This window comes from Hevea brasiliensis, chromosome 10 (genome assembly GCF_030052815.1).
Source record: "Hevea brasiliensis isolate MT/VB/25A 57/8 chromosome 10, ASM3005281v1, whole genome shotgun sequence".
NCBI lineage: Eukaryota > Viridiplantae > Streptophyta > Magnoliopsida > Malpighiales > Euphorbiaceae > Hevea > Hevea brasiliensis.
Genome location: NC_079502.1, coordinates 10,469,525 through 10,541,613, shown reverse-complemented (window position 1 = coordinate 10,541,613; position 72,089 = coordinate 10,469,525). Strand labels below are relative to the sequence as shown.

The 72,089-nt window shown below is 35.8% G+C and overlaps 2 protein-coding genes and 1 long non-coding RNA gene across 6 annotated transcripts; 1 reads left to right on the top strand and 2 right to left on the bottom strand.

Annotated features, from left to right (window-relative positions):
- The first annotated feature begins 31,591 nt into the window (after positions 1–31,591).
- Positions 31,592–34,788, top strand: LOC110634534 (uncharacterized). 2 transcript variants are annotated; one of them, XM_021783580.2, is made up of 9 exons: positions 31,592–31,787; positions 31,898–32,334; positions 32,428–32,529; positions 32,686–32,767; positions 32,874–32,893; positions 33,024–33,084; positions 33,842–33,915; positions 34,268–34,375; positions 34,541–34,788. In XM_021783580.2, the coding sequence occupies exons 2-9, from the start codon at positions 31,930–31,932 to the stop codon at positions 34,601–34,603; spliced, it is 915 nt and encodes a 304-aa protein (XP_021639272.2). In that variant the 5' UTR covers positions 31,592–31,787; positions 31,898–31,929; the 3' UTR covers positions 34,604–34,788. The 2 variants fall into 2 exon arrangements, with proteins under 2 accessions (XP_021639272.2, XP_021639271.2); XM_021783579.2 differs by having other exon boundaries at positions 34,259–34,375.
- Positions 34,789–51,536: 16,748 nt separating this feature from the next.
- On the bottom strand, positions 51,537–60,222 carry LOC131169487 (uncharacterized). 2 transcript variants are annotated; one of them, XR_009140427.1, is made up of 4 exons: positions 60,016–60,222; positions 58,499–58,562; positions 57,568–57,636; positions 51,537–51,600 (listed from the first exon to the last, which is right to left on the bottom strand). It is a non-coding gene; the product is annotated as an uncharacterized LOC131169487 (long non-coding RNA). The 2 variants fall into 2 exon arrangements; XR_009140426.1 differs by lacking the exon at positions 51,537–51,600 and having other exon boundaries at positions 57,345–57,636.
- A 4,495-nt stretch (positions 60,223–64,717) lies between these two features.
- LOC110653944 (zinc finger protein CONSTANS-LIKE 9) lies at positions 64,718–71,028 on the bottom strand. Of its 2 annotated transcripts, XM_021809768.2 has the most exons (6): positions 70,803–71,028; positions 69,335–70,028; positions 68,114–68,341; positions 66,379–66,683; positions 65,494–65,625; positions 64,718–65,333 (listed from the first exon to the last, which is right to left on the bottom strand). In XM_021809768.2, the coding sequence occupies exons 2-5, from the start codon at positions 69,914–69,916 to the stop codon at positions 65,496–65,498; spliced, it is 1,245 nt and encodes a 414-aa protein (XP_021665460.2). In that variant the 5' UTR covers positions 69,917–70,028; positions 70,803–71,028; the 3' UTR covers positions 64,718–65,333; positions 65,494–65,495. The 2 variants fall into 2 exon arrangements, with proteins under 2 accessions (XP_021665460.2, XP_021665452.2); XM_021809760.2 differs by having other exon boundaries at positions 64,718–65,625; positions 70,803–71,027.
- Positions 71,029–72,089: the final 1,061 nt, after the last annotated feature.

Sequence of the window (72,089 nt, the reverse complement as noted above, 5' to 3'; positions counted from 1 at the left end):
CTTTTCGGCCATTGCTTCTTCCCTCAGCCTTTTTACCTCTCTTCCAAGGATGTGTTGTTGGTCCTCCAACTGCCTTATTCGTTCCTGTAATTTCTGGTTTTCGGTGACCAATTTTTGTAGAGAGTCGACCAGACGAGTATTAGCTTCTTCTGAGAGGATGTTCTGATGGGAGATCCTATCTTTGGGCCCTGTTGGCTTGGGAGTCGGGTGTCCTTGATCCCTGCTGGCTCTCTATTTAAGATAATCGCCCATGGCACTCGGACCTTTAAGCGACCTTTCCATCATAGTGATGTTTTCCCAGGATTTGCGAGCTATTTTCAATTCTTCTTCATTATCGAGCTCATGATAGAAATGACCTTGGTGTTATTCTTCAATACTGATTGGGGACTGGGTTGAACCGAACTACCTCATTACAAATGCTGGGATGTAACTTGTGTATCCGGTCACTCCGATTAAAGAAACTGAATGATTACCCCCTGTGCTGAACAAAATGGGTTGACCTGATGTTCACAATTTCTTCCAATAGTAGTCATGGCTGTTGAAGCGCAGAATCCGTTCTTGCTACTGCAGCTCGTCCTTTGGGCTGATTACTAATCTGGTCATCTTCTTAATAAGAGGCTGGTCAAGATACCAAGTTAACCCCTTTGTCTCTACAGGACACATGTAACTGATGATCCAGAGGTGCAACAATTGAGAACAGCACTTAATGGATCCTCTGCCTTGTTGTCTACAGTAAGTAAGAGTCAATAAAGTCTCTGCAAGGATTTCCGGTATTAGGTTGATCTTCTATTTCTCCACTGCCCAGAATATCTCCACAACACTGCAGGTTATAATTCCCGAAGGTCCAGGGAATAAGATCAGGCCATAGATCCCTAAGGCTAGTGCTAATGGAGCTCGCTCTCATTGTTTATCTTGGATGTACAGGTCTAACTGCTTTTGGAGATATGTCCAATACCAACCGTGTGTGTTCCCTTTGGTAGTTTCTCTTGCCTTCGCTTCTTCCGGGGGAATTCCCAACATATGTGCGAACTGTTTTTAGGTCTGCCTCTACTCGAGGTGTAGGTAGATCCAATTCTATGCCCCATAGGGAATTTCTAACAACGCTTGATATTCTTCCATAGTAGGGGTAGTATCGATATCGTTGAAGGAGAACACCCTATACTTGGGATTCCAAACTGATAGCATGGCCTTTAATGCCAAAACTTGGACTTTGACTCGTATCAAGGTCGCAATCCTCACATATTTTTCCTCAAATTGTGCCTTGACGTGATCGGGAAGCGACCTCCAACCATTAGATAGACCCTTGAGACTGATCATTCTGACCTCAACTTTGCTTAGGTCCAATAGAGGTAACGGGCTAGTATCTGCCCTGGTGACATCACTTTGCAGGGGCAATGAACTATGAGGCGGTCTGGACCACGGTTTAGCATTTTGTTCTTGTCTAGGAACTTCTTCCGCCGACTGACCCGAGGATGCCATGTTAAAAATGATGCTTATTCTTTTACAGACTCTAACTCAGAGATGCCTGTGGAGGAAACTTGTTAGTAGGATAAATTCAAGTAATTTTGAATTATATTGTTGGCGGGGTGACACCTACACATTTATCAAAGTAGGAAAGTGTGTAGATTCTCCTCGCAGTATAATCCAAAATTACCCTTAAAGGTAAAAACGTAAGAAAATACAAACAAAGTAGGGTGAAAGTAAGTGTGTCCCTTTTGTCCTAAAATATAGAGAGTCCTAGTACCAGGTAGGTGCTACCTAATTGGATAGTTCTATCTTATGAGGTAATTTGCTACGGCTTCCAACTATCGTGATAGTTTAGTTCAAGGTCTAATTTTCTAAAAGCCACAGGTTCCCAAATTGCCCCTACTGTAAACAGTAGAGCCCCATTCCATCACCATGATACTAACGAGAGAGTTCCATGGGTATCACAGTAGATAGAACGAGTTTCAATCTGAGCAGAAGCCTTCACGGATACTAACGGGGTAAAACCCACGGGTACCACTACATGACTCCCTCCTATTTTCCTAAAAGGGTAAGAAAGCCAGGGTATAGGGCTGAAGTGTGTGATGACATTGTGTGAGTGTTCAATGTGTGAAGGGACACCTTTACCTCTTCCCAGTACGGGGGAGTTTTTTTTCTTTCTTTTTTTTAGACGAAGAGTGCTGTAGGGAATAAGACAATCAAGATAAGTAAAACGATTAGCAAGAATAATAATAATTAACATACTGAGATTTTTTTTGAATTTTGTAAATTAAGCCCTCCTAACTACGGTTTTAGTTTATATGAGCATAAAATTAAATCTGCTTTTGGACCTCTAAACCGGGGTTAAGGTGAAATGAACTCCCCAATGGAGACGCCAAGCTATCGCATGGTATTCTGCGATCGCCTGGACGAACACTCACCGAAGTGGGAAAGAGTGAGGAGTCGCCACTTTAATTTTGAGGGAAATTAAAGGAAACCATTTGTACACGAAAAAAAAAGATGAATTAAAAGAAACCACTTCGAAAATAGAGATTCTAAGTTCAGGGTTCATATACGGGCAGGGAAGGTGTTAGGCACCTCGCCTCGTCCCTCTATGAGGGTAAACAGATTTAACATTATGCTCTTTACAAATTAAAATCGGAAGTTGGGGGAGGGGGGTTAGAATGATGGTGTTAATCCCTTTGATAAAAGGGAATATTTGATTTTTCACTGTTTCAGGTTACCCAGATACATAAGTACATGAGATGACCCTTAGTGAGTTGATGTTGCACAGCGATTTTGGTTTAGAGGATTACTTTGCGTATTGTGTTATTTTAGTTTGGATTTGAGAGAATTCGAGTAAAAATCTCTCCCGATCTCTAGGGGTAATCTGTTTAAAGTTTGAGTGAGGAATCTCGGATAAGAACTCTCCTCCGATCTCCACATATTTATTAAAATTTGATTTGAAAATCGAATAAGAACTCTCCTCCGATTTCTTTAAATTTTAATTTAGACTTAAGCATGAAGAATCTCGGATAAGAACTCTCCTCTGATCTCCGCATATTTATTAAAATTTGATTTGAGAATCGGATAAGAACTCTCCTCCGATCTCTTTAAGTATTTATTAAAATTTTGATTGAGAATCGGATAAGAACTCTCCTCCGATTTTATTAAAAATTTTGATTGAGAATCGGATAAGAACTCTCCTCTGATCTCTTTAAATATTTATTAAAATTTTTCATTGAGAATTGGATAAGAACTCTCCTCCGGTCTCTTTAAGTATTTATTAAAATTTTGATTGAGAATCGAATAAGAACTCTCCTCCTATCTCTTTAAATATGCAATTTTAGAGTTTTAATGAAGGATCTCGGATAAGAACTCTCCTCCGATCTCCTGTTTTTTGTTTGAATGAGGATCGGATAAGAATTCTCCCCTGACCTTTTAAAATTTAATTACGATCATATATCGTAAGAACCTTAGACTAAGGATTCTGGCATCTGAAGACGCTGAGAACCCGAACAAGGCTTCTCTTAACCCATTGATACCTTACAATTAAGGAGGGGATACCAGACTGAATTTTTACGGATCTCCTTTGTGATCGCCTTACTAGTGCCTTTTGACAGACAATGTTCGGTCTCTTTCATTTACTAGTCTGGGACCCAATCTTACCTCGATCCCCCACTATACCAGGTTATTTCCTGAGTTTGTTTAGTGGTTAGACTTCATAACTTTTCCTTCGATTTATTATCCAAACTTTTATTATTTTAAAGAAACTCTCGTGTTAAGATACAGCTACCAACATTTTATCAAACTATCTACACATTACCCATAACCAAAACAACTACATTTGAAGGCAACAAAGGCTAAGAACAAATAAATAACATGAACTGATGAACAAAAAGGTAGACTTAAGAGAATAACCACCTTCGTGGGGGTCTTTAACATAACATAAACTTGACGAAAATTACGAGGATGAAAACAAAGAAAATAAAAACGAGCACTTGATAAAGCAATGGTCTAGACGCTCACCTGTAGGGGGTTGAATCTATTGAACTAAATATTGTGGAGCTGTGTGCTAATAGTCTAGGGACTAATGCTTGCCTTGAAATGAAGAATACCAAGTTAGAATGCAGTCGAGCCGAAGTAACAATAACCGGGTTGGAATGAGATTGAGCTTGGAAAATAAAAAGTGGATATAAAGATGATGAAGACAAAACTGAAACTGAGAGATTGTATCGCAAAGTAATGAACAAACTGAAAATGAAGAGTTTCAGTGTCCAACACTCCTTCAATGGAAATACTTTAAAAAACTGGTTTCTGAAGTTTTTCTATTTTGAAAGCTTAAAAATAGTAGAGTAACAAGACTGAATCAAGTTTCAGAGCCTTTCCACTATAATCACCACCCCTTTTTTCGTCCCCCCCCACAGTTTTTTTCATGCAGGTATTTATAGGGAACCGGTGCTCCCAATGAAGGGCCATGATTTCCCCTGAGGGAGATGGAAGGTTTGGATTTTAAAGGACATGATCTGATGCTTGAGAATTAAAGAGAATCAAAACGAACGGCTGAGATCCTATTCAGAATATTTGTCCTTTCTCTTTTCTAATCCAACGGCTCTAAATTTTCTTATCAAGGGAGATTCGAGGGCCGGGAATAAAAGGCGCCGGTCTTGTCGTCTTCTCTTTGATCCAAGGGCTCTGGGCTTGTCCTTACAAGTAAGATCAACGGTGGAGATCGAGATGTACAGAACTATCATGACATGTCCTGGCACCTGTCAGCAATGTGGGTGATTCTGCAAATGAGGCGTGCGGTGGAGATTTGATTTCATCTACAACGCTTTAACTACCTCGGCTCTGATTATGACAACAATTATTGAAAGTTGTCTCATCCTCTCCTTGCTTTCCGATCTCCCATCCCTTCCGATGACCTTTTCCGATTTCTCATACCAGGCCCTTCTCCCGATCTCTCTGATTCCATAATCTTCCCCTCTATCCGAGCTGCTTTAGTCAAAGCATTTAATCCTTCGGTTACCGATGCATCCGCTTCAATTTTCGCTAGTAATAAATGCTCATACCCCCTATATATATGCCTCAGCGGGAATTTCTCCCACATTCCATTTCTCCTCCTTCCATTTCTCTCTTCTTCTGTTCTAATTTCTCCGGTAACAATCTGGCCATGGTGACTGCTTTTGATCTTTTTCCAACTATTCTCCTAGCTCCCTGAATAAAAATTTAGACCCCTGTGATCGGAAAATCATGATAACCACATCTAATGACATTGAGAGAACCGGACTAATTTATCGATCAAGATAAAAAATATCGATCATACCAATCTCGGGTCGATCTACCGATATAATTGATGAGCCGATTTCGGGCGAGAAGACTGCTAATTTTCCTCTTAACACCGTTGACTGCCCTTTGAAGTTCATTTGGCTCCTCACTACATCGGGCGTCCCGACTGCAGCTCGGTTCTGGTCGATGACATTGACGATGACTCCTCATCCTCATGAGAGTCATAGTCACTCCATCTGAGCTGTACATCTATCCGATGCCTATGGCTGGCTTTCTAATCAGACACATCTTTTGATTCAGCCACGAGACTAGGCTTTGACATAGGTCCTTACTAGGTAGAATGTACTGCCGATCTCTTAGAGATCGCCCAAATGATGTAATCTGACCTTTAAAGGTTCATAATGATGTAATCCGATCTCTTGAGATCGCCCAAATGATGTAATCTACTCTTTTGGAAATGAAATTTTATTTTGACAATTATCATTTTACTATTATTGCATTGGTTATTTTCCGATCTCTAATGTGCATATCCGATCTGATTCCTAACTGAATAGCACTAAGCCGATCTATAATTCTGTACATCTTCCTTAATTCGCCGATCTTTAACCAGCCGATCTCCCCTTATTTATTTATGGAGTTTCTGGAATGTTCTTGAGACATGTCAGAAAAGCTGGTGAATTCCGCTAACTGATGCGCCGCTTGGGACACTGTGAGCATTGAATGCTCAGACGAGTATAAATAGGGGAAGGGTCAGTCAGTTGCTCCTTTATGTTATTTTCAGCACTTCGCGAGCAGTTCCAAAATTCTCTCATTTCTTCAAGTTCTTCCGGTACCGATCACACTCCGATAAGGACTTTAATTCTTTTCTTACTTAAACCTTTTTATTTCTTTGAAAATGAGCGGCGCCGAGGGTCAGAGAGTGGCGAGGCCCCCTTCTGTCCATTTCTCATGGTCATCAAATGAAGTTGAAGTGGTCGGACCAGGTGGGTGATCTGAACCTCTTACGACCTCCGTTTCAGCTCGTGGTCAAGTGGCACCCTCAAGATGAACGCATTCCTCAGGGAGAGAAAACCTTCCCGTGGATGAGTTACCGTCAATCCTCCAAGAAACCGATCTGCAGTCGATTAGCCAAGAATACAACCTTCAGATCGACTCATGTGAGCTTATCATATGTCATGGCGATTTTTGAGCCGGTCACTTCTTTGAAGAAAATGATGTGATCATGATATATGAAGAGCAATAAAAAGCCGGGCTGCGGTTTCCCCTTAATAACTTTTTCAAGGACATTCTGAAATTCCACCAAGTATGTATAGCCCAAGTACATCCGAACTCATGGTGAATTCTAGTGGCTTTCAGAGGCTTATGCCGAGCCAAGAAGCTTGAGCCCACAGCAAAGGTTTTTGCCAAGCTGCATAGACTTACTCGTCGAACGGATAACGAGTATTGGTTTTTCCAAGCCAAACCACACTATGGGCTTTTTACCGATCTCCCCTCTTCACTGAAAAATTGGAAGAATCACTTCTTTATTCTGAGGAGCAAGATTCCGAACGGTTTTGAGGGTTTCCCATGTAGCTAGCTGCATCTAGGCCCATCAATTCCGAAGCATGTCGCCCTGAGTAGGGAAGAGGGCACAATGGTAATGGAGCTAAAGGATCAGGCGGCCACTCAGAAGTTCTCTTGTTTAGATGCGGTGATGGCCGAACTGCACCATTGGATGATGCAACTGGTTACCGGCGAAGAACGCAGGCTTCAGCTCTCTGACCTCGGCCCTGGTACTTTCTATATCTCTGATCTCTGGGCCTTAGCGAACTCACTGACTTTTCCTTGTGCAGGTATGGCGGGCAGCGAGGCTTCCAAAGAGAGCCGAAAGCGTAAGAGGGAGGTCTCCAAGAAAGTGCGGGAGATGAAGCCCGCCGAGGCCTCACAGACGCCAAGGCATGATTCAAGAGAGGTGCTGGGAGGCTCATCTCGTCCCTCGGGACCACCGATCCCTGAAATAGAAGTGGTCCAATCTCCTCCTCGACCAGAAGAACCACCGCCTCCACCTGCTCCTTAGAGTGCGAAAGGTGGTCCTTCCCAACCTACTATGAGGACCCTTTCCCGCAGTGCCCAGGTCCTCATTCATTCCTTGGAGAAAAACCGATCTATACGGGAGAATCCAGGTTTGGCAAAGGTTCTGGGAGCTTCCATATGCCTCCAGGAGGATCGACACAGGCTAACCCAGGGCAACATCGATGATCTCCTGGCCCAGATGATGAGCTTGAGTGTGGAGAGCTTGGTGAACCAGCATATCATTAAGGAAAAGGCTCATCATTTGAGGTAGGAGATCCAGAAAGCGGGTCAGGATGTAGCTTCCGCCCGAGCCCAACTTTCATCCGCCCGGGACTATATAGCTGAAATTGAGGGGCGGATGAAATTCTATGAGGATAAATTGGCCGAGCAGTCTCATGATCTTGAAGAAGCTCGGGCGCTCCGAGTTGCTGATGTCGCTCGCCTCACTGAAGAACTTAGAATGAAAGAAGAAGAGGCAGTGACGAGGGAGGCCGGTGCTTACGTGAACGCCCACAGGGACCTTTTGGCCGAGCTCAAGAGGCATTATCCTGAGGAGGACTTTTCTTGGATGGTGGACTTGGCTCCCCAAGACGAAGAGGAGAGTGAGGAGGAGGCTGAGGGAGATAGAGAGGGTGAGCGAAATGTCAAATAGGCTAGGGGTGATCCTCCAGCCGAATGACTTGTATTTTTTTATACTTTGAAATGAAATGAAATTCTCTCTTTTGTTCAATGACTTGATGAGACCGAAAAGTATCTAAGTTGTACAAGCACCTGATTGTTTGAACATATTAGAACACCAAACTTGAAAGCAATTATTAATCTATGTATGAGAGGTCGAAAAAAAAACATTGTAAGCATGAGATCGGCCTAAGCCGAGAACAAATACCGAACGGAACTTAAGATTATTAAAATTGGAAACCTGATTTGAGCACTTAAGATCGGAAGCACCATTAAGTCGGATTGAAACCTGAACTTTATTAAATGATTATCCACAATATTTATAAAAGGGAGATCGAAAATAAGACTGGATGGCATGAAGACCTGACATTAATTTAATTTCCTTTGATGGGAGATCTGAGACGAGACCGAATGGCATGGAGGCCTGATATTGGCTTGAGAGATCGGGAATGAATCGTATGACATGGAGACTTGATATTAATGTGATCTCCTTAGGAGATCGGAAATGTGATTGAACAGCCTGGGAACCCGATATTGGTGTGACCTTCTTTGTTGAGAGATAGGAAAACATTAGACTAGATGCGGGATCGGCTTATTTCCTATTCAGGTTACTTGTAACCGAGAAATGTCAGTTGAGGATCGATTTTTCAAAGTTCATTGATTTCAGTGATCGGCCAAAATATGGTGTTGACATTGGGAAGTGTTGTCTGGGAGAGGTTTATTCCAATCCATAAATTTTTAGCTTCATTTGTTCATTTGTTTTTGTTTTTTCCAAGGTGAACTGTATTATTCATTTGTTGCTGGATGCTTTTAGTTTGTGTATAATTGACTTCAAGTTCTTTTGTATTCTTATATTTTTTTAACTGCAGTATGCTTTTTTGATGGAAGAGCAGAAGATTGTGAATAAGGTTTTGAATCTTTAAAGAGTTGATACAAATCGTTGTTTTTAAACTTTGGCAAGTGAAATTTTGACTTCAAAATATGATTGTTATGGATGGTCCACATTATTGTGAGGTCTATTTTAAACCATTTGTCTTTTTTATTTTCTTCCCCATTGATATAAAAATGGACTTAATGTTGTATGAGGGATTATATGTTTCTTCTATTTGTTTGTTAGGAGCAACGAAAGCCATATTGTGAAAATAAATTTGTAAATGAAGTTTATGCAATATAATTTGCTAGATCAAGAAGATGCTCAAATGAATAAGCTTTTGATCCTCTTGCATGGGTAAGCAATCATAGTATCTTTTTCTGTGATAAAAGAATGAGTAAATTTGGGTGAGTTTTTTAAGCAAATAGTTGTAAGTTAATGCATATTCTAATTGCACAGACAATTATAACACAAAATGCGAAGGGCAAGTACAATTAATGTTTTTTTTTCACACAAAAAATTCAACCAATAGCAGATGCTACCATTCACCTCGCTTATTTTCACACAAGTGATATAGAGGAATATAGTTGCATAGACAAAAGCCGAACACTTCACTAAGTAGAAGATTTAAGAGATGTTTGCCTAACAAAGTGAAGAAGTCCCACAAGCTTGTCATGAGGGGGTAGCAACTCTTTCACTATGGGTAGCTATTTCAAAGTGTTACTCAAATGCTTCACAAGCAGTAGTGAATTGATTGAATTATCATAGCAGCAACCAAAGTTGTCTTCAACCCTAGGTAGCTATAAATCTTCTTTCACTTTCATATGTTTTTCCCTTTATGTTACTAAATCTTGATAGACTTGGTTGCATTGAATTACCTTTATAGTTATGTTGTGTACATTGATAACAGTTTCCTTTGATTTTGAGATAGATTGTCTATTTGTGCCATTTAAAATCTAATATTTTCTTTTAATTCAACACTTGCTTGTAATGATGTTTTTTGGTATTACCCTTTATTTTATTTTAGTTTTGATTTTTTTTATTCATTTAGCTCTAATTATAACTTGAATTCAAAACCTTACATTTTAAAAAAAACTCCAATATAATTGAGATAAAATCTCATTAATTTCTCTTATTTCAACTTCTTAATTTTTTTTTATTAAGAATACCAACCCATCTAATATTCCATTCCTTCATGAGTCCACCACGCCCCACCAAGCATCAAACACCCTTTTTCTTTTAACTTTTCAAATACTTTATAATTTATATAATCATTCAATTTTTTTTAATTTTTTATATATATTTGATTATTTAAGTAAATTATTTAACTAATTAATTATTACATTTATTAATTACTAATATATATATATATATATATATATATATATATATATATATATATATATATATATATATATATATATATATATATATATATATGATCACATGGAATAGACATTTAACAAATTTTTTTGAACATATTGAAATAATTTTATAGAACATGGACACTCCTAAGAGTTGGATGTATGCTAGGAAGCTGGCAGATGGACTACTTAACCCAGAGTTTGTTCATGGGTTGGAAGCATTTATCAAATTTGCTTGTAGTAAGCCGAAATTTATGGATGGAAGTAAAATCAGATGTCCATGTACAAAGTTCATAAATCGAAAGTAGTTATTTGTGGATGATGTCAAATTGCATCTTATGAGGTTTGGGTTTAGACCGAATTATCTAGAATGGACTGCACATGATGAATTCTCAATTTCTTCAACATCTACTATTGAAATTTCAGTTCCAAGTACTAAACATAGACAGGGTGACAACAATCCATATCGTAATATGGTCTTTGATGCTTTCAATCCCTAATTTCAAAATATGGCTTGGGATCTTCCTTATCCAAATATTGAATTTGAGAATATGGAAGAACTGCCTAATCCAGAAGCACAAAAATTTTATGCCATGCTAACTGTAGCTGAAGAGGAATTATGGCGTGATTGTGAAAGGCATTCACAATTGTCAGCCGTAGCTTGGATGTTGAATATTAAGTCAGAGTATCATTAGTCTGAGAAATGCTACGACGCAATTGTGAATTTCATTAGGGAAGTATTACCAAATGATAATAAGTTTGTTGATAGTTTCTACACGATGAAGAAGCTTGTACATGGGTTAGGTTTACCTATTGAGAAAATTGACTGTTGCAAGTTTGGTTGCATGATTTATTGGGGGAAGATAGTAGTTTAATAGAATGCAAATTTTGTGGGCAGTCAAGATACAAGTCTCGGTGAGGGTCAAATAAGGCAAATGTAGCATGTAAGAGGATGTATTACTTTCCTTTGACATCCGTGCTTCAAAGACTTTGTGCTTCTGAGGCAACATCTGCACACATGCGATGGCATGATGAGCATAATGTGGAAGATGATGTTACGTGTCATCCATTTGATTCTGAGGCATGGAAACACTTTAATCATACCCATCCAATATTTGCAGCTGAAAGTTGAAATGTGAGGCTAGGATTATGTACTGATGGATTTTAACCATTTAGACAGTCAGGACAATAATACTCATGTTGGCTGATAATAATTACACCATACAACTTGCCTCCTGGTATATGTACAAAGAAGCCTTATTTATTTTTGTCGGTAATAATGCTTAGACCTCAAAATCCCAAGCAATAAATAGATGTCTATTTGCAACCATTAATTGCTGAACTAACTCAGTTGTGGGAAGTGGGGGTGTTGATATATGATGTATCTAAGAAGCAAAAATTCCAAATGAAAGCTGCCCTGCAATGGACAATTAGTGACTTCCCTACTTATTCAATGTTGTCTGGGTGGAGCACTGCTGGGAGATTAGCTTATCCCTACTATATGGATCATTCAAATGCATTTTCACTGAGACACAGAGGGAAAATTAGTTGGTTTGATAATCACCATAAGTTTCTTCCACAAAACCATCCATTTAGACGGAACAAGGTAAATTTCCTTAAAGGAAAAGTATGCACATCCGAGTCTCCTCCAATGCTAAGCAGTGAAGACACTTTTTTACAGATAGAAGATTTAGGGTTAAGGATAGTAATAGATAGTGATGGTGAAGCGGTTAATGCTGTCACAGCTAGAAACATTGGTTGGCGAAAAAAGAGTATCTTTTGGGATTTACCATATTGGTCTTCCAACCTCATTTGACATAACTTAGATGTTATGCACATTGAGAAAAATGTCTTTGAGAATATATTCAACACAGTGATGAATATAAAAGGTAAGACAAAGGATAATGCAAAATTAGGGAAGATATAACATATTTATGTCATAGAAGGGAATTAGAGAGAGATGTGCAGACAGGTAAATATCCCAAGGCTTGTTATTCTCTTGATAAACAACATAAACATATTTTATGTGAATGGATGAAAAGCCTTAAGTTTCTAGATGGGTATGTGTCCAACATGGGAAGGTGTGTTGACATGCAAAAGTACAAGCTTTTCAGCATGAAGAGCCATGATTTTCATGTATTTATGTAGAGGTTATTACCCATTGCATTTCGTGAGCTTCTTCTAAATAGAGTTTGGCAAGTGTTGACCGAGTTGAGCTTATTTTTCAAATATTTTACTTCTATAAATATTAAGGTTTAAGATATGGAGCGTATGGAACCCGAAATTCCTATTATTATTTACAAGTTATAGCGCATATTTCCTCCTGCCTTCTTTAACTCGATGGAACATCTTTCCATCCATTTGCCATATGAAACAAAAATTGTAGGTCTGGTACAATATCGATGGATGTATCCTTTTGAGAGGTAATAGATACTCATTTTTTCTTTCAATGTTGTGAAATGCATTGTAAACTTTTATAAGCCTAATGAATATTGTGTTTTGAATTACCAATAAAAAGAGTTGTTCTTTTCAAGTGTGAATGGTTTGATCTAACTCCAAATATCAGTAATAAGGTTCACATACACTATAACTTAGTGGACATCAATCACAGAAGAAGAAATAAATATGAACCATTCATACTTACTTCGTAAGGTGAACAAGTGGTGTACTTCCCTTATCCTAGCTTGAGACGAGACAAGGCCGACTGGTATGCAGTGTGTAAAGTGAAGCTTAGATCTATCATCATCATGCCTTAGACAAATGTAAAAAAGCAAATGTCTGACCAAGCATTCCAAGATGAGGCAGTAGAAGTGTTACAAATTGATGCAGAAGTACAAGATGAACAAATTAGTCCCTTAGACGATCTAAGCAGTAAACCACTAGAGCTTGCATCTATTGAAGAAGAGGAACCCCTGGATGAGGAAGTTCTTTGTTCATCAGTAGAAAACGAAGAAGAAGATGAAGATGAATTTCATGTATATGATGATGATAGTGATAGTGACAGTGAATAAATTGTATTGTAATAAATAGTGACATTGTATATTATTTTTGTCATACTATTTGGCAATGCACTTTTATTTACTAATTTTGATATTGTACTATTCTTATTTATATTATTGTTTTCTTATTTATAAATTGTGAGATTATAAAAAGGAGTTGTGTTTGATATGTGTGCAGGCTAGGATGACAATGTTTTATTACAGGTTGTGTTGTTAAAATTTTAGGAATGACCAATTTTCAAAGGGGACTCTACCCTTTTTTTTTTTATACAAATGGGATAGTTTTTACTTACAAATTAACATTTCTTATCATGTTTTTGCATTTTATAGATATGGTTAGGTGCATACGTGTAGGTGGTTCCCATGGCATTAAAATGGGAACACCATCTACACATGAAGGTGTGCCTTCAAGGCCTCAGTCACGGCCATCTCTCCAATCAAACACTCCTATGGTTGTCTAAGTAGGTGCACCTACGGCTGGCCAAGAGCCTGCACCTACGACTGGCCAAGAGCTTACACCTACAGTTGACCAGGAGCCTACAGATGCTGGCTCACAAGGTTCTTGCCCTTCCTCAGTGGAGATTGATTTTGCAGGGTGACAACGCCTTGCACTTCGTGATGGAAAGTGAGTTAAACAGTAAAATTTTAATTAGCTTATAAATGAAATGTAATACATGTATATTGTTAACTAATTATATTTTCATTCATGTATGTAAGTTATCTGCTGGATCCGCAGCCACTCAAGTGATCACTAATTCCTTTAAGCAGCGAATAGACCCTGCAGGTGTTGACTAGAAGAGTGTCCCGCAAGTAACAAAAGATTTTTATTGGGAGGAATTTAAGGTAAAATCTATTTAAGTTTTATTATGTTTTACTACAGTGTTTTGAAATACAGTAATCACTACAAATATGTGTGACTTTAAATGCAGAAAAAGTACCATTGGGAGGATTATGAGGAAGTAGGAATAAAGGTTGTCTGGTAATCAAAGGTTGCAGAACGCTATAAGGACATGCTTGCATATTTCAAGATTAACAGAAAAGGCTCTAATATGTCAGTAAAGAAACTTGGAGTCGATTTGAGCAGCACTGGAATGATTCCAAGGTTATTCGGCGCTCTAAGCAGAATTCACGAAATTGCCGTGGTGCTATAAATGCTCCTAGGCCATCGACCCACATGGGTGGATCCATATCATATTAGGAATGGTCGGATAAATTGGTGAGTTTTTCCATAAATAGTTAAGGTATTTAATTTCATATATGATTGTTGATGGAAATGTGATGGAATTGTCATGGTATAATAATCACACATTAATGTTTATGGAAATGTGATAGAATTGCCATGAAAATTATTGTGGATTGTTGTGTGAATAAATTGTGAGATTTTTATTACTTTCTGATAGTGGGGAAATGTTAAAAATATAAGGGAAACTCTATCCGATTTATTTTTGATTTCGGTATAAATTTCAATAATTTATTATAAATATATAACAAAATGTTTGTGATAACTGTTTATTATTTCTTCAGGGAAAAGAATTGGGTTGAAAGCCAAATCCTTCTGAGTTGTTTCTTTACACTCACACTCGAAAACATGACAAAACCACTTTTGTGGATGAAAAATCTAGGCAAATACATGTATGGTACAATTTTATTAATTTCACAATAAGTTTTTTTTTTTTTGTATTATATCATGAATTAATTATAATTGATTTTCATTTTTCATATTGCATACAAGAAGCAATAATCACTAGGAAGAAGGAGCTCGCACAAACCGCACCCGACAACATCGATGAGTTCCAAATTTATTTGGATGTTGTCGAGGGCGGTGAGAAGAGAAGGAAGGTATGTAACGCCTTCACTTTAGGTAGTTCGTATATTCTACTGTTTCGATGACTAATGTCTGTTCGGACAGCCAGGATGGCTGGAACTACACTTAAACTAGAGTGAGGAGTCATGAGATGGTTAAATAAAGATTAAGGAAAATTAAAGAAAATTAAAAGAAGCGAAGTACAACTCGGTTAAATGAGCCAGAGGTCACGGTGATGGATAACCTTAACGGGAAGATGATTAGATATGAGTTTATATGAATTGTGAAAATATGAGTTAGGATTTTGACCTAACTTTGGGAATTTTGTATATGACTTGAAATTGATGATGTTGAGATCAATAGTTGACTATTAGAAGTACCATGAATGTAAATTAAAGTTTGCGAGTTGGGTGGAATTGATATTGGGAGTGCTGATTTTCTAAGCAAGAATTTAGACCTTGAGTCCAGTGTGGTTTTTAGGCCATAAGTAGAGTTGTGTTGCTCTAATTGGTGTGAGGCCCATTGAAAATGAAAACTAGGACAATTTGCTACATTTTTTATGCAGAGACCCTGCCTAGAAAACTAACACAAAGTGACCCAAAATTTGCTTGAATCCAGATAACTAAAATCTAGACCTGAAAAAAAATGACTACATGAACAGTGATTGTTCAAATGGGCATAACTTTGTGTAAAGAGGTCCAAATGACCTGATTCTTGAACTCATGGAAGGCTTAGACATGGTAGAACAACTTTCATGGTAAACTAAAGCTCAAATTCTGACCATAATCTAATCAAATTACTAACCAAAATTAGCTCATTAAAATTGCCTAGAAAATCCTGGACATTGACCAATCTGACCAGCTTTGGAAAAAATGCCATAACTTGGTCCACAAAGCTGAAAATGCTGTAAAACCAAAGCCAAAATTTTTATAAGACTTAAAACTACACTTTTGGTGTTTTGACCAAAACCCAAAACCTAATAGAACTTGGTCATTTTGCTAGGACAAATCAGCATGCCAAAACTTGAAATTAAACCAAATAACCACTTGACCCCAGAACAGTATTTAAACCATATATTCAACTAGGAAACTCCATTTGAGATGAACCAAGTTGTCCTAGAAACCTAAAAAATAGAACTCCAACTTTAATTTAGGAACCTTCTTCAAATTTTGAATGTAAGAACCCTAAAATGGGAACCAAAGACACTGACCTGAACCTAAAATCCTGAAGGCATAGGCTTCATGAGTCCAGGTTAGTTAATTGACTATAACTCACCCTACATAACTTAAAAAATTATGATTCTTGAACTTGAGTGACTTTAAGACATATGGTAGCAACTTATATGAAGAACATTAGGCCTAAAATTGACTATAGTATACCTAAATGACTAGGCAAATATTGACTCCAAAATTTGCCTGATTCTGGATCCAAAAAGAGCCAATGAACTAGTTATGGTAATTTGACCATAACTTGAGTTCTAAAACTCCAAATGACATGATTCGAAAAGGAAAACAAAGATAAGACATAGAGGAACAACTTCTGTGGAGGAAGTATGGCCAAACAGTAACTACAACTTGACCAATTGGCTAGGTGAAGTTAAGATACTAATTTTATATTCATGAAATTCTTTACAAAATGACCTAAGTTGTAAATGTTATTCACCCTACATGAGTTGATGAACATATATGAGATGTTATTATATACTTGGCACTTATGTTTTCCCATTACAATTGATATGAAAATGCTATGAAATACAACTAGTACACAATATAGAATAATGAAACAATAAGTACTTAATAATACTACCTTGCCCAAATATACCTAGACTTATGTATATAGCATGGATCGATTGGTATACCAATTAGGGACCACAGATTGCAGTACTGCCTATAGGAATGATCATTGATAGAAAATATATGTCTGATATGGTTGTTTTACAAGCTTTATGCTTGCCAGTTGGCCATTGTGCCTATTATGATTTCTGGCTTTATGCTTGCCCACTGGCCTTGTGCCTGACATGACCGATGTATACTTGATAGACATACGGATGTCTAACTAGTATACTTCCGTGTATCTAGTCTCTATAGTCTGTCATAGGTTACTTGAGCACAGATATGAGTAATAAGTTTTAAAATTAAATAATTATATGAATAGATCACTTATATAAAATTAATAGGACCGAACATGAGATAAAAGAGCAGAAAAGATCTCGATAAATTTAATTGCTCCCAAAGTTTGATAAACATGTAAAAGACTCAAAATTTACGAAAGTATACATGAAATAGAAATTTTTATTTATTTAGATTATTTTTTTTACTTTACTTTATACACCACTAAGCAAAATTGCTTAGCGCGTTGATTTTTACCACGCGTAGGTACTGGAGACCAGCAGCAGCAGCAGCAGTAGGGATAGATAAAGATTGCATCAGATCTGCCATTGTGTGGTTGTCACCTCAGCAGAGTAGTTTTGGTAGGACCCATGTATATTTAGTTTTTGTATTTTGATAATTGTATATAAGTAAATGATGTAATTCATTTTGTGACTGTAAATAAATTGTAAATTATTGTATATGAATTTTACATAAATGAAATGATATGTGATTTCTTTTCAATGAATTTATGAGAATTTGATGACATGATATGGTACATGGATAAATGAGATGGTTATGAAACTATTTTTAACAGGCAAATAGTGGAACCCGCCATACGCTAATAAAAATAGAAGAGACTCTGTCCGGGTCTCCATAAAAATGAAATGTGATAAAAAAAAAATTCTACACATGGGATAATATAAATAAATGGACGTTAAATTAATAAGGTACATGACAAGATAAGATAGGGTGTTCAGGCACCGAATGTGATATACCTTTTTCCCCTACACTGTAGACGGGTAAGGGGCGTCACAAGGTATATGGCCTTGGATCTAAATCATCTGCCTATTGCCCTTTAGTCAGACCATGTCACACCCTACCCCTCTGTAAGGCATAACATGATCTCGTAGTATACCTAATGAATTACCAACTCCGTCTACTGATAACCCATTAAATACACTACAAAGGATTTTAAAAACTTTTCTTACTTCTTTTACAGTGGTGAGCACTATTTACAGGTGTTAAAAACCTTTTTTGAACTGAAGTGATAGAACTAACACATTTGAATTATTTGGAATTTCTGTAAAAATTTCGGCAAAGTGCCATCTGTATTTTGGATAAAATAGTTCTTCAGAAAACCTGTAAAAAGCACTTCAATATATTTCCAAATCTCAACTCCAACATTTTTCTCAACACAACATATTTCTCAACTCAAATCCACAGTGATTTTTCAAAGACTGAGATAAAAGAAAGATAATACAATTTTTACAAGTCAAAATAACTCATAATTTACTTTACAACTTCAATGTACAATTTTAATTTACAATTGCTCAAACCAAGAATAAAATATACATACAGTAAATATACATTACAGTACAAAATGCAAAATGTGGTATACTCATTATACCCGATAATCTCTCGCTGGATGTACTAGCAGCCTAGTCTGCTGCCCTGTCTGTCATCTGCTTCACTCACAAGAATGGAAAGCTATCGCTGAGACAATGTCTCAGTGGTGCACAACATTAACAAATACAACTTTAAATCAAATTTCATAAATCATATAAATGATGGATACATAAAACCATAGTTAAATTCAAGACAATGAGTGTCATAAGGAATTTAACACAATATCACATTAAATCTCAGTAATCAAAACATGGTTAAATTCAAAAGACAGTGAATGTCAATAAGAATTTAAACTCCAATTCACAATATCACAATAAATCTCAATAGTCAAAACATGGTTAAATTCAAAAGACAGTGAATGTCAATAAGAATTTAAACTCCAATTCACAATATCACAATAAATCTCAATAGTCAAAACATGGTTAAATTCAAAAGACAGTGAATGTCAATAAGAATTTAAACTCCATTTCACAAATTATCAAATCGCATAATAACATAATTTAATCGAATAATTTAAGAATACAGTGTTGCCAATTCATTCACAACTTAAGCCATGACACAAAATTTTCTATCAATGCCGCATTGTACACCACGACAAAGCAATCACAACCCCACTAATCGAAATCAATGAGGAAGGGAGCTAGCTATATAATGAGTACTCATCTGATCACCTCAACTGGTAAATCAGAGAGGGAGAAAAATAAACGATCACGACTCCATAAATGGAGAAGGAAAATAAATGATCACAACCCTATAAATAGAGAAGGAATGATATGATACTGTCATGCTAAGTGTGAACACAAAATCAATTCCAAAAATTTTATTCAAATGATTCGTGAGAATCCAATAAATTTCCAAAGTCATAATTTCATTCACAAAATGGCAACACAATTCATAATTAACTTCAATTTTCACAAATCACACTAAATCAGTTTTTCCACAGTTTCAAACCATTTACAATGCTTTTCAAGCAATAAGTATCCATCAATATCATTCAAATAATTTTTCAAAATTTCAAACTATTTACAATGCTTTTCAAGAAATAAGTATTCATTCAAACACATTTCCATAATTGAAAACAATAATATTCAAATAGTCATAATTTATTTCAATTGAAAAATTCAAAAGAAATAACTGTTGTGCACAAACCTCTGATATCTGTCTCCTGGCCTTGACTCAGTGTTTCCTTCCCTTTCCCTGAGTCTTTGCTAACTGAGAAACACAATTTGAAGTGTTTCAGTACTTAATTAAACTATCTCTAACGATAATGCTTGATAATTAATTCACTGAATTTTAATATTTGCTTAGTCAACCTAATATGTCGACCCTCGATGCATTCTAGGTGAATTAGGTTTTAAGGTTACCAATATATCACATTCGATAGTCTTTTAGGGTTGGTACATACTACCAAGTTCATTTCCATGTATCTTGCATTTTCTTTCAATTTGTTGGATTCCGGGATACTAGTTTGACCTAGCCGGACGACCTAGTTCCCTCGGTTTTCAAGTTTTGGTCAAAACTACAAACTTGTAGATCTATGTCTTATGGAACGCGGGGCAAAATCTCAGGTCATTCTGAGTTATGTAGACCAAGTTATGGTCATTTTACTATTGCTGGTCAAATTGCATCAAAATTGGTCACTTTAGGTCACTTTAGGTCATTTTAGTTTCGGCCAGTTTTTGGACCCGAATTTGTGAAAGCTGTTTGACTTGCTTGTGGTCATTTTTGGGCTTTGGTGTCTTCATAAGACTTGTAGATATAGGTCTTAACTATTCATGGTCAAAATTTCAGGTCAATTGGACCTGTTTTGAGTGAGTTATGGCCAAAACACTAACTGCTGCCCAAATGGTCAATTTTCAGGCCTTATTTGCACTTAATCCGGATTTGGTCATTTTTCAAGTTACCTTACAAGCAGAATTTTGGCAAGCTTCCTTCATGAAAGTTGGCACATTTTGTGCCTAGTTTCACCTCCAATTGGTCTTATACCAATTGGAGCCACACACTTAAAGTTATAGGCCTAAAACACAAACTGCCTTATTGCATTTCTTTCATATACATCAAGCATCACTTTTAACACTTACCAAACTTAATATTCAAGCCAATTCTGGTTGTACCATGACATAAACATAATTCACAACACATTATAGGTCATTTTGGTAGCTTACAATTACATTCAACATACACCATAAAGTGCAGAATTTTTTCAACTCAATTACAACAATTCAAGCACCTAATCAATATATTTTTTTCATGTCCAACTTCACACCATCATATATACACTCAAACTGCCATAACATCTAACACAAGTCAACATTAATATACTATAAACCAAGCATGAATTCCAGCATTCCTCAAGAGTTAACAAACTGCCGCAATGGTACCTTTACATTCCATTAATTTCCAAGCTTCAAATTTCAATTCACATTTACATATACTAAGTATACATCACTCAAACAATTTCCTATACAATATACATTTAATCAATCATTTAATTCACCATTTACAAGCAAAAATAAACTACCTTCAAAGTGTTTCCATGGCTGCCAAAAGTACACATCCCCCTTTAAACATCAAACCTCAAAAATCTCTCCATAATTCAAATACCCATAACATTCTTACTAACTTTAATGAAGCACTAACCAAAAACACAAACTTACCACTTTGAAAACTCTTCAAAATCTCTCCAAAACTTGGTCTTCTTGCTGCCTATCTACTGCCCAAGTGGTGTGGAACAGTTTTTGTGAAGGAAGCTAGTGAAAAATGTGGCTAAATCATGGTTGCATGGCTTGGTTAAGCTTTGGCCATGGAGTATCTTCAATGGAGGTTCACGGCTGAAATTTTGAGAAGTGAGGAAGATGACAATCTGCTGGTCCAAATTGATGAATAAGTGATCCACTTTGGTGGGTGAGTGGAGCACTAAGGGCCTTTAATATTAGTTTATTCATAAATTTCATTTTTCCACATTTAACCCCCCATTTTTGCTATTTATATTAGGTACCACTAATTTAATTTTTCATTATATTTTCCAAGTGTAATATTATTTATTTTTAATGGACATTTAGGTCAAGAGACAACTCGGGATGTCAAATGACCATAATGCCCCTGTTCGGGTTGCATTCCCGATTTTTCGGTAACACCGGGTTTTGTCCGTTTTTCGATTTCCCACTTTTCTTTGTACTAATTAATTAATTTTTCTTTGATATTTATAATGGTATTTATACTTCAATAGAGGTCTATTTAAGTCCTAAAAATATTTTTCAGGGTTTCTCGCGGTCCAGGGCTAGTCAACGGTTCACGCCGTGACTTCCCAGTGCGGTCACCCATCGCTAGGGTTCTCGGCTCTTTTAACTTGGTTACATTTCTTTGCTATTATTTTTCCTTTGTTTTTCTTGTATTTCATTATTTTATGTCTCCTCACTCATATTGAAGTGTAGTTCTAGGCATCCTAGCTGTCCGGACAACACTGGTCACCGGAACAGTAGAACGCACTACCGAACTTTGGGGTGTTACAAACCATCCTCTAGTTGGACATCTTCATTGTGTGATCCTCAGAATGCTACTTTACAATATCAAGTACAAGAAATGCAGAAGCAGCTTGAGGATGAGAGGGATTCGAGACAAGTCATAACAAATCGTATGCAACAATTGGAGTTGGAAATGGAACGCATGAGAAACTCTATGATGGAGGAGGTGATGAGATTAGTCCAAGGCCTGAACGCCAACGCCTCCACCTTCACCTTCCCAGATTGATGGTTTTGTATTATATCTTTGACTTATTTGAGTACTTTAGTATATTTTATTTTACTGATATGGATTTTATATTTAATTTGTAATATATAATAAAAAAATTTAATATTATTGGATTATTATTATTGATTAATGATGATTAATTTTTAATTTTAAAATCAAATATCAATTATTTCAAATTAAAAAAAAAATACCGACCAAATTTTCTGGTTGGTATTATCTTGTCATATAATTATATAAAAAATAATTCTACAAAAATGAATGCTACCACTTAAGTAGTTGCTAATTTTTTTTAAATTATAAAATAATACTGACCAACAAATTTCATCGTTACTATTTTTACGCCATATATTTATATAAAAAAAATTATTCTACAAAAATTTTAGCTACCAATTTTGTGGTAGGTAATATTTTCTTTAAATTATAAAAAAAAATACCAACCAAAGTCTTTGGTCGGTATTATTTTATGCCGTATAATTATAGAAACAAAATTATTCTACAAAATTTTACCTGCCATTCACATGGTCGGTATTATTTCTTAAAATTATATAAAAAAAATACCAACTAAAGTGTTTGGTCTGTATTTTTTTTTTCCGTTATACAATTATTAAAAAAATAATTCCACAAAACTTTTACCTATCATTAATGTGGTTAGTACGATTTTTTAAAATTATATACAAAATACCAACCAAAGTTTTTTTCTGGTAATTTTTTTTAATCTTATACAATTATTAAAAAATAATTTTATAAAAAGTTTTAGCTACCATCTATGTGGTCCGTAATTTTTTTAAATTATATAAAAACAATACCGACTAACTATTTTTGTCTATAAGTTTTTCCTAAATTAAAAAATGCACCAAATGTTACCGACTGACTACTGTGGGTCGGTAATTACCAACAAAAGTTTCATCGGTAATTGAAAGCTAATCCATTCGTTCTTACCACCTGAACTATAAAAATACCCAACAAAAGGTCCACTAATTATCTACCAATAATGTGGTCGGTAAATTTACCAACCAAAATAATTTGGTCGGTAATTTTTACTTACAGGTCAAACTCTAGACAACCTAAATGGGGTCAGTATTTCATTGGTTGGGCCCATGGAAGGGATGATAAAGAGAATTTGGTGCCCTAACTGGACAGGATATCCTTTTCAGTTTAAGTGGTATTAGAGCCTCGTAAAGTCCGTGCGGTCCCGAGTTCAATTCCGCCTTTTGCACAAAATGCAAACTCTGCGCTAAGAGCTGGGCCTGACACGTCCCGCACAAGTGGAGCGTGGTGGGTTGGGCCAGTGGATGGGATGATAAAGAGAATTTGGTGCCCTGACTAGACAGGATATCTTTTTTAGTTCAAGACTTTAATTTTTATCATGGCGTTGTTGACAGATTAAATGTGTCATAATCAGAATCATCTGAGTCATCAACTCTAAAAAAGTCCTTTGGCCACTGTCGATGCACAGGTGATGGTGGGTCAGCACTCTCAATGGCTTCTCATGCCTCGATGTCCATTGGATCCTAAGAATCTTGCCAGATTGGATGAGACCAATCTATAGGTTCATTAGTGAGAGACCGGATGGAACCGAGAGACGTACAGTTCATGTGAGGGAGGGTCAAAGATTGGTAGCCATTGATTTCCTAGAGATGTTTTGCTAGTTGTCTCCTTAGTGGTCCCATAGTGTTCTTTTCAGTAACAGACCCTTCATAGGTCCTCCATTCATACTCAGCGTTTTGGGTCCAGAGAAGTCCATCAGGCCTTCTGGAAAAAGGCCTATGCTTGATAAACATGGTTCTGATGTTAGGCTGAGTCCTGATGGGCCCCTTCCCTCTCCATAGGTACTCTCTAGCTATGCCCTTTTGTACATTATACATATGATAACGGGACCATCGCACCTAATATCATAACAAAGATATTTCTGATACAGAGGATCCTCCATTGAGGCAAGTGTAAAGCATACGTATCTCTGATCATAAAAATATAATACACGTTCTAAGGTTTTCAGGAGAAAGAGAGAGAGTTTTGAAAGCTATAGAAGAAAACTCATATTATTTCAGAGAAAACTTAAGTTTTATTACAACTGAATAGAGCAACTCCTTATATAGACTTGGAGGCTCTGGGATTACAGGCAACTGGTTAGTTACTGGTTACCGACACTCTAAAGCAAACAAAGAATAAAGCAAAATAAAGCACACTTATTACATAATTGACCGATAGACTTTAACTTTTATCATGGCATTGTTGACAGATTAAATGTGTCATAATCAGAATCATCTGAGTCATCAACTCCCAAAAACTCCTTTGGGCATTGTCAGTGCACAGGTGATGGTGGGTTAGCACTCTCAATGGCTTCTCGTGCCTCGATGTCCATTGGATCCTGAGAATCTTACCAGATTGGATGAGACCAATCTATAGGTTTATCAGTGAGAGACCGAATGGAACCGAGAGACGTACAGTTCATGTGAGGGAGGGTCAAAGATTGGTAGCCATTGATTTCGCATAGATGTTTTGCCAGTTGTCTCCTTAGTGGTCCCATAGTGTTCTTTTTAGTAACAGACCCTTCATAGGTCCTCTATTCATACTCAGCGTTTTGGGTCCAGAAAAGTCCATCAGGCCTTCTAAAAAAAGGCATGTGCATGATAAACATGGTTCTCAAGTTGGGCTGAGTCCTAATGGGCCTGTCCTCAATCCCATGGGTGTCTATGAGACGTTTGAGGCTGTATTGCCATGTTGAGATGGGCTTGAACCATTCCAGAAATCTGAACAGGAGGGTTCTGTTTGTCCTGTCTAGAGTGTGCTGATATAAACTTGTGAGCAGGAACCCTATTCCTATAGAATAGAGAGTAACCATGCACCATAGGAGCCACAATTCCTCAAGGATGAGGTCTCTGTCAGGATGAATACTAAAACATGTGAGGAAGGGGTTGTCAGAAATAAAGATAGATGAGGAGGGAAGCAGTCCCCTTAGAGTATTCCTGGCACTCAGATAATGGAATAGCTGGTCCTTTGTGATTTGAGCTATTTTTGGAATGGGTTGATTGGGAGAACAACCAGGTGGAAAACTGTCCAGAGTGGGAACAAGGAAACTAAGAGTATGTGGAGAAGATGAGGATGCCATGAAGATCAGGGGGAAAGTAAAATGAGATTTTATGAGGTGAAGTTTCTTGGGTTTGGACAGTAGGTTTGGAACTAAGTTATGCTTCCCTTTAATGTGGTGGACTGTGAATTTATACTTAGCAAACCAGTCCTTTAACCTCAGAAGCTGAGGTTAAGGGAAAGACTTATTCTTGAAGTCTAAGATCTTCGGGAAGGATGAGCTGTCCATAACCACAGTAAAGTGGTGGCCAATGAGGTGGAATTCGAATCTTTTTATCCCGTTTTTAACAGCCAATATCTCTTTATACACTGAATGGTAGTGCTTCTATGGCTCTGGGAATTCTCCACTAGCATGTCCGCAGATATGCTTTTCTCCTTGAATTTCTTCAATAAGGACAGCATCCCAGTGGGTGTCACTAGCATCAGTCTGAAGGGTTCGATGTCCCATGCTAGGAATCTTCAGAGGTGGAGGATTTAAAGCCACTTCCTTTAGTGCTTTGACTGCTTCTGTTTGTTCCTTCTTCCAAGGTGGTGCAGTCTTCCTAAGCATCTTTGACAGTTGGCTGGTGTGAGTGGCAACATATGGAATAAATTTCCTGATGTAGTTGATAATACCAAGGAACTGTTGTATCTGTTTTACTGATAAGTCCCTGTTAGGGAACTTTAACAGTTCTTCTGTAATGTGAGGTCCTGGTTGATATTTCCCATCTTTGAACTTCATTCCAAGGAAGTCAATATCAGTCTGGGCCAAAGAACTTTTCTTTTCGGACAGCATAATTCCATGGGAATCCACTAAGGTTTGGAAAGTGGATAAAAGCTCTTTATGGGCTGTGACATCTTTTGAGAACAAGAGGATGTCATCTATATAGATGAGGGCAGTGTGGAGTATGGGCTCGAAGATATTTGTCATGGCCTTTTGGAAAACAGATGGGGATGTCTTGAGGCCAAATGGGAGAATAGTCCACTGGTATTGGGCTGTAGGGATACAAAAGGCTATTTTGGGCCTATCTGAGGGGTTGATGCCCAATTGCCAAAATCCAGCTTTGAGATCAAATTTTGAGAAGATATGGGCCTCATGGAGTTGGGTGAACAAGGTTTCAGGTTTTAGTAAAGGGAACTTGTCATCCTGAAGGAAATGGTTGAGGGGTTTATAGTCAATAATAAGTCTCTTTTTTCCCCTTAGCCTTTTAGATCTCTTTTCCACATAAAAAGCCTGGCAAGCCCACTGAGAGGATATGGGTTCTATGAGACCCTGTTAGAGTAGCTGTCTACACTCTTCTTGAGCCAAGGCTAGGTCTGTTGGGTTCATCCCTAGATGTGATGCTCTGATCGGATTTATATCCTCATTAAGGTTGACAAAGAACTCTGGATTTTTTCAAAAAGGGTGGTAATGATGGAACTACGCATGAGAGTCAGCATAGCATTTCAGGAGAAGTTCTTTGTGTTCTTGGAATTCAGCTGAGGCATCAGTCAAAGAGTATAGTCTTGGAACAGAGGTGAATGGCTGAAAATTCCTTTTTGTATTTCAATCCTGTTGGAAGGATCTTCAGATGTTTTGCTTGCTGGTATAAGTCAAAACCAATTAGCAAGTCTTCATCAGGAAGGTCTGACCCAATAACTTTGGTCCAAAGAATACAGGTGGGAAAGAACTGAATCCCAATGGGCTGTTTTGTAATGAGTCTAGTTTTGAAAATATTTTCATCTGCTGCCTTAAAATATTTTGTATGAGAGACCCAGTATTCTGGAGGTAAAATGGCTGGGTTCATCATGCTTTTATGGGCTCCAATATCAAGAAAGCCAATTACGCTGATGGGCCGATCATACTTACTAGGAAGGATGTGAAGTGGTACTAGTGGGATTGGAATAGTGTCTGAGTTGTGAGCTGGATGAGAGGATTGGATATGTTGGGCTAGGTAAGAAGGGTAATGGGCCTCAGTATCGGACTCTGATTCTTCTGAAGATAGAGAATCAAAGTCAGTATCTGTTCTAAGGGCAAAAACAGTTTCTTCATCTGGTTGATCTTGTTCAGAGAACAAAGATTCAATATCATCATTTTCTAAGGAAATGTGAGAAGCCTGCTGGATGTGCTGTGAGAGTTTAACAGCCTTGTTAGGATTTTTGGGGAAGTTCTTTGTATAGTAACCCTGATTGCCACAAATGTAGCGTCGATCAGATTTCTTTGTGCCCGTTCTCCTTTTTTGAAAATATCTGACTGGCTTCTTTCCTTTTCGCTGTTTGAAAGGGGGTTTTGATCCTGAAGAACCAGAATACTTCTTGTAGTGTCCCTTCTTCTTAGGTCTGCACTCACAATTCTTTTCCTTACATTTGATAGCAAGGTGGGACTTCTGGTAAACATTTTTCAAGGCCTAACTGTTATCAATAATATCCTTGAACAACTTCTGCTGCTCACACATCTTGTCCAGGCAGGCCAAAGTCATCTGATGGATTTCTCTGATGGTGATATCATTCATTGCTCTTCGGGTAGCAGCAATGCTTCTGTGGGTTGGAGAGCCTCTGGGAGAGAGGCAATGTATATATGCCTGAGATTGACATCATTATACCCATTCAACAGGTAGTAACGCTGAGCCATGCGCTGATAATGTCTCTCGATATCTGTCCTTTTCAAAGAACAACATCGCATGTCAAAATACTCCTAGCGTAACTGTTTGCTGTATAATGAAGCTTCTCCAAGGAATTCAGCAAAAATAGCATTAATAGCTTGCAAAGTATTTAGATGACAAAACTGGGCTTTATGACATTCTCCAATGGAGGCAAACCAGTCTTGTAATGTACCAACAGTTCGAGATATGAATTCTCTAAGAACAGCATGAGAATCAGCACCATCTCAAAGCATTTGGACATCGAGCCAAGCTTTGAACTCCGCAAGGCGATCTCTCCACTTTGATGGGGGAACATCATATAATGTGAAACATGGGCCTGGATTGTTGTTGGGCTCCGTGGAAATTAAAATCCAAGATTGGATCATCCTCAAGAATTTCTACATGCGGATCTTGAGCTTGAGGAGGTCCAATAGTGGGACCCGTAGTGCCACTAGTAGAACCTGTGGCTGGCGAAGGACCTGTTTGGGATGAGGCTAGCGGTGGATCAGCCATGAGCAATGTCATAACGTCCATTTGTCCATCCTCACTATCATCACTGGATAACTCTTCTGAATAGTCATCTTCTGGCTTAGAATGTATTGATATCATGTGCTGAGGAGGAGGATCAGGATACATTTTATCCTTGCCTTTATCAATTATTCTTTTTGGAGGATGAGATTATTCCGAAGAAGATGGGCTCTTAAGTTCATACCGGATAGGTGTAGGAGTTGGTCTAAATAAAGGAGATGGCTTGTATGTGGTCGGAGTTGGTTCATATGAATAGTTGAAAGGGCCGAAAGGGGAGTAAGCAGGTTCAGGAGTGAGGAGGAAAGGATTATGAGACATTTGTGTGGAGAATGGGCTGTAAGAAACAGGGGCTTTTGTAGGTTTGTGCAGGTCTGCTTCAACCTGGGCTAACTGTTTCTTTAGCCTTCTGATTTCAGCTTCCTTCTGGTTGAACTCCATGCCAAATCTCTGTTGTTGGATCAAGGATTTTAAATCCTTGTCAAGCTGTGTAATCTTCCCTTGTAAATCTCTTTACATGTTTTGAGCGAATGCAGTGAAAGAATCGACCTTTTGATCAATATGCTGAGTCCTCATAAGGACTTGATCAATCTTGGAGTTAATCCATTGTAATGTCTTGTTCTGGACAACTGCATTCTTTGTTTGCCAATTCAGAACTTCTTCAGCTTAAGTGATCAGGGTTATCTGACCTTCAGTGTCAACCTTAGTTGAATGAATGAAAGGTCTGGTAGAGATTTTGGTTTGTTGGTCTGTCTGTTGAGCTAGTGGAGGAAAATCTGCTTCATAAGAGGCAGGAGAGAACATCATACAAATTTGCACCAAGGGTAGTGCAGGGGGAGGAGAAGATGTTGATTTAAGAGGAGGAGGAGGCTGTCTCCGAGGTTGCCTCCAATCTTCTTCTCTGATGATCTCTAGAGCAAGTTCATAAATGGGAAGAGGTTTCTTCTGCTTGGTTTCTTCATGGATGCCAAGCTATGGACTGTTATCTGGATAGTCTCTTCTGAAAACTTGTTGTGGTCTGCAAGAGGCCTTCTTAGTTTTCTTGGTAAACTTCTTCCAGTTCTTATCAGACAAAGGATGATCGTATTCATTTCCCAGTAATTGTCGCAACAATCACAATCTTCATCACACATTCCAGATCCTGAGAGATCCCAGGGACAATGACCATCTATCCTCTGGGGATAGATATAATGGTTGTCTAGAGTCACTACTCCGATGAGATAATCTTCCTGCTCCTTTTCTAATGGCTGGAACATCATGGTCTGAAACACAGGTAAGGATCCTATGGAGTGTCAAGGTGGCTGGAAGGTAGTCTGTACAGTCCCATCAACATTTCTTTTGAAAGAAGATTCTGTAATCTGGATCGGTTGAGAAGTTGAATGAAGCCTTTCATAATTTGTTAACCAATCCTTTGGAATAAACTGTTCAAGTTCACTTCTAGGCAGTTGCCTAGGTATTTGGACTATCGTTGGAGTAGTCTCAGTATCAGCCAAGACGAGCAAAGCATCATTGGAGACGGATGGCTGTGATAGATCTATTGCATGGTCTTGCAGCCTGTAGATGATCTAGTGATGCAGAGTAGCCATCATGGATGATGTTACTTGTGCTGCGCCTGTAAGTTGAACTTGGACTTTGAGGGCAGTTCTAAGATGTGGATCTCTTAGTGAGAGATTATAATTTGGAAAAAAATGTTAATACCACGCTCCCAGCATGTAAAGTGGTAAGACACGTTCCAATTACTGCATACTTATATTGTAAGAATCTAGCGTCAAGAAGTGACACCCTAGCCGTGATTGGAAGCCTACGCCTTCCATGTAGACTGAGGATAAGCCTAACGGCTCCAAAGTGAAGATGAGAAAAATCCCTCCTGTCTCCATCTTGGAATTAGTTGAGGTGGGATTTCTAAAGTCATGTACTGTTCAGCTGATGAGCTATGAAGAGAGCACTGATCCATTCGAGAAGCTTGAACATACTCCTTAGATAAGGATCTTCTAGAAGAGATGAGAGATTTGATAAATCTAGTTAAAGATCCAGATCGTCTATAAATGTTGTAGGGGCTGAGAAGGGGGAGGAGTGATTCTCCAACCTGTGCATCTTCTGATAGAGGGTTTGGGCCCGTGGACTGGAATAAAGAGAATTTGGTGCCTTGTCTGGACAGGATATCATATTCGGTTCAACTGGTATTAGAGCCTCGTAACGTTTCGTGCTGTCCCGAGTTTTAAAACTCATTTATTTAGTTATTTACATATTAATAAACTTATTAATTAGTCTCTCCATCCAATTTTTCTTTTAAATTACCATTATTTAAAAAAATATCAAAATACTCTTTATTTATAAATTTCAATATTAAATAAAATAGTTGTTGATTTATTAACAAAATAGTTCCTAATGTAGAAAAATTAAAATTTTTTCATTGTTTTAAATTTTAATTTTACAAATTAAATAAATTACAAGTTAAGATTTTTAACATAATTGATAGTTAATTTTACAAAAGATTTATTAATTATAAAATTAAATATTAATAAATAATAATTTTAATTGTTTTAAATTGTGTATAATTTTATAAAATAATTATTAAATTGTATTTATGTTTTTTTATTGTTAAAATATGAAGATGAATTTGTAATTAATGAAAATATAAGGATCTTATAGTAATTAATTTGTACTTCAATAATTATAATTATTTATAAATTAATCCTTATATGTTTATAAATTTAAAAAATATAATAAGGACTATTTATAAATAGTTATACTACTTAGGGATCATTTTGTAAAATATGTGGATCATTTTTGTAATTAATTAAAATTTTTGAGGGATTTTTCACATTTTTAATAATTATAATTTATAGAGACAAGTTTTAATAAATTTAAAAATTAAATTATTATAGATAAAAAAATATAGTAAATAATATTTTAATTATTTTTATTAAAATTAATAACCACTTAAATATGATTTGTAAAATTAATTTATGAGTTTATTAAAATATTAAGTAATGAATTGGTATATATTAAAAATATGTGAATTAATTTATAAATTTTGTCAGATTAAATTGTGATTTACCCGATAAATTTTGAGTCGTATTGGTTGGGCTTGATTTCGATTTGTAAAATATCCGCGTCTAATAATTATTTAATTAATAAAAATGTTAAAGTAAGAAAATAGAATTCCCAGATAGGGTTTTGCAATTTGCAGTGAACCCTAGTTCCCGTCTCCATCTTAGATTCTTAAGTAGACGAGAAAGAAGCAGCTGCAAGAGCAAGTGATTAGCTGCACCATCCTTCGTCCTCTGTTCTAATCACTCACCAGGTAACCCTAATCCTAGCAATCTTGTCCTTTTAATTCCTTGTTTTTATTCAATGTGCAACAAGAATTTCTCCTATAGTATGGTCCTAAATATTTTTTGGTTGATTTTGAAGCACTGATACTTGTTGAAACATTCAAGTAAACGATGGCCGAGGAAACCCGTGTGCCAGAATCGATTAAATCCTTAAGAAAGAGAAAATCAGGGCATAAGAAAAGCAACAAGGCAAAGAAGAAGCAAAAGCAGTTTCAGGGTATTAAAGAGAGAGTCAAAATAGATCCCAAAATGAAGAAACTACTTCGGAAGAAGGCACGTGATTACAATTCTGATGATGATGATGAGGATGAGAGTACCCATGGTATTGGAGATGAAAAGACAGTGTCTTTGAAGGATGATGATAAGCAGGATTTTGGCATTGAAGTTGAAGAGCCTGAAAATGAAGAAGAAGATGATGAAATTCAGCCTGGAATTACTAAATTCAGCGAGGGTTGTAGAGCATTTAGGATTGCTTTTAAGAGTATTATGAAGAAGAGTGTATCTGATGATTCACTGGTGAGCTGGCTACATTGACTCGTGGGATTTTTTTTTTCCTTATTTTCTGGTTGAAGAGATGGGGAACGTGAAAATCTTTTGGTGGATTTGCAGGGACCGGTGTTATCGGGACACGAGAAGCTTGTGGCGGAGAAGCTTGCTGAGGAGGATGCAGAAAGGAAGGTCAAGAGAGAGGCCAAGAAGGAGAAACAATTGGTATTTTCACCTCATTTTATTATTTTGTTTATGCTGTTTAAAACTCAAATTTCGTTGGACAAGTTTATATGTTCTCTTTTGCTGGCTGTTTCCATCTTCCCATCTATGTTTCAATAATATCAATCTATTCTGTTACTCATTTCTTTGACTTAATAGGTGGGAGAGAAGGGCCATGTGAAGCCTGCTAATTACTTAGACTCACATGAAAAGTTTCTTATCGGTGTTGCCACAAAAGGAGGTACTGAATTATGTTTGATGTATGTTTTGTGTTTCAACTTAATGTTACTGTTGTTACTCATACTGACACAGATAATATTTACTGTTTTATGTTGCTGGTGTTTCAGTGGTCAAGTTATTTAATGCTGTAAGTTCATTTCTCAAAGTTTTATTATGTTGTGTTCCTTTCAAAATCTGTACTTGTTTGATTTTCTCTTTTTATTGTTCACTCTTTCTTTTATACTAAGACTTAGCTTTCTTTTTTTTATCTTATCCAGGTTAACAAGGCACAAAATGCACAGAAAGGATTGGATCCTTCAAGAACAAAAGATGCAAAAGGTATGCTCATCAAGTAGCAACTAGAATTTCAATCCCCTTTGTCTTGATACTGCCACTTTTACTGGATTTTGGGTATAAATTAACAATTTCCATTTATTGTTGAATTACAAGGGGTTGAAAATAATACATATTTGTTATATTTGAATTAGATGTGATATTTTCCCTCATTTCTAAGCATAACCATTTATTGAATGACTAGTTACTGCTTATTTGCAGCTCAATTAATCCATTTGTCAATGATTCATATATCATAAAGCTAATACTGTGGATTGTTAGTTGCTCTTTTACCCCATTTGGAAACCATAATGATATTGGTTATTTAACATTTAGAATTGAGGCTATGCTGCTGTTTTAGTGAAGCTCTGTTTCCCTTCTATATTTGAGAGGCTCTTGCCCTGTCCTTAGCTCAATTTATGTGCTAGCACTTCAGTTGGGGAGACTCCATTGATGATGTGAGATTATCTTATTGAGTCATGCCATGCTGTATAAGTTTAATACAGTTCATGCCTTTTGTGTTTAAAAGCACAAAACTGTATGTTATGCCATTCATTTTGTTGCCATTATGGGCCAAATTTGGATAATTACAATTTTATTTGGTGCAAAATGCTTGTATGATCCTTGTTCTTCTATTTTGCAGTAGTTAATTTTGACTTGAGAATGTTAATTTTGTCTTCTTATGGCTAATCCTTATTGTGTGATTTTTATTTCATGGCTTTTAGCCCTCTTCTTCTAACTAAATTGGTCTGAATCTTGTCAGTTATAAAGAAGCGGAGGAAAGAAGCCTTCTTTTCTGAGTTAGGCAAGACACCAGTGTCTGACCGTAATGCTAAGGTTTGTGATTTCTATATTCTTTCTTGGTTCAGCCCTACCTGTCATCTAAGGAGCTATTTTCTGTATTTATTGCCTTTGTATATGCAGCTGAATTATTTTATATCTTATTTTTTCTTGCAATCTAAAATATTACACTTGTTTCACTCTGAGCAAAATCTTTGCCTAAGATGAGTTTGTGTGCCAAATATAATTACATAATCTACAATAGAACCATCACTTCTGAGCGGTGAGTAATTAGCAGTGCTTAACATTGTGCAATTGGACGTTATGTCTGCTTTGGATCATATCTCCGGAACATATCTGGTTGTTCGATATTTTCCACTGAGTTTGACGATGTGATCAGAACATGCAGGTTCATAAATCTTCTGGCCCAGTGGATAGTGAAGGGCCCTCTTGGGCTCCATTACGTGATAACTACATGCTAACAAATTCCAAGTTGAAGGACTGGGATAAGATGCCAGTAAGACTTTACTATTCTTGCAAATCTCTCTCCTTTACTAAAAGAAAAAACATAAACAACGCCTATGATTCTCTCTCTGTAAAGCATGCATGGACACAACAGCGGCAATTTGCATGCATACTGGTTTTCTTGTTCTTATAAAGAAATATATGCAATATGATGCAGGATAAAGTTGTAGCAGATGATATTGGCAAGATCTCGGAAGACAGCGGTTCTGATGATGATTGATATTGTTGACATAATATTTTTTGCTGGGAAAAACTCCATGCCAACTTGGGGAAATTGATATAGCGATAATATTAGTGCACAGGAAAGCCCACCTTTATGTCTCTCTAATGTTTTGAAATGCATTATTTGAATATCTAACTTACATGGTATTTGATTTTCATTTACATGGACTTTTTCTTCCTTGATGGAATAGGACCCAAATATGTTCAACTAAAAAATAACACAATGGATAAGTATAAAAAAATAATGGGTTTTGACTCATTGATATTGAAATGACTTTTTAAAGTAGTGAGGTTTTGAGTTTGAATTTTAATAACATTAACATAATTTCTTTTAAAGATTTGGCATGGTGATGGCTGAACAGTAACACATGAATTCGAATGTCCAGGATAGGGAGCTTGAGGTTGGAAACAATAATAGAAAATTTTATTAATCTTTCAACTTCTATTTTAATCTATTTAAATCATAAAATTTTTATTTTTAAATTTAAATTAAATTTATTCAAAATTAAATTTAAATAAATTTAATTTATTGACTAAGTAAAATGTTATGGTATCTTAATAATTTTTAAAAATATCATTATTGGGGAGTTTGCTTTGAAAGTGTCTGCCTGCAATCACCCTGAATGTATGCTTCAATGGGAATTATACAAAAGTAGTTGATATAATAGAAATCTTTGGTAAAATGCACGTTCAAACAATAAAGTATATTACTGTAAACTCTTATTTTGTGATGAGTATGTGCATTGAGGCCGTGGAAAATTTGATGATGAAAAATTGTCTGATTGTAAGATATAATTGAAGGCATGAAACTGAATTATTAATTTCATGGCATGATCTTGAAAAAAAAATAATAATAATACGCTTTTTTTGGGAAATTAATTTAATTTAAATAAAATTTTGTTTTCTTTAAATTTGATATGGATAGTTCTTAAATAGACCTAATTGAGTTTAATTAGGCGTTATGAGCCTAAGAAAACTTAGTTAGGAATTTTAAATAGGACCAATTTAATTTATTTTTTGAAAATTAAAATAAAAAAATATTTTTTCTCTGTCCCTCTCCTATACAAACTCTCTCTCCCCCATTGGCTCCACTCTCTTCCTCACTCCCTATTGCTCTCACCCCCTTTTTCTCTCTTACTATTTTTTGGAACACCTCACCCATATCTCAATCTCATCCAAATTTTTCAATTACAATTATTTAAGTTATCTGAATTTTATCACACTAGGACTTCAAACCCTACCACACATCTTTTCTATTGGTGTCTTCCCCTTCTCTTTCTATTGGTTGAAACACCTCATCCATATCTCAGTCTCACCCAAATTCTGCAATCCTAGTTGTTTAAGTTATCTGAACTTTATCACACTAGGACTCCAAATCCTATTATACCTCTCTCCCAAAACCCTATAAATACCTTACTGATAAAAAAAATAAAAAGAAAAAGAGGAGGAAAAAGAGAAAAAAAAAAGGTGGTTAAAAAGATAAAAAAAAAATTAAAAAAAGGAATAGTCAAAGTTTTTTTAGTTCTTTTTTTCTAGCGATATTTATTAAAGGTTAGTTTTTTATTTTCTTTTCAAAATCTATGTCATGCAATATTTAATTCTATATTCCTTATTTTTAATTTATTTTATATGTTCATATAGATCATGTAATCATCTTTAATTTGAGGGGATACACAACTCTGCATATGTTCAGTTTTCTGTCTCTCGTATTTTTATTATTTTTCGTTATTTTCTGAATCTGTAAAAAAAATTGTAAAAATTATATTCATATTCTACACGAAATTCTATTAATTTTAGGCTCAAGAATCACTAAAAAAACTTTAATATTTTATAAGTTATGCCTGTTTGAAGTTAGGGTTCCTGTAAAATCCGATTTGTAGGATACCCGAATTGTGGAGCCCATATCTCTCTTGTTTCTTAATATTTTTGTGTAAATATAGTGTGTAAAATTAATTTCAGAATCTTATGAATCTTTTCTAATTGGTTTTGCATTCATATCTGTTGTGGTTAATGAGTTATGAATTTTACAAAAAAGTAGTACGATTCTGTCACTTAGAAAAGTTACCATTTATGTAGACCATTCGGCTAGAGTTTTGTTTGATTTATAAATTTTATGATCTTGTATAATATGCAGGCTGTCTTCTGTAATTTTTTTTTATGATTTTTAGATATGTCTAATTATTTTTAAAAAATCAGATTTCATGCTACCGTTAATCTACCAGAATTTAGAAATTGTATATTTATGCATGTTCTTGTATTTTCTTGGGTTTTAATTGATATTTGATCTATTTTTCTGTTTTCTTTTAATTCAAGAAGTGTTATGAAGTGTTTGGATCATGTTAGAAGACTTAGACCATTAGGTAGTTGTAACTGATTAGGAATCTTAACCCTTTAGGATACTAGAGTTAGAATCCAATGTAAATTGTTATTAATATTTTCTTTATTTCTTTTATTTTCTTTAGTTTCTTTATTTTTTATTTCAAACAAAATTGATAAGTAGTCCTAAGGTAAGTACCAAAGAGGGCATTTGCGTAGAGCTTATGTGGAGCTAAATGGGAGTAAGCCAGGGATATCATTGTCATACTAAAAGAGAATACCCTTTTTTAAGGGTAGGTTGCCCCAATGGCAACTGCATTTACCAACAAGTAAGTAGCTCTAAACTCCTCAAATAACCATTGGCATGAAATTGTAGTAATAATAGAATTTTTGGTAAATTAAAATTAATTTTGTTTTTAATTTAACTGACTTTTGCATGTAATTAATTTAAATAAATACTTTATAAATTAAAATTAATCTTGTTTGTAAATTAAATTAACATTAGCATGTAAAATAAATTTAATTTAATACTTGGTAATTGTAAAATAAATCTGCATATTAGAAATCTTTATTAGATTGTGATTGTTTGGGCCTTATGTGATATTAGAATAAATTACACATGTACATAATTAACTTAGTTCAATTATCCTTAGAGTAACTTGGTAAAAATTAATTAATTAGGTTAAATAGAAACGTAGGGTTATTTGAAATGAATTTGTTTGTAAATTAAATTCTCAATAATAAATTAATTTTAGTCATCTGGTAAATATCATTTAAATAATTAGCAATCCCATAAATAGGAATTACTTGTACATGAAAATTGTGTGTAAACAACAATTCTTTTGTGAATTACTTACGTATGTAGGATTAGAATTACATTTTTTAGGATAAAATTTAATAAAGGAATAATAAACAAGACTTCTAGAAACATTAGTAGATGACTGGCACTCAAATCAATGAGGTTAGACCAGGCGTAAGGGGTACCTAACACCTTCCCCTTACATACCCACTATCCCGAACCTAGACATTGGGCTATGGTAATGACGGTTGTGGAAACTCTGCAAGGAGTAAGTTGCTACCCATAACCCTCGGAAGAAACACTAAATATGTCCCGATTATTACTCGGGTGGCGATTTCTGTCTATCTATGCCTTCGTGGCATAAATCCTTAGTACTGTGGTAGTATTATGGGAAGACGGTACTTACCAGTGGTTTAATTCTATTAGGATTGTATGAAGTGCATGTCTAGGAAATGCTGTCTAAGGAGGTGGTACTTAAGTGAGACTATTATGACTCCACCATCTTTCCTAGGCATTACTTGGTGTATTTTATATAATTCTAATTAATGATATTTTGCCTCATGCCCCCCCCTGCCCTATAGTTTGGCGACTCCACTGGGTATTAAATGGACAGTTACTCCAACATGTTTCTATTAGTCTAATATTATTCCTTTGTTAAACTTTTTGTATTGTATTACACTATCATACGGATCACCCTTACCCTTTTTAGCCCCGTCAGTACTAGCCAAGGAGACCATAGCTCTACTCAAGCTATGAGGAATTGGTGAATGCTAGCACCCCATGCCTATACCTTCGAGTATATAAAAAAGCCACAGCTCCGGCCATTGTGCTTAATGGACAAGCTCTCGCATAGGTGACCCTTTTCCTACCCAATGAAGCCCATGAGCCATAGATTTCAATCCTAGGTACCCCATAGATTTTTGTTGTGCTAAATTTATAACCTTACTGTTCAAACCATAAGTTCTAGTGGTAGTTGAGATGAACCTAGGCCTATGCATAGGCCCAATGTGTGTATAGGCCCAAGTCCATTTCAAAACCCATGTTTAGCAAGAGCATGCTTACTTATAGTTAAACTTTAAGGATATAAATCATTTGTTTGTGAGGGGAAGATCATCCTGGACCATCCCCTGTTGGTGTGTCCAGTGTACCGTAGCCTAGGATAGAATTTTCTCTTACCCTGCACGTAAGAGTTGAAGGTATAAGGAGGCGAAGATTCAGTTCTTGAGTTTTTTTTTTTTTTTGGTTTTAATTCAGTCTTTGGCCTGATTTTAGTTTAGTTTTTATGGTTTGGTTTTGGTTTAGTTTTGGTTCTATTGGTATGGTTCGGTTTTGGTTTTGTAAAAGTAAAGGAAAAAAAAAAATGGTCCATTCATGCATTGCATTCATGTACATAGCATACTTAGGTTAACCCTTAAATCCTATTTTTTTTTAGCAAACATAGCCTCAAAACACACCAAAGAGACTTCCAATCAGGTCACTTGGGTTAGGGAAGAGAAGAGACTAGTAAGGATTTCACCTGCACTACTTAAGATGGAAAAAACTATGGCCATACTTGATGAAATATTAAACGCCAAGATATTTGAGCTAGAAAAGAAAATTGTGGTCAACTTTAGAAAGAGGCCCCGAGGTAGGCCAATTAAGTGGCATTAAAGTTGTTGAGGTTCAAATTGTGTCTCACACCCAAAGGAGATTTTTTCAATTCAGCCAACCCTTATTCGAAGTTTTGGAGTGTCTCAAAGCTCAAGACCTCCTACAGCTCTTAGCACCCAGACCACTACCAAATCCACTCCCACCTAGCTATGATATCAACCAATGTTATCGGTTCTACCAATGCCCACAGTCATGACACCGACTAATGCTTTCAACTTAAGCATGATATCTAAGACCTAATTAATGCCAAAAGGACAATTGACCCAAAAAATAAACCGAAAAAAAAAAACCCACACTAGCCCTATACATAACCAAAATTTTCACCTACACCAGGTCTCTACATGATCTCCATCACCCTAAATTATTAACTTTATCCAACCCATCCAAAAGCCCAATGGACCTATCCAACCCATCCAAAAGCCCAATGAACCTCAGTCTATAATGGTTGTTGACATTTTTCATAATTCTAGCTATGATGAGGGTCCTTTAGATGTTTGGACCAATTTTGATGAGGAGGTAGTTGTATTACAACTAGATGGTTCAGTTCCACTAGTGTCTGATTTTCAAGTTATTGGGATCTATAAAAACTAGATGGATCTAAAAGTGGCTACTATGAAGAAAGGGATGAAGTTTTTTCTTAGCACAGGCCTAAGAGAAAGTATAGATGGTCTGGTGACTTTTCTTGAGATAAAGGGGTAGATCACGAGTCATGGTTTGCGCTATGAGCCAACAGAAGAGGAAGAAGAGCCAAAGCCTCCTAAGTTCTTGAAAGGGGGGGCAATTACCTTGACATATGATTAGGGGTTATCACATGTGAAAGAATTAAAGCAGAAAATCAGCACTGTCGACACCATACAATGAACTTTGAAAATTGACCCCAACTGACATTCTTCGGTTACAAGTAATTTGATTAGGAAATAAACCGATCCCGCATCTAGTCAAATGCTTTCCGATCTCTCAACAAAGGAGATCACACCAATATCAGGTCCCCATACCATCCAATCTCATTTTCGATCTCTCGTCAAAGGAAACCAAATTAAATATCAAGTCTTCGTACCATCCAGTCTTATTTTTGATCTCTCCTTTATAAATATTGTGGAAAATCGTTTAATAAAGTTAAGGTTTCAGTCCGACTTAATGGTGTTTCCGATCTTAAGTGTTCAAATCAAGTTTCCAATTTTAATGGTTTAAAGTTCTATCCGGTGTTTGGTCTCGGCTTAGGCCGATCTCATGGTTACAATGTTCTCTTGACCTCTTATACTTAGATTAATAATCACTATTAAATTTGAGGTCCTAATACTTTCAAACAATCAAGCACTCATACAAGTTGGATACTTTTCGATCTCATCAAAAAATTGAACAAAAGGGATTTTATTTCATATCAAAATAAAGGTTACAAGTCATTCGACTGGAGGGTCACCCCCAGCCTGTTCTCCAAGTATATTGACATTTCGCTCAGTCTCTCTCTCTCTCTCGGTTTCCTCCTCGCTCTCCTCTTTGTCTTGAGGAGCCAGATCCACCATCCACGAGAAGTCTTCCCCAGGATAACGCCTCTTGAGCTCAGCCAGAAGATCGCTGTGGGCATTCACATAAGCATCAGCTTCCCTTGCCACAGCCTCTTCTTCTTTCGCTTTGATTTCTTCGGTAAGGCGAGCAACATCGACAGTTCAGAGCGCCCGAGCTTCTCCAAGTTCACGAGCCTGTTCGGCCAACTTATCCTCATAGGATTTCATCCGACCTTCGATTTCAGCAATATAGTCATGGGCGGATGAAAGTTGGGCTTGGGCAGAAGCTGCGTCCTGGACCGCTTTTAGAATTTCTTGCCTCAGAAGATAAGCCTTTTCCCTGATTATATGCTAATTCACCAGGCTCTCTACGCTCAAACTCATCGTCTGAGCCAGGAGATCGTCAATGCTACCAGGGGTCAACCTGTTCCGATCTTCCTGGAGGCAGATGGAAGCTCCCAGAACCTTGGCCAAGCCCAGATTCTCCCGAACTGATCGGTTCTTCTCTAAGGAATGAATAAAGACCTGGGCACCTCGAGATAGGGTCCTCACAGTAGGTTGGGAAGGCCCACCTTCCGCATTAGAAGGAACAAGTGGAGGTGGTGGCTCTTCTTATCGAGGGGGAGAAGGAGCTACTTCTACTTCTGAGATCGGTGGCCTCGAAGGTCGGGACGAGTCTCCCGGCGCTTCTCCCGAATCCCGCCCTGCTGTCTGTGATGCCGCGGCGATCTTCATTTCTTGTACCTTCCGGGAGACTTCTCTTTTCCGCTTGCGGCTCTCCTTTACGCCTTCACCTACAGCCATTTCTGCACAAAAAAACAGTTAGTGAGATTACCTAAATCGGGAGACTAAAGATTTAGGTTATACCGGTCCCGGGTCCAAGGTCAGAGAGCTGCAGTTCATAATTTTCATTGGCGATCATCCGCATCAGCCACCATCTCAGTTTGGCCATGACAGCGTATAGGCACGAATACTTTTGAGTAGCCGCCTGATCCTTTAATTCCATTACCATGGCACCCTCATCCCTGCTTAGGGCGATCTTCTTTGGAATTGATGGGCCCAGATGCTGCCAGCTACATGGGAAACCCTCAAAACCATTCGGGATCTTTCTCCTCAACATAAAGAAGTGATTTTTCCAATTTTTCAGTGAAAAGGGGAGATCGGTAAAAAGCCCACAGTGCGGTTTGGCTTGGAAGAACCAATACTCGTTGTCCTTTCGACGAGTAAGTCTATGCAGCTCGACAAAAACTTTTGCTATAGGCTCGAGCTTCTTGGCTCGGCATAAGCCTTTGAAAGCCACCTGAATTCGCCATGAGTTTGGATGTACTTGGGCTATACATATGTGGTGGAACTTCAGAATGTCCTTGAAGAAGTTGTCAAGAGGAAACAAGAGCCCGGCTTTTAATTGCTCTACATATATCATGATTGCATCATTTTCTTCAAAGAAGTGATCGGCTCGGAGATTGCCATGGCATCTAATAAGCTCGTATGAGTCGATCCGAAGGTTGTACTCTTGACTGATCGACTGCAGATCGATTTCTTGGAGGATCAACGGCAACTCATCCACGGGAAGATTTTCTCTCCAAGAAGAATGTGTTCGTCCTTATTGTGCCGCTTGACCACGGGTTGAAACAGAGGTCGTAGGAGGCTCAGGACGCCCACTCGACCTAATCACCTCAACTTCATCCAATGACCACGAGACATGGACGAAAGGAGGGCTCACCGCTCTCTGACCGTCGGCGCCACTCATTTTCAAAGAAATGAAAGAAGTTTAACTAAGAAAAAGATCAAAACCCTTACCGGAATGTGATCGGCGTCGGAAAAACTTGAAGAAATGAGAGAATTTTGGAATTGCTCGCAAAGTGCTGAAAATGACATAAGGGAGTAACTGATTGACCCTTCCCCTATTTATACCCGTCTGAGCATTCAATGCTCACAGTGTCCCAAGCGACGCATCGGTTAACGAAATCCACCCACTTCCCTGACACATCGCAGGAAGATTTTAGAAACACCATAAATAAAATAAAAGGAGATCGGCTAGCTAAGATCGTTGGATTAAGGCGGATGTTCAGAGTTACAGATCGGCTAAGGGTGATTTAGTTAGGAACCAGATCGGATATGTACATTAGAGATCGAAAAATAACCAATGCAATAATTAAATGACAACTGTCAAATAAAATTTCATTTCATTTCCAAAAGGTCAGATTACATCATTTGGGCAATCTCAAGAGATCGGATTACATCATTAAGAACCTTTAAAGAACAGATTACATCATTTGGGCGATCTCTAAAGATCGGCATTACACCCTACCTAGCAGGGGCCTATGTCAAAGCCTAGTCTTGTGGCTGAATCAAAAGATGTGTTTGATTAGAAAGTCAGCCATAAGCATCGGATAGATGTGCAGCTTGGATGGAGTGACTATGACTCTCATGATGATGAGAGGAGTCATCATCGATGTCATCGACTAAAATTGAGCCGCAGTCGAGACTCCCGATGTGGTGAGGAGCCAAATGAACTCCAAAAGGCAGTCACCGATATTTAGAGGGAAATTAGCAGTCCTCTCGCCTAAAATCAGTTCACCGATTATATCGGTAGACCGATTTGAGATCGGCACAATCGACATTTTCGATCTTAATCGGTAAATTAGTCCGGTTCTCTCAATGTTATCAGATGTGGTTTTCATGATTCTCCAATCACTGGGATCATAAATTTTCAGTAGAGGAATAAAGAGAACAATCGAAAAAAGATCAGAAGCGGTCACCATGGTTGGAATTGTTACCGGAGAAACTTGGACAGGAGAAGTGAAAAATGGGAAGAGGAGGAATGGAATGTGGGAGAAATTCCCCGCTGAGGCATATATATAGGGGGTCTGAGCATTTATTACTTGCGGAAACCGAAGCGGATGCATCGGTAACTGAAGATTAAATGCTTTGACTGAGGCAGCTCGGATAAAAGGGAAGGTTATAGAATGGGAGAGATCGGGAGAAGGGCTCGATATGAGAGATCGAAAAAGGGTCACAATAGATCGGAAGAAATAAGAGATCGGAATGCACGAAGAGGACAAGATAACTTCCAATAACTCTCTACAAAATCAGAGCCAAGGTAGTTAAAGCGTTGCAGGCGTGATCAAATCTTCACCGCACGCCTCATTTGCAGAATCGCCCACATTGCTGACAGACGCCAAAAACGGTTATGACAGTTCTGTATATCACAATCCTCACCATTGATCATACTTGCAAGGATAAACTCGGAGCCCTTGGATCAAAAACAGACGACAGGTCCGGCGCCTTTTATTCCCAGCCCTCGGATCCATCTTGTAAGGAAGGATCCTGAACCGTTGGATTAGGAAGAAAAAGGACGGATATTCTGGATGGGATCCCAGCCATCCATTTTGATTCTCTTTAATTCTCAGATATCGGATTATGTTCTTTTAAATCCAAACCTTCCGTCTCTCCAAGGGGAGATCCTGACCCTTCATTAGTAGCACCTGTTCCCTATAAATACCTGCATGCAATACTGTAGAGGGGACGGACAAAAAAAATGGTGGTGATTATAGTGGAAAGGCTCTGAAATTTAATCCAGTCTTGCTGCTTTGCCATTCTAAGCTTGCATAAAAATTGAGAAACTTCAGAAACTAGTTTTCTCGAGTATCTCCATTGATAGAGAGTTTTCAAACCCTGAAATCCTTCATTTTCAGTTTGTTCATCACTCTGCTATACCATTTCTGTTCAGCCTTGTCTTCATCACCCTATCACTCATATATTCTTCTCTCAGCTTGACCTCATTCTGACTAGGTAGCCGTAACTTCAACTTAACTGCATTTCAGCCTGGTTCTCGCAATCTCAAAGTAAGCATTGGTCCCAGAACCATCAGCCTTCAACGTAACAATATTTGTGATCTCCAAAGTCAGTTTGATAACCTTGACCTCATACAGTTAAGTATCTAGACTGTCACCTTTCTGAATGCTCTCGTTTTACGTTCTCTGCTTTTATTCTCAAAATTCTCATTAAGTTCAGTTATACTAAAAATCTCCATTTGGATCCTTTAGGCCAGAAATTACTCTCTTGAGTTTACTTTTTCTATTCTCCAGTTCACGTTATTTATTTGTTCTTAGTTTTTATTTCCTTCGAATATAGGTGTTCTGGTTACAAGTAGCTTCTAGCTAATTTAGCAAAGTGTTGGTGACAATATCCTAACGTGATAGTGTTTTTTGAAATAAGTAAAATAATCAAAGAATGAATAGGAAATCAGGAGAAAAGTCATGAGGTCAGGCTATTAAGCAAGTCTAAGAAATAGCATAATAGAGCAGGAACCGAAATAAGGTTGGACCTCAGATTAGTAACCGAGAGAGATTGGATGTAGCCAGCCAAAGAGTTCGGACAAGGTAGTCATATAAGAGATCGGTGAAAGACTCGATCTTAAACTAAATACTTTAAGAGGTCGGGGGAGAGTTCTTACCTGATCCTCAATCAAATAAAAAACGGAGATCGGAGGAGAGTTCTTATCCGAGATCCTTAAACCAAATACTGTAAGAGGTCGAGGGAGAGTTCTTACCTGATCCTCATTCAAACAAAACGTGGAGATCAGAGGAGAGTTCTTATCCGAGATCCTTCATTAAAACCTTAAACCAAATACTTTAAGAGGTCGAGGGAGAATTCTTACCCAATCCTCATTCAAACAAAACGCGGAGATCGGAGGAAAGTTCTTATCCGAGATCCTTAAACCAAATACTTTAAGAGGTCAGGGGAGAGTTCTTACCTGATCCTCATTCAAACAAAACGCAGAGATCGGAGAAGAGTTCTTATCCGAGATCTTTCATTAAAACCTTAAACCAAATACTTTAAGAGGTCGGGAGAGAGTTCTTACCCGATCCTTATTCAAACAAAATGCGAAGATCGGAGGAGAGTTCTTATCCGAGATCCTTCATTAAAACCTTAAACCAAATACTTTAAGAGGCTGGGGGAGAGTTCTTACCTGATCCTCATTCAAATAAAAATGCGGAGATCGGAGGAGAGTTCTTATCCGAGATCCTTCATCAAATTTTAAACCAAACACCCTAAGAGATCGGGGGAGAGTTCTTACTTGATTCTCGCTTAAATTAAAACAGGGAGATTGGAGGAGAGTTCTTATCCGAAATCTCCCACTCAAAATTCTTAATAAAATATATCTAGAGATTGGGAGAAGTTCCCTATCTGAGCTCTCTTAACAAAATTCAAACTAAATGACATGACCTCAATACACAAGACAAATTCACTCAAACACTTATTCACTAAAGGGCCATCTCACGAACTTGTGTTCCTGGGCAACCCAAGATAAGTGAAATATCAAACATTTCTTTATTTTGCACAAAGGATTAACATTATCACTATCCCAACCCCCTAATTACCCCTTTTAATTTATAAAAGAGCATAACATTAAATCTGTTTACCTTCACTAAGGGACGAGGCGGGGTGCCTAACACCTTCCCCGCCCGTATATGGACCCCGAACCTAGAATCTTTGTTTTCAAAGTGGTTTCTTTTAAATTTATTTTCACGAATGGTTTTCTTTAATTTCTCTCAAAATTAAAGCGGCGACTCCTCACTCTTTCCCACTTCAGTGAAGAGCTTTCATCCAAGTGACCGCAAAAAACCTTGCGACAAGCACCATTGATCTGAAGACTGCAAGGAAGCCAAGAACCTAAAGTTACACTCCTAAGTTTGAGTTTGTCTTTTGTAATGCTCACAGTAGTGATACCGATGTTTCCATTTCTAATGTACTCGATGAAGATTTTGAGGCAAAAATTACTAATATGACTAGTCCTTTTGCTTACTTATTTGATGTTTATTCTAATAGGCAAATGCATGGCATTCATAATCATTCGGAATCAGTTTCTATTAATGCATCAAAATCGATCCCTATTAATTTGAGTACACCAAATAATCCTAAAGACATTAAGTTAGCTGAAGATTTAACCCAAGAAGAAAGGTATAAATTTATAGCCTTATTAACAAAGTACTAAGAAGCACATGCCTAGAGCTTAAAATCAGATGGCCGATTACAAAGCCACACTAGTATCCCCATAGGAAAATAGTGATCAAAAGTTAACTTAGCTAGTTATCCTAATGAGGAGTAAAATTTTGTGCTATGAAGGATTAGTAATAGCACATGTGGACCTAGAGGGAGAAGGAAAATGATATGAAAACATAAGGAGGTCTCTGGAAGTGAGAGTATACTCACAATAAGCTTACAAAATAGATAGAGCAACAATTCATAGATTAGCCACTCAACTTACTGTAGCTGGGGGGCAATTCTACAAACTCTTATGTATGATAGAAAAATAGGCTGAGCAAATAATGAAAAAAGTACATGTAGGAATGTGTGGTCCCCATATGAATGGAAAGGTTCTAGTTGGAAAAAAAAATGTTCGAAACATATAAGGATTGACCTGAAAAAACTCATTTATATTCTTTAAGGTTATTGTAGTACTACAAGGACATCCTCGAGGGCAACCCCATTCTCTTTAGTATATGGGACTAAAGTAGTGCTATCCATTAAGCAAGAGGTCAAATCCTTAACAGTAATGCTAGAAGCTAAGATCCTAGAAAATGAGTGGACCTATAAGAGATATGAAGAACTAGCTTTGATTGATGAAAAGAGAATATGAGCCTTGTATCATATGCAGGCTTATCAGAGGAAGATAACTAGGGCCTTTAATAAGAAAGTGAAGCCAAGAAAGATTAAAGAGGAAGACATGGTTTTGAAACAAGCTCGGCCCATCCGTTTTGATTTAAGAAGGAAGTTTAACCCAAGCTAGGATGGTCCATACATAGTCAAAAAGATCTCGCTACCATAAGAATATCAGACCTGGTGGGAATGAACTTCAAGAACTAGTCAATTTAGACAGACTCAAATAGTACTTTGTGTGAAACAGGCCCGCTAGGTTGAAAACCTGCAAAAGGCAGTCTAGGCAAAAGTAAGGGTCAAATAAAAAAAAAGAAAAGAAAAAAATGCTAGATCGAAAACCTATAAAAGGTGATCTAGGCGAAAGGAGAGATGAGAGAAAATCTGGATGGAAAACCTAAAAAGGCCATTCGACAGGTTATAAAGCTTATTTTTAACTTTGGAAGGTTAGAAATTTAGCAAAACTAAATGTAAGAGGGAGTAATGGTGTACCTAAATAAATAAAGAAGTTTTTATTGCATTACCTAGGAATGGATTTTATTTAATTATGATCGCGAATGTTTGTGTCTTGAGAGATACATCAAATGATTAAGTAATTAAACTGCATTGTTTTGATTTAACCTACTGTTTTGTGAGCATGACAGAATAGGTGTTTGATATGAATGCCTTGGCAATTATCCAATTTCAAAAAAAAAAAAAAAAAAAAAGAGGAAAAAAAAGGAGCTTGCTAGGTGGAAAACCCAAAAAGGCTGCTTAGGCAAAAGTTAGAGCAAGCCCGCTGAGATGAAAACCCAAAAGGGCATTTCAGGCAAAAGTTAGGGCATAGATAATGGAGTTCATGGAAGAGAAATGAGTCAAGGCAGAAACCATAAGGGAAAGAAGAAAAAGAAAAATCAGAGGGAAATTGTATTATGACCTTAAGGAAGCCTTTTTTGGTGAACAGCTCTTCTCAAAAATTTTGAGGTTATATTTTTGCAAAAAGAGGTCCCCAGAGGACTAAGTTTTTTTAGAATCTCTAGCAAAATTAGCATGCCCATAATAGGAAGCAACATACAAGAAGCACAAAAATCACAAAAAGAGTTTTAAGACCCAGTTATCTCAATTTTTTCAAATTATAAAATAGATATTTTTTTGTAAGTCCTTAGACGTTGTTTAGGGTACACGACATAGTTGTGTACGGCATAGAAGAACATGGATCAACATGTCACCTATAGGTGTGTAAGGCATAGAAGAACATGCATCACCACAGTTTCAAGTGTCAAACTATGAGGGGGTCTGATTCTTCCTCAGGATAGCGAGGGGGATACGTAGGTAGTTTAGGACTGCGGTCCTAAATACGAACCCACAACATTTCATGACAGATGTTTTTTAGTAAGTCCTTAGACATTGTTTAGAGTATATGGCATAGTTGTGTAAGGCGTAGAAGAACACGCATCAACATGTCACCTGTAGGTGTTTAAGATATAGAAGAACATGCATCACCACAGTTTCAAGTGTCGAACTACGAGTGGGTTTGATTCTTCCTCAGGATAGCGAGGGGGATACGTAGGCAGTTTAGGATCGAGATCCTAAATACAAATCCACAACTTTTCAAATCACAGAGTTGCCATTATCATGAGACCGCAGCTAGTTTTATGATGCAGAGTGTATCGACAAAGCAAGATGCATTCGATTTTCACATGACAAAGTTATCATTGTTATGAGACCGTAGCTAGTCTCATAATGCAGAGTGTATCGACAGAGCAAGATGCACTCAATTTTCACGTGACACAACTATCACGGTTATGAGACCATAGCTAGTCTCATAACATAGAGTATGTCGACCGAGCAAGATGTACTCGATCCTTATAGCCAATGTTTCATAGTTATTAAAAGATTGAGTTTCACTTTGACGAAACTTGAGCAATACTTTCGCATTGATTTCAACTTTCGCCGAAGTGGGAGGCAAACTGTAAACCCTTATTTTGTGATGAGTATGTGCATTGAGGTCGTGAGAAACTCGATGATGAAAAATTGTATGACTGTAAGATATAATTGAAGGCATGAAACTGAATTATTAATTTCGTGGCATGATCTTGAAAAAAATAATAATAATAATACGCTTTTTGGAAAATTAATTTAATTTAAATAAAATTTTGTTTTCTTTAAATTTGATATGCGTAGTTCTTAAATGGACCTAATTGAGTTTAATTGGGCGCCATGGGCCTAAGAAAGCCTAGTTAGAAATTTTAAATAGTACCCCTTTAATTTATTTTTTGAAAATTAAAATAAAAAAATATTTTTTTCTCTATCTCTCTCCTATACAAACTCTCTCTCCCCCATTGGCCACACTCTCTTCCTCACTCTCTATTGGTGCCACCCCTTTCCCTCTCTTCCTATTGGTTGGAACACCTCACCCATATCCCAGTCTCACCCAAATTCCTCAATCCCAGTTGTTTAAGTTATCTGAACCTTATCACACTAAGACTTCAAATGTCACACCTTACCCCTCTGTAAGGTATAACATGATCCCGTAGAATACCTAATGAACTATCGAACTTTACCTACCGATAACTCATTAAGTACCCTACAAGGGATTTTAAAATAATTTTCTTATTTTTGATAAGTGGTGAGCATTTTTCAATAGGTATTTAAAACATATGATTAAAAGTAAATCTAGTTAATATTTTTGGTCCATTTTGTTTTTACGTAAATTTTATAAAAATTTTGACAGAGTTCCCTCTGTATTTTGAGAAACCAGTTCTTCAAATACTTGAAATAAAAGCACTTCCAATAATTTTCTAACCACTGCTTCAAATTCATACTCAATCTCAACCAATTTCTCAAATTCATAAGTTCAATAATTCTCAAAATACTGTCAATCAATATCATTCATATTTCCTTAGAAACAAAACAATTTAGATACATCATTACAAGAAATTTACATTAAGAAAATCCAAACTGAAATTTATTACAACTTTATACAAACTTTATACAAGCTGCTCAAGACCGATTTTACATGTCCATACAATTACGTGCAATACATACATCAAAATGAATATTTACAGTCAGGGTATAAAATTATACCCGATAACTTCTAGCAGGTAGCTCCCCTGTCCTCAGCAGCTCAATCTGCTGCTCTTCTAGTCTCTATATCTGCGACAGCATAACAAGCTATCGCTAAGTAGTGAACTCAGTGGTACACAAACTAACAATTTAAAACTTAATACAATTTATGCTTAACAATTCATAACAAATAGAATTTTAAAATTTCTAAATTCTTCAAAATCCATGACCTTCAGAAATCAACATTTTCATTCATGCAAATTATTCATTCGAATAACATTTTGATCAAATAGTAACTATTTATTTACATTTCTTTTAAATTCCGAGACAATGCAAAAATTTTTGAATCATTGACAAATTATTTATTTCAATCACAATTTATCAAATCATGCATAATTTAAAGGGCGTTGCCAACAATACACACAGTCGAACCCATGACCCAAAATTCGAATGGATGCCGTGTTGTACACCACGACATTTCACATACTCCCAATAACAGAGGCTAAAAGGGAGAAACAAAGACTAGCTAGTATATATGAGTACTCATTCATATCATTCCCCAACTGGAAGCCAGAGAGGAAGAAACTCGCCCCATCAAGTGGAGGAGTTATCTCACTAGACAAGCTAATGAGAATTCACAACATATTTTGTCATGTCAACTGTGGTTTCAAATCATATTCAAAACAATTTCTTTTTACAAAGCATTTACAAATCAACATTTTTAATCATCGTAAATTCATGCTCAAGGTTGGCAACACATCAAACTTAAAATTTACAATCCTCAAAACAATGCAATAATTCCTTAAATGCATAAGAAAATTTGTATTCAAATTATACAATTTCATTCAATAAGTTAAAATTCTCAACACAACAAAAATCATAAATCATACAATAAATTTATTTCAAATCAATTTGGAATTGAAAAATAACAAAAGAGTTAGTTGTGCACAAACCTCAAGCGAGTCGCCTGTTGGCCTTGACTCAACTCCTCGGGTTCTGTCCCGGTATTCTTTTCCACTGAAACACACAATTTTATAGTGTTTCAGTACCATAATTTAACATAAATCCAAAAATAAATTTAACTTCACTTTTACCCAGCTCTAACGTGCTAATTTCGACGTTCTTGAAATTTTTGTGTTTCGGGTTACTATTCACTGCACTATTCAAGTCAAATAGTTGACTTTCTAAGGCTTAATAGGTATGGGAACTCCAACTTCACCCACATACCACATTTTGGTCATTAAACTTGTTGGTTTTGGTCATTTTCTCCAAGCTTAAGTCATTTTGGCACAATTGCCAATTTTCGGTTTTGGTGCTCTGAAGTTACACTATTCCATTGGTCAATCTACTGTTAGAATTTGGCAAAACTTCCTTCATAGAAAATGTTTCTTATTGTCTTAAGTGTATTCTCATTTTTGGATCACCCCAATCGGAGTTTTGTAGCTCAAGTTACGGCCAAAATACAATTACTGTTCACGTGCACTGTTCATACTAGTATTTTGGTTCTGGCAGATTTTTGGTCCAAATTTGTTCAGTAATTTGATCAAGTTAAGTTCATAATTTGGTCTAACTTTCTTCATATGAAATGTTCTACTATGTCTTAGGTTTCCATCGGTTCAAGAATCACCTAAATCTGAGTTTCCTAGAGAGAGTTATAGCCCTTCAAACATTACTGCTCAATGGCAATTCTGCAGAATCACAGGTACAGTAACTCAACTTTGTTCAATGATTTGAATGGGTTAATGGCATAATTTGGGTTGGTGTTCTTCATGAAAGTTTTAGATCTATATCATATCTAATTGCTGGTAAAATTTCAGGTCATTTTGACCTTCCTAACTCGAGTTATGACCAAATGAACAGTTACTGTTCATTTGGTCAGTTTGGTACAGTGGCAGCCTGCTCTCATTTCACTTTGGTCAATTGGTTCACCCAGTTTTGGTCAGTTTTTGGGCATGGTTCCTTAATGAAAATTGTGCCCTTTTATGTCTATTTTCATCCCCAATTGGTGGCATATCAATTGGGCTTGTAAAATTCCCGTTTTGATCCTTCAAAGTAGGTTTGGTCAAAAGCCAGATGATGACCATTTGACCTACGAATTTGGTTTTCATTCCAACAATTCCCACACCTCTTTTGGTCATTATTGACCATTTTTCATCTCATAATAGACCAAAGTCATCATTTAAGCATTTCTCCAAAATTTGGTTCACAAACCCTAGCCTCCTAACCCTAATCTCACTTAATTGTTTCATTTAACCAATTCAATGCCTATATACATGCTTCTTTAACTCTATCAAGCTCATATACACCTTAAAGTCCATCAAATTCATGCACACACATCAAACCCTAGCTAGCCTAAATTCAGCTTTGATCCCTCACAATTATTTTTGTTTCATTTTAAGTTACTTTCTAAGTTAATTAAACTAAGAACATAGAAATTTAGTAAAAGAATTCAAATTTATATACTAACCTTTGTTTGATTTTCCAATCACTAATTTTCTTCTCTTTTTTCTTCTTTCTTGCTTCTTCAATCTCCTCTTCTAGTAGCCCAACCAAAGCTTAATCATAATTTAGTAGAATTTTTGGGGAATTTATGGGGTTGATTCAAGCTTTGAAAGCTTGAATTTCATGGTTATGGAGAAAACTAAGGAGAAAAGAGAGAGAGAGGAGAGATACACGTTTTTGAAGAAGAAGAATGATTTTTTTTTCTTTTCTTTTATGTTTTTATCCCTTTTTGAAGACCAAAATTCCCAAATTAATAAAATAATTTAATTAATCTTTTATGACATCATTCATGATGTCATCACCTTTGACTTTTCTAACTTCTTTCTTTTCTTTTTTTTTTTCTATTTATTTTTTTCTATTAGTTCTTTAATTTAATTCTCGATTCCGAAATTTTCTTTTCTCTGATTTTATTTGACAGTTAGGTCAGGAGTCAGCTCTCGGGGTCAATTGACCAAATTGCCCCTTGCCGGTTCATCCCGGTTTGTAAATAATCCAATATTTCTTCCGGCTCCCTGACCTAATTATTTGACTGACTTAACAGTTCTTTTTCTTGATTTTCTCTTTTCCACTGTGTCCATAAGGGTCCTAAGGACCGCGGCGTCACATTTTATGGTTCGAAATTTGAGTTTAAAATGACTTCGCAGTCATTCCCGAGGAGGTCACTCATCACTGTGACTCTCGGCTCGTTTAACTTCTTCTGTTCTGTTTTTCTTATTTATATTCAACTAATTGAACATTACTAATTATTTGTGTTTATAGCTTCTCTAATTGACTTAAGTGTGGTTCTAATCCTCTTAATTGTCCGGGCCGACACCGGTCACCGGAACAGTGAAATCTACCAGGCTATGCAAATGGGGGTGTTACAATTCTCCCCCCCTTAAAATAATTTCGTCCTTGAAATTGTGTTCACTATCTGTCCTCAAATAGTCATACATATTGTTTTCTTGTATTTTTCTCACATTTCTGCGTAGCTTCATAATCGGAATAATGGTCTGTAGCACTTTAACCAACACTATTTACTCATCGATTGCTTACCTCGTATGCCAAGTTTCTTATGAGCTTCTGTCATAAGTTAGATTCAATTTCATTTCAATTTTAGAGGTGAGCAAATATGTGTGCTAGTGGATCCACTCTTTCTAGGACCTCGTATGATCCTATGGGGGAGAACTTAGTTTTACTCTTTCCTTATCAAATCTCTTGATCATTTCATGCAACCTTTAGTTTAATTTAGAATATTTTAGTCTTTTCTTGTTGTTGTTTTAACAATTATTTTCCTTTATAGTCTTTTTTCTTAAATGACCTTGTTGGTCATCTATAAACTGCTTATCTCTTTCTTGGCCATAGGTCCATAACTATTATTTTACTATCTCCATTTATAACCAAGGCCTATGTGTCATTTTGCACTATCTTGTTTGCTTTTGTTTAACTTATTTCCTTCTTGATAAAATAGTTTGAGATATCATTATGCGTCTTAAGTAAGTTGTTTGCCCTGGTGGCAAATTCTCATCTAGTGTTTTTCTCATTTTTTAATGTTCTATTTGTTTCTTTTCATTCCACAACTTAACTTTAATTATTTTATTCCTCAATCTTATCTTCTTCCTTAACTTGGCTGTCGAGTCGTAATTTAGTACCTCTTATTGTCCCTAATAAATCCACTATACTTCAATATTACTTGATTTGGTCCTCTGACTATTCTAGTCAACACTTTAACTAATATTTATAATGTTTCTTTATTACATTCGCACTAACTATTCTGATTTTTACTTCCACAATTCTTTTATCTATCAATATTCTATAGCTTATTTTCCGCTGGTCTGTGATCATTACTTTTTACTTTTTAACCATAAATAATTCTTTAATCTTAAAAAGGAAGTCTACCGGACTCTCCTATTTCCCATGCTATTCAAAAGTTCCACTTGAATTCTAATCTAATCCTTATAATCCGCACAATAAAATTGTGCTCTTCCTAAAGAATACCTGACCAACTAGTTCCTATCGAATTACTGTTATCAGTAGAATATCATTTCTTAACTGTTTTATAAGTTATAATTGTCATCCATAGCATCCTGTCTCTTCTAGGGAAACAAAATGATATTTTGTGTCTTACCGTTACACAAATAGAGTATTGTTCCTTACTAAACTTTAAGCAAAAGATCCATTGCAATACCAGAACAACTATAAATCCCATATCGGAGACTGGATGACTTAGCCCTATAGGTGTTATTTTTAAATTTTTACCATGCTAAAATCTCTAGTCCCATAACAATTTTTGATGTATCGTAATTCGTGCTAGGGTAACGGAGTCTTTAACTCTCACTACCTTGCAACCATGATATTTTGATATTCTAATTGTAGAGTTTTAAATCCCGAATTATGATTTTTAAACTTAGTCCTAGTAATAGAACTCTATTCTGGTATATTTGTACCAGAGCGAAAATCATTTATAACTATTCCTATTCTTATGTACTATTGGGTAGTACGTAGCTCTACACAATAAATCGCAAGTCAATACTGAAATCTGCAGCTTACAGCACAAACATCAAGTATATTGCATAGTTACTACGATACATCCCAATAAATCAAACTTCCCTATGTCTTATTTCTTTCAAATCCACTAATATCTTAAACTTATTTTGATTATGGTACTTACTGACATCTATCAACAGTAATACCTTTACTTCCATCTAGGGCAGATATATTACTACAACTTACTTTTAGGTCCTCTTGCCTTACCTAATTAGGCATACTAATTAACTTTATAATTTATCATAGTCTAGGAGATGTCTCTCACTAGAAACTTTTCCAAAATTAATTCCAATCAGGCTTATTATCGCAATTCCTATCCTAAAAGACTAATTACTAACACATTAAAATTTATCTCCATGCAAGGGAATAGCAGTAGAACATATAGTTTTAGCATTAGCATATAAATAAGTAGAGCCGGAATCAAATAGTGCATAATTATTCCTTTCACAAGTTAAGAACATACCGGCAACTACATTTGAAGTCTCTGCTTCTTCCCCTCGATGCACGGCGTTCCCTCTTTTTAGTGTATTCCTCTGCTCGGGTTGGTCCATTGTACGATGATTACCCGAAGTGTTGTCTCTACTTCTGCCTCTGCCCCTACTGACTATTAATGAGCCTCTAAAATCAGAACCTTGGACTGATTCCTTTGGTGTAGTATGTGGCATAACTCGACATGCGCTAGTACAATCTCGGGCGAAATGTCCAATTCCACCACAATTAAAGCAGGCTCCAGTGACCCTATGGCATATACCTCCGTGTAATTTCCCACAAACATCACAGAAACGGGTAGGGTAGGAACTTCTGGTTCTTTGACGAATGGTTCTTGATTGCTTCCGCCCTGAAGATCTGCCTCTGTCATACTTGAGAGCTCGGGGTCCCTCAAAATCTTTTCTCTTTCCCAAATTACTACTCGAACTTTGACCGATGAGTTTCCCACTTTTCTCTTTTTCATTCTGCTCTTGAGGGGGTTGGGTTTGTACTTGGGCCTGGGCTGACAGATTATCAGCCATTTGCTGAAAGAACATGGCCATCTACTGGGCCGTTTGAGCAGTAATTTGTATAGGAGGGATTGGTGCAGTTGGACCCCCAACGCTCTGTGAAACTGGGGTCTCTCTTTGTACGTTAGCTGTATCAAACTGCTCTACAATTTTATCCCTCTTGTCCATATCTATTCACAGGATTTTTTTTTTTTCAATTTCCTGTACACCCAACACAAGGAGATTTCTCCCCGTTAGTTCATATTCATGATGTAATGCACGGTATGTAATAATTATGGACATTGAGCAATTGTACTTAACAAGGAAAGACACAAATTCACAATTTAAAATGTACTTCAAAAACTTGCTCTGATACCACTAAAACATGTCACACCTTACCCCTCTGTAAGGTATAGCATGATCCCGTAGAATACCTAATGAACTACCGAACTTCACCTACCGATAACTCATTAAGTACCCTACAAGGGATTTTAAAACAATTTTCTTATTTTTGATAAGTGGTGAGCATTTTCCAATAGGTATTTAAAACATATGATTAAAAGTAAATCTAGTTAATATTTTTGGTCCATTTTGTTTTTACGTAAATTTTATAAAAATTTTGATAGAGTTCCCTCTGTATTTTGAGAAACCAGTTCTTCAAATACCTGAAATAAAAGCACTTCCAATAATTTTCTAACCACTGTTTCAAATTCATACTCAATCTCAACCAATTTCTCAAATTCACAAGTTCAATAATTCTCAAAATACTGTCAATCAATATCATTCATATTTCCTTAGAAACAAAACAATTTAGATACATCATTACAAGAAATTTACATTAAGAAAATCCAAACTAAAATTTATTACAACTTTATACAAACTTTATACAAGCTGCTCAAGACCGATTTTACATGTCAATACAATTACGTGCAATACATACATCAAAATGAATATTTACAGTCAGGGTATAAAATTATACCCGATAACTTCTAGCAGGTAGCTCCCCTGTCCTCAGCAGCTCAATCTGCTGCTCCTCTAGTCTCTATATCTGCGACAGCATAACAAGCTATCGCTGAGTAGTGAACTCAGTGGTACACAAACTAACAATTTAAAACTTAATACAATTTATGCTTGACAATTCATAACAAATAGAATTTTAAAATTTCTAAATTCTTCAAAATCCATGACCTTCAGAAATTAACATTTTCATTCATGCAAATTATTCATTCGAATAACATTTTGATCAAATAGTAACTATTTATTTACATTTCTTTTAAATTCCGAGACAATGCAAAAAATTTTGAATCATTGACAAATTATTTATTTCAATCACAATTTATCAAATCATGCATAATTTAAAGGGCGTTGCCAACAATACACAGTCAAACCCATGACCCAAAATTCGAATAGATGTCGTGTTGTACACCACGACATTTCACATACTCCCAATAACCGAGGCTAAAAGGGAGAAACAAAGACTAGCTAGTATATATGAGTACTCATTCACATCATTCCCCAACTGGCAAGCCAGAGAGGAAGAAACTCGCCCCATCAAGTGGAGGAGTTATCTCACTAGACAAACTAATGAGAATTCACAACATATTTTGTCATGTCAACTATGGTTTCAAATCATATTCAAAACAATTTCTATTTACAAAGCATTTACAAATCAACATTTTTAATCATTGTAAACTCATGCTCAAGGTTGGCAACACATCAAACTTAAAATTTACAATCCTCAAAATAATGCAATAATTCCTTAAATGCATAAGAAAATTTGTATTCAAATTATACAATTTCATTCAATAAGTTAAAATTCTCAACACAACAAAAATCATAAATCATACAATAAATTTATTTCAAATCAATTTGGAATTGAAAAATAACAAAAGAGTTAGTTGTGCACAAACCTCAAGCGAGTCGCCTGTTGGCCTTGACTCGACTCCTCGGGTTCTGTCCCGGTATTCTTTTCCACTGAAACACACAATTTTATAGTGTTTCAGTACCATAATTTAACATAAATCCAAAAATAAATTTAACTTCACTTTTACCTAGCTCTAACGTGCTAATTTCGACGTTCTTGAAATTTTTGTGTTTCGGGTTACTATTCACTGCACTATTCAAGTCAAATAGTTGACTTTCTAAGGCTTAATAGGTATGGGAACTCCAACTTCACCCACATACCACATTTTGGTCATTAAACTTGTTGGTTTTGGTCATTTTCTCTAAGCTTAAGTCATTTTGGCAAAATTGCCAATTTTCGGTTTTGGTGCTCTGAAGTTACACTGTTCCATTGGTCAATCTACTGTTGGAATTTGGCAAAACTTCTTCATAGAAAATGTTCCTTATTGTCTTAAGTGTATTCTCATTTTTGGATCACCCCAATCGGAGTTTTGTAGCTCAAGTTACGGCCAAAATACAATTACTGTTCACGTGCACTGTTCATACTAGTATTTTGGTTCTGGCAGATTTTTGGTCCAATTTTGTTCAGTAATTTGATCAAGTTAAGTTCATAATTTAGTCTAACTTTCTTCATATGAAATGTTCTACTATGTCTTAGGTTTCCATCGGTTCAAGAATCACCTAAATCTGAGTTTCCTAGAGAGAGTTATAGCCCTTCAAACATTACTGCTCAATGGCAATTCTGCAGAATCACAGGTACAGTAACTCAACTTTGTTCAATGATTTGAATGGGTTAATGGCATAATTTGGGTTGGTGTTCTTCACGAAAGTTTTAGATCTATATCATATCTAATTGCTGGTAAAATTTCAGGTCATTTTGACCTTCCTAACTCGAGTTATGACCAAATGAACAGTTACTGTTCATTTGGTCAGTTTGGTGCAGTGGCAGCCTGCTCTCATTTCATTTTGGTCAATTGGTTTACCCAGTTTTGGTCAGTTTTTGGGCATGGTTCCTTAATGAAAATTGTGCCCTTTTATATCTATTTTCATCCCCAATTGGTGGCATATCAATTGGGCTTGTAAAATTCCCGTTTTGATCCTTCAAAGTAGGTTTGGTCAAGCTGCCAGCAGCATGACCATTTGACCTACGAATTTGGTTTTCATTCCAACAATTCCCACACATCTCTTTTGGTCATTATTGACCATTTTTCATCTCATAATAGACCAAAGTCATCATTTAAGCATTTCTCCAAAATTTGGTTCACAAACCCTAGCCTCCTAACCCTAATCTCACTTAATTGTTTCATTTAACCAATTCAATGCCTATATACATGCTTCTTTAACTCTATCAAGCTCATATACACCTTAAAGTCCATCAAATTCATGCACACACATCAAACCCTAGCTAGCCTAAATTCAGCTTTGATCCCTCACAATTATTTTTGTTTCATTTTAAGTTACTTTCTAAGTTAATTAAACTAAGAACATAGAAATTTAGTAAAAGAATTCAAATTTATATACTAACCTTTGTTTGATTTTCCAATCACTAATTTTCTTCTCTTTTTTCTTCTTTCTTGCTTCTTCAATCTCCTCTTCTAGTAGCCCAACCAAAGCTTAATCATAATTTAGTAGAATTTTTGGGGAATTTATGGGGTTGATTCAAGCTTTGAAAGCTTGAATTTCATGGTTATGGAGAAAACTAAGGAGAAAAGAGAGAGAGAGGAGAGATACACGTTTTTGAAGAAGAAGAATGATTTTTTTTTCTTTTCTTTTATGTTTTTATCCCTTTTTGAAGACCAAAATTTCCAAATTAATAAAATAATTTAATTAATCTTTTATGACATCATTCATGATGTCATCACCTTTGACTTTTTTAACTTCTTTCTTTTCTTTTTTTTTCTATTTATTTTTTTCTATTAGTTCTTTAATTTAATTCTCGATTTCGAAATTTTCTTTTCTCTGATTTTATTTGACAGTTAGGTCAGGAGTCAGCTCTCGGGGTCAATTGACCAAATTGCCCCTCGCCGGTTCATCCCGGTTTGCAAATAATCCAATATTTCTTCCGGCTCCCTGACCTAATTATTTGACTGACTTAACAGTTCTTTTTCTTGATTTTCTCTTTTCCACTGTGTCCATAAGGGTCCTAAGGACCGCGGCGTCATATTTTACGGTTCGAAATTTGAGTTTAAAATGACTTCGCAATCATTCCCGAGGAGGTCACTCATCGCTGTGACTCTCGGCTCGTTTAACTTCTTCTATTCTGTTTTTCTTATTTATACTCAACTAATTGAACGTTACTAATTATTTGTGTTTATAGCTTCTCTAATTGACTTAAGTGTGGCTCTAATCCTCTTAATTGTCTGGGCCGACACCGGTCACCGTAACAGTGAAATCTACCAGGCTATGCAAATGGGGGTGTTACATCAAACCCTACCACACCTCTTCCTCACTTTCTATTGGTGCCTTCCCCTTCCCCTCTCTTCCTATTGGTTGAAACTCCTCATTCATATCTCAGTCTCACCCAAATTCTGCAATCCTAGTTGTTTAAGTTATCTGAACTTTATCACCCTAGGACTCCAAACCCTATCACACCTCTCTCCCAAAACCCTATAAATACCTCACTGATAAAAAAAAATAAAAAAAAAGAGGAGGAAAAAGAGAAAAAAAAGGTGGAGAAGAAGATAAAAAAAAAAAAAAAAAAAAAAACTAAAGGGAGGAATAGTCAAAGTTCTTTTAGTTCTTTTTTTTCTAGCGATATTTCTTAAAGGTTAGTTCTTTTATTTTCTTTTCAAGATCTATATTATGTAATGTTTAATTCTATATTCCTTGTTTTTAATTTATTTTATATGTTCATATAGATCATGTAATCATATTTAATTTGAGGGGATACACAACTCTGCACATGTTTAGTTTTATGTCCCTCATATTTTTATTATTTTTCGTTATTTTCTGAATCTGTAAAAAAATTTGTAAAAATTATATTCATATTCTACACAAAATTCTATTAATTTTAGGCTCAAGAATCACTAAAAAAGCTTTAATATTTTATAAGTTATAGCTATTTGAAGTTAGGATTCCTGTAAAATCCGATTTGCAGGATGCCCAACTTATGGAGCTCATATCTCCCTTGTTTCTTAATATTTTTGTGTAAATCTAGTGTCTAAAATTATTTTCAGAATCTTATGAATCTTTTCCAATTTGTTTTGCATTCATATCTGTTGTGGTTAATGAGTTATGAATTTTACAAAAAAGTAGTACGATTATGTTACTTAGAAAAATTACGATTTATGTAGACTATTCGGCTAGGGTTTTATTTGATTTATAAATTTTATGATCTTGTATGATATGTAGGCTGTAGTCTGTAATTTTTTTTATGATTTTTAGGTATGTCTAACTATTTTTAAAAAATCAGATTTCTTGCTACCGTTAATCTGCCAGAATTTAGAAAATGTATATTTATGGATGTTCTTATATTTTCTTGGATTTTAATTGATATTTGATCTATTTTTCTGTGTTATTTTAATTCAAGAAGTGTTATGAAGTGTTTGGATCATGTTAGAAGACTTAGACTATTAGGTAGTTGTAACTAATTAGGAATCTTAACCCTTTAGGAGACTAGAGTTAGAATCCAATGTAAACTATTATTAATATTTTCTTTAGTTTCTTTAATTTTTATTACAAACAAAATTGGTAAGCAGCCCTAAGGTAAGTACCAAAGAGGGCATTTGCGTGGAGCTTATGTGGAGCTAAACAGGAGTAAGCCAGGGATGTCATTGCCATACTAGAAGAGAAAATCGTTTTTTAAGGGTAGCTTGCCCCAATGGCAACTGCATTTAACAACAGGTAAGTAACTCTAAACTCCTCGAATAACTATTGGCATGAAATCGTAGTAATAATAAAATTTTTATTTGGTAAATTAAAATTAACTTTGTTTTTAATTTAACTGACTTTTGCATGTAATTAATTTAAATAAATATTTTGTAAATTAAAATTAATCTTGTTTGTAAATTAAACTAACATTGGCATGTAAAATAAATTTAATTTAATACTTGGTAATGGTAAAATAAATTTGCATATTAGAAATCTTTATTAGGTTGTGATTGTTTGGGCCTTATGTGATATTAGAATAAATTACATATGTACATAATTAACTTAGTTTAATTATCCTTAGGGTAACTTGGTGAAAATTAATTAATTAGGTTAAATAGAAATGTAGGGTTATTTGAAATTGAATTTGTTTGTAAATTAAATTCTCAATAATAAATTAATTTTAGTCATCTGGTAAATATCATTTAAATAATTAGCAACCCCATAGTTAGGAATTACTTGTATATGAAAATTGTGTGTAAACAACAACCCTTTTGTGAATTACTTGCGTGTGTAGGATTAGAATTGCATTTTTCAGAATAAAGTTTAATAAAGAAATAATAAATAAGACTTCTAGAAACATTAGTAGAGGACTGGCACTCGAATCAACGAGGTTAGACCAAGCGTAAGGGGTGCCTAACACCTTCCCCTTACGTACCTACTATCCCGAACCTAGACATTGAGTTATGATAATGACGGTTGTGAACGCTCTGCAAGGAGTAATTTGCCATCCATGATCCTTGGAAGAAACACTACATATGTCCTGGTTATTACCCGGGTGGCGACTCTTGTCTATCTATGCCTTCGTGGCATAAATCCTTAGTATCGTGGTAGTGTTATGGGAAGGCGGTACTTACCAGTGGTTTGATTCTATTAGGATTGTATGAAATGCATGTCTAGGAAATGCTATCTAAGGAGGTGGTACTTAAGTGAGACCATTGTGACTCCACCATCTTTCCTGGACATTATCTGGTGCATTTTATATAATTCTAATGGATGATATTTTGCCTCACGCAAACACCACCCAACCCCCCCCCCCCCCCCCCCCCTTTTGCCCTACAATTACACAGTCCATTTTAGGAATTGGATTAGTGACTTTGGCATTGGATATTCTCAAAACAAAATGGATACTCTTCGATTGAGTGAAATTGGCATTCTAGCTTTGCTTCTCCTTTCAGTGCTTACATGAAAGAGAATCTAATACTTTTTGGTCATTTTGATAAATTAAGTACTTTTCAAGTATTTTTTAATCAAACACTTAAACTATTTAAAAGTTAATTTAAGTAGTTTTATTAAATAATTATTTATTTATTTTTAAATTAATTTATTAATTAAAAAATATATTTTAAGTTAAAAATTAAAAGTAAATATTTAAGCCAAACAATCTGTAAATTATTAATTCTAAAATTTAAAAAAAAAAATTAGGTCTAAAATAATAACAATTGGGCTTTTAGTGATTTACTCAATGGATAAAAATGACAAAACAGAGAAAATAAGGAAAAGGAGAATTATATTTCACATCAAGAAAGTGGATGATAAAAAGAGATAAAGCAAAAAAAAAAAAAAATCTAGATTACTATTAGATAAAATAAAAGTCGACTAAAGTTCTTTCTGCTTAGAATATTCCTATATTATTCTGGTTTTTATTAGGATTTGTAAACAGTGACAAGCATATCCTTGTGTTGTGGGAAACCTAGTCAGGAATAATCAGCAAGCAGCACAACGATGAATCCGAAGCCAATTTGAAACATGTGAAAAGATCCATACAAAGGGGAACAGATAATGGGCAAATTGGTGGCGGGATCGCTACCCTCGTGTTTAATTTGTTATTATATAATATAAATTTATTTATTGAAAATAATTATAAGTTTAAAATTAACATTACTTTAATAATGCACATATATATATATATTTAAAATTATAATATTTAAATATAAAAATTTATAAAAATAAATTATTTTTTAATAAATAATAATAATAATAATAATAATAATAATAATAATACATTATCGTGTGAGAAGGGATATATGAATTCAGAACTTCCCATCCGCATTCCCGCACAATATCGAAGTCAGAGTGAGATTAGAAAAAATTGATCGAGCATAAGACCAAGTCGAATCGGATTCTAGAATAATTACCATACTTAGGAGACTCGAAACTTGTGGACATGAAATATACTTGAAATTTGAACAGCCTCGTAAATACCAAACCAAACAAAAGATTCGAGTGGATAATATACATGCAACATAAACTTGACATGATTCATAGGACAATTTTCCTTCATATACATGTAAGACAACACGTTAAGTAATAATTCCTGTCTTTGAAAAAGTTTCTGCACATTCATTTGCATGAATAAATAACCTATAACACATAAAATACTTGTATTTTATCAGTAGAAACTACCCTATTACCAGCATACATGATCATCCTGTTCTATGTGTCCACAGAAAAAGAAAGGGAAAATTTACAACTCCAAGTTTTTCTGTCTGATCTTACCAACTGTTTGGGCCAGATGTACCCTCATCTAATATATAGATTCTGTACTAGACATATCCAATGGAAAACAAAAGGAAAGGGAATAAAGATTTACAACTGCAAGATCTTTGGTTCGTCATGCAACTGAGAGTGCAGTCACCCACCATGCCGTGGGAGCCGCCTTTTATACAAATGACCAGGGCAAGAAGCTAGGAGAGTAATAGTCGACATTATGAGCAGTGAGATTTCTATGGTTGCATAATTAAATATTTTTCCTTTCCTAGTGAAGAACTGGACAGAACAAGTTGTTCGCGGAAGTGGAAAGGAAATCAGAGGTCGTAGTTTTAACAGCGAGGCAATCCATGTGGCCTTGTTGGATGATGTGGAAAACAGTTTTCCTTGATGTTGATGGAAACTTGTGCATCCGAACTTTATTGGCGAAGCACCAGAAACCAGCTCTTTTACATCACCTTTTTCTTCTCATGATGACCTAGATCCCTGTGATACAATCATACAGCTTGTCATTGCACAAGGAAAATCATGCATCAATGTCAGCCAGCGTTCAGGTAATAAAAATTGATTCTCTCAAAATAAGCCTCGGTTTCTTTCCTTTTTCTTTTTTCGTTTTTCTTTCTAAAAACATGTATAAAAATTGTACTCTCAGCAGCTTCTGGTTTGGTTCAGTGGGTCATAATCATAAGCATCACCAGCTTTGACAAATCGCCCCTTCACGCGTCTTCTTACATCAGCCCTTGCTTTGCGGGAGGCATACCTCACTTTCTTCTCAAACCTGTAACAGAATTAGCCATGCCATGAAATATTCATGTCGTTTGAGTGGCAGAACAATATCTATAGGAAACTGAAAATTAAACAAGAGTTACAGCTAAAAACATCCATTTTAGTTACAATCCAGAGTTTGAAATACAGCCAAAAACATCCATTTTAGTTACAGTCCAGAGTTTGAAAATGTTTCTGTAGATAATAAAAAGAGGTGAACAGATATACATGCACTATCTATATTACTGTGTTTTTTCTGAATAATTTTTTCCCCAAACATTAGTGATTAGACACCTTCAAAGATGGTTCAGAGATTAAAGCCTTCACTTAAGTCTGAAGCCAAAACAGGAGCTTCAAGAAAAAACAACCATATTATCAGAGAAATCAGATGCACAAATGTGTCTTTACACATGAATTACAAACACTTTAAGTAAAAGACACAGACATGCTTATCATCACTCGAGCACTTAAATTATCTAGTTCTTGCAAGTTATAAGATATTCGTCAGACTGAATTTTACAGTCATGTAAAAAATTTCATTAACTGAAACATGAAATGTTAGAATATGTAAATAAAGAGAAGACAAAACATGAAACTCTCAACTTCTTAAATGCACGTAAAACATACATATATATACAACAAACAAATTAGATGACATTTTAAGGATTACTATACAAAGTGGCCAATTTAGTAATTCCAAGTGAAGATTGTGAGAATGAATATCCTAAACAGAGTTCTGATATTATTGTGTAGGTAGTATACTTACATGCGTGTCTTCTTCTTTTCCTTGTATCGCATTACAGCATTACTTCGGTTAGATGATGGGCATGAACTCTCCGGGCATGGGGGACACCATGGAGGTTCTCCCATGAAAAGCATTGAAGAAGCTCCACAATCTTGATAATCTCCAACACTGCTCTCTCCAGTAAGGCCAGAAAATGAGAGGCTTGAATGCCCTTGCCTTGTTGTAAAACAAAGGATTGGTTCTGTTTTAGTACTCATCATGGAATCAGCAGATGCTGCATTGCTGCATGCTGGCTGCATTGCATTAACCAGTCCAACCGACGATCCCTGGAGAAATCTAACCATAAGCATTTTAAGTATGAACTCATAAATGCCTATTGCTACCAATGTCCCAAAGGCAACTGTAAGACAAACAGATCTTGAATAGAATTAACTATCAAATTATCATACAAATAAATAAGGGAAAAAATTGTGTTTGTGAGTTAGCTTGGCTAATGGTTTCTTTTAAGAAATACAAATCAAATGTATGTTAAAAATCCAAAATATTAATGCTCAAAGTCTCAGATGGCACTTGAACTGCATATACATAACCAAAATTAACCGTATTAACAAATATTGCCAACAGTATCTTTTATGATGAAAGAGAACAAAAAAAAAAAAGGTGCATGTACGAGCATATAAAAAGAGAGTTTCATATTAGATGTTCTGACTTGTGAGAAAAACGTAATGCCCATTCCTAAAGCCACAATCTAACACCATATATAATTAACAGGATGCAATATCTGCATTCAATGACCATGAAAGAAAAGAAACTTAAAGAAGATTACTACAATGCTGTTCTTAAGTCAGTCTAGTCAGTAACTAAGGTTGCATCAAAGTAAATGGAAAACACTTTCTGCACAGGTGCATCCACATATTGACAATATGAACTTAGCACCTTTTTTTACAATTAAATCCAATTCTATTAAGTTGATCAATTAGGTTCATAGTCTTATAGTTGTATCCTTTGTTAACTGTTCAAAATTGTCCTTAATTTGTTAATGTGGACTTTAAGCACGAGATGTGTGCGAACTACACGATATTGAGAAGCATATTAAGAATGTATTTCACCTCCCTAGAGCATACATAATTTGCCAATAGAAATCTTATGTAACAGTGTTTCATCTAATTTAATAGCCGCATATGCTTTGGGTAGTGAAGTTCATGTCACATCACCTTGTTCTCAAAACAATGAGTTGATCAGTCCTGCTTAGTTTCAATATTGACAACTTAATGGTAATTTTGGATAAAGTAATAACTAAAAACGTGGTTGGAACGCTAATTAAAGTTTGTTATCTGAATTGATAAAATAAGAAAAGGATATAATTGTAAAAGTGCTAAAGTTTTCCACATATTTCATTTAGTAAATTCATTTGACTTAGTTGAAATTCTGTAAAACCCCCTTCCTTACTTAACACACACACACACACACACAATTGCACATGTATTTGGGTATTTATTAAGCCTTTGCGAACTTGTTTTAATAATTTTCTAGACACAATTGGGATATGGAAAAATATCACACACTTCCGTTGGAACTACTCTCTTCTATCAATTGTCAACAAAAAATGAAGCCGAATTATTTTTGAACAGATCAAGGGGGATGAAACATACATACCATTTGAACCACAGAATGAGACACAAGAAGCTAAACAAATGAAAGGGCCATGCCAATTAAGATGCATGAGCAGCATAAACATAGGACAAGAAGAGAGAACCTCAGCAGCCACTGCACCCTGACAGTTGGAATCGGCTGCGGACATGTCCTTTGACCCAAACAAGCTCTCAATTCCACCATTCTCAAAAAGCTCTTCTGAATTATTGAGGGTAACACCAAAGAGTTCTTCATAGTTTTCAAGATTCAAATCCACTTCATCCATATTGAAGTCCTTGTAAAGATCATCATCTTTACAAAGTGCGGGACCTTTAGTTCCAGGACAGCATAACTGCATTTTAATAATGTGAAGTTTGCAAAGGTCCTTAAGAAATATAGCATAAATTACAAGTATACATATAGAATTGAAGAAAATGCTTCAACATTTTAATCAAATATTTTAATTTGCTGACAAGATTCAATTTTGCAGAACTTTGACAAGAATGAAGTCCTAAAGCTCAAAGTTCGAAGTCCTTAAAAACTAAGAGAAAATAAGAAGTGGACTCCACTGATATGCTCTTCACTGAGAAAGGAAAAAGGAAAAAGAAAAAAGTATCTCTTGCAATGTTCAGTTTAAGCTCCATCACCAAAAATGAAGTCATTTTTTCCCAAACTAGTAAAGCTTCAGTTGACTGGGTTTTGCAAAATTTAGCTGAGCAATTAAGCTGTTCCATCTGATATTGGATGGATTAAAGTCTCTGGTTGATAAACCATAACCAGAGAAACAACTAGAAATTGCAGGCATCACATTGTAAACAGTATTTATAATCAACTACTATCATTGCCGCAATTATCATGCGCATAGCATGACAGATTAGTTCCAAAAACAAAAGAAACCTTTATGAATTTCTATAACCAAAGAAACACAGTAGAAATGTTGAATGAAAAATAAATAAATTCCCAAGGGGCAGAAGACCTCCCAAACATGTATCAATTTTCTCAGCAAATGAAGGGTTAAAAAAAGAAAGTAAAAGCCAAATTTTGAGAAATTTAAAAGCCCCGACTTTTTGAAGAGTGCAAACGAACAATTTGTTATGGTAAAGACGATTGTCTTACAAGGAACTTCAAAGTTTTACAACTACTACAGTGTCACTTCATAGCTAGAGATCTAAAGGGTAAAGATATTTGATAAAAGAAATAGATTCCCCTGCAAACCCGAAATTTGAATCACTTTACTGATAAAGACTGTCAATAAATCAAAATGCTGGATACGTGAGAATTCCTACAAAAAAAAAAAAAAAAGACAATTACACCTTCAACGCTAATACTCCAAAGCACAATATACCTTTAGCAAAGGCGCATTTACAGATCCCACTGGCTGCTCTGGATTGTTTGGCATAGAGATTAATTCAGGCACTGAAGAAGTTCCACCATAAACACCTGATTTAGCTATATCTGCCTCATCAACAGTAACAGTACCGGATGCATTTTGGTTAGTTGTGTTCTCAGGACCCCAAGCCCTACTAGAGCTATTTTCAACGATGCTCATCAATCCCAACTCCTGCTCACAAGTAGCTTCACCAACAGAAGGGAAGTCCAAAATAAACGACCATAATGAAGAAAGTTCAGAAGCTGATGGACAGCCAGTGTAACAATTGATGGTTTGCCTTTTATGGTTGGTAATTGAGGAAGAGGTGCCATGAACCATCCAATCACAATTTTGACAAAGAGAGATCCTCTCTTCAGCACATCTAATTAATGCGGGTTGTGCACTGCATCTTTCACATACGAGGGTTCGTGAATGCCTTTTGGACAAAGCATTAGCTGAGTGCACATTTCGATCACACGACAAACATAAACATGCAGCATCCGACCTGCAGTAGACCATGGACCTCTGATCCCCACAAAAATCACAAATGTAACCCATGTTCCAACTTAGATTTCTCTCTAGACTGTTTAAATCCAAACCAAAATCAGATGTCAGCCAAGGAAAATCAGCTTCTTTGATGCAGCACAATTCCACTGAGGGCTTTTACAAGCTTCAAAGATTGCCACAAGAATACAATTTAGTGCTTTTGCCACAAATATAACAATAACAAACATAGATTTGCAGTTCAATGAGATAACAGGAATCAGGAACTCTCCAGAATCTATACTACGCTTGTGAGCTAAATTTATTTTACTTTTTCTCCCCTACACTGTAAGAAAAACCAGAAAAAGAGAAGAGAAGAGAAACTCCACAGAACAAACAGATAATGAGAAAAACTAGAAAATAAACTATTTAAGGGAATTTTTGCTTAAAATAAAAGCACTCTTTCCATAAGTGCAGCTTTGTTTATTTCTGTTATAAAAGAAAGGAAATTCCCTAGGAAAATCAACATCACAGTATAACATAACACAACAGGAATTCTAAGATACGATATTGTTGAACAGATTTAAAAAAAAAAAAATCATTTGATGTAGGAGTATGAACAAACCCATCATATCCAATAAAAGAAATGAGGAAAAAAAAAACCCTTAACCAACCCCAGAGAAAGAAGGAAAAGAAAAAGAAAAACTCATGAAATTAGAACCCTAAATCACAAACAAACATAAGAACCTACAAGGATCCAGAAACAGCAACCATATCAAAAAAATTAAGGAGCTATAAAATAATAAATAGGCAACAAAAAAAAAATGATCAAAATTCACTAATAAACAAACTCCACCAAGGATCCATAGCTTACTTTCTCCACATGCAGAACTAAGAAAAATTCTTTAAAAATAAACAAAAAAAAAAGAAACAGGTACAGAGAAGAATTAAAGAAAATTACCATATGAAGAAACAAGATCTGCAAAAGTGGTTTCAATTATAGTATAAGATTTACAAGGAGAAGAAGAAGAAAGAAATCATAGAACAGAGAAAGCTATCTGTGAAATCAGTCTCTGAGAGTTTCCTCTTCTATCTAATGCATAAAATAAAATTAAAAAAAAAATTGGAGAAAAAAAGAGAACGAAATAGGAAGAGATGGATAGATAATGGGTGGGCCTGTGTGTGTGTAAAAGAAAGCAAAAATATGACATAAGCTGATAAAAAAGTGCAAGGGAAGAAGTTGTGGGTCCCACTTTCTCTTTTTCATTAGGGAAAGGAAAAGTTAGGCTTTTTCTTTTTCTTATAAAAACAACCTTTTTTTTTTCATTTTATTTTATTATATGCTTTTGTTGTTGTCAAATCTTTAAAAGTGTTCATTAATTTATTATTACTTTTTAAATAATTCGTGCTTTTTGTGTACTCTTTTGTCTTGCGTGGACACTTGACATTTCTTCGATTAATTATTATTAAATAAAATCTTTTTTTTTAAATTATAATTTATGAACACACATAAAAATTATAATATTTATAATATTAATATTTACATTTAGATAATTATTGGTTAGGAAAAATTTTGACAATACTTATGAACTCACGCACACATCTATACCCACTTGATGTGAGATGAACACCACCCTAGGAAGAGGTTATTATTTTTTTTGAAATTATAAGCTATGAATGCACGTATATAGACTATAAGATTTATTGTACTAACACTTAAGTAATTACTAACTTAAAAGAACATTGATAATACTTATAAATTCACGCACACACTCATTATTAAATAAAACCTTAATTTAAATTTACATTGGTATTCTTATTTCTTATAAAAAAATAATTTTAATTCATAAAAATTAAATTATTTTAATATCAAATGATTATGTCTAAAAAAATAATTATTATTTGATATATTATTCATCTTTGTTTGAATAAAAATTTTGAAATTATATTGTATTATATATTATGATGTTTATTAGTAAATTATCAAATTTTCTCAAAAGAAAAAAGAAATGCAAGCGCTTACTTTATGATTTGGAAAGTTGGCGGCCATCAAAGGGAAAGCGTGTGTTTTTATTGTGCCATGGAAAGCCTCTTCGTGTGGGTGAGGCAAAGGGCAATTAGTACTCTGCTTCGATTCTAGGACTGGGGCACCCAAAAGTGGAAGGAAAGAAATTCTTTTATTATTATATTATTGTTAAGAATTTGCCCGTGTGTATATATTTATTCAATAAATAATTGATATATTAAT

What these genes read in the sequence shown, in the direction of transcription:
- LOC110634534 (XM_021783579.2), top strand. Translation starts at nt 31,930, where the DNA reads ATGGCCGAGGAAACCCGTGTGCCAGAATCGATTAAATCCTTAAGAAAG. An exon ending in AAGAACAAAAGATGCAAAAG is followed by an intron (nt 33,085 to 33,841) that starts GTATGCTCATCA and finishes GAATCTTGTCAG; the next exon opens with TTATAAAGAAGCGGAGGAAA. An exon ending in TGTCTGACCGTAATGCTAAG is followed by an intron (nt 33,916 to 34,258) that starts GTTTGTGATTTC and finishes CGATGTGATCAG; the next exon opens with AACATGCAGGTTCATAAATC.
- LOC110653944 (XM_021809768.2), bottom strand. Translation starts at nt 69,916, where the DNA reads ATGGGTTACATTTGTGATTTTTGTGGGGATCAGAGGTCCATGGTCTAC. An exon ending in AGGGTGCAGTGGCTGCTGAG is followed by an intron (nt 66,684 to 68,113) that starts GTTCTCTCTTCT and finishes AGATTTCTCCAG; the next exon opens with GGATCGTCGGTTGGACTGGT. An exon ending in GAAAAGAAGAAGACACGCAT is followed by an intron (nt 65,626 to 66,378) that starts GTAAGTATACTA and finishes ATTCTGTTACAG; the next exon opens with GTTTGAGAAGAAAGTGAGGT.